Source organism: Triticum urartu, chromosome 3A (genome assembly GCF_056163025.1).
Source record: "Triticum urartu cultivar PI428250 chromosome 3A, HENAU_Tu73, whole genome shotgun sequence".
Taxonomy (NCBI): domain Eukaryota; kingdom Viridiplantae; phylum Streptophyta; class Magnoliopsida; order Poales; family Poaceae; genus Triticum; species Triticum urartu.
In genome coordinates, this window is record NC_141875.1 from 193,947,799 (window position 1) to 194,005,854 (window position 58,056).

Genomic DNA, 58,056 nt, shown 5'->3' on the forward strand with positions numbered 1-58,056 from the left:
TCATTTTCTTCGGAGCTGAAGAATCTGAAGTAGCTGATGCTTTCCTTTTCTTCACAGCTGCATGCTCTACAGCCTTGGTCTTCTTCACATCTGATGCAGATGGAAGGATCGGAGTTGGTGTAGGCGCAGGAGGAGCAGAGGAATCTGCTTGATTTTCTTCAGGCACAACTGATGCAGTTGCCCTGACTTCTTCATTTTCTTCAGGCGCACCACTAGTGGATGCCTTGGCAATTTCTTCAGCGGCAGGAATGCAGTCATCAGCCCTGGAACTCACATTTTCTTCAGCAGCCTGAAAGTCATCAGTGGTGCTGGCATGTTCTTCACTTGGCTGAGCAGATGCTTCAGCCTGAGGAATTTCCTGTTGCGATGGAGCTGCAACATTTGAGGTGAACTTCTCGGTCATTTTAACAAACCTGACCTTGGCTCCTTGCCAATCAGCATAGTAGGCTTTGAAGTCATCGCTGAGGGTTTTGATTTCAGACTGGATTTTTACAAGTTCATCATTTGTCATAGTGACAACGTTTTTCTTCAGAAATTTCTCCTTCTTATATTGCGCTTTCTTGATCTGCCTGGCCTTCTCATATTTCCATTTTTCTTCTTGGATGAAATGGGTCAGCATGTGACTTTGGCCAGGAGACAACTTGAAATCAGGCATAGGAGTGTTTGGGTCCTTCTGCTAGAGATCAATATAGTCGAGGATCAACCTTGGATCCAAAAGCAGTGGCACCTTTGTGCCTTTGGCTCTAGCGGCCCTGACTTGCCTATCTCTGATGATCTCAGCAAGTTCTTCATCATTAGCTTTGTCTTCTTCAGACGGCACTTGGAAGCTGACCTGCTTCTTCTGAGGACCAGGGCGAGGACCTCGTCCAGCAGTGGCCTTTGTCTTCAGCAGAGAGGGTCCCGTTGAAGAATTGGGTGCAGCTGAGGAACTAGCTGAAGCTCCTGAGGCAATAGAGATGCCTGTAGTCCTTTGGCATGTGGCAAGATGCACAGGTGCAGAGGACTTTGTCGGAGCAGCTGAGGACTTTGGAGGAGCTGAGGATTTTGGAGGAGCAGGAGTAGCATGAGGAATTGGCCTTGAGGGCTTTGAAGATTCTGGTCATGAGGGCATTGCTGAGGAACTTGGTCCTGAGGGCACTGAAGGTGAAGCACTTGGCTTGTGCGCAGGCTTCTTTGACATGGCCTTCTTAGGCTTGACAGAGGCCTCAGCGGCAGCAGCAGCAGAGTCTTCGTTGAATTTCCTCACTGCTTCTTTTGCTTGTTTAGCCGACTTGGCCTGGCGCTTGGCCCATTCATCAGGATAATCCTCACCGCCCTTGAGGCTGGTGGGATCAGCTATTTGGCCAGGTGCCAATGGAGGTCTTGGGCATGGAGGATTGAGTGTGAATTTCTTCATGTACTTGGGAGTAACATACTTGTATTCCCTCCACTATCTTGCCCATCTCCTCTCTATCCTCTGTATGCGCACCTTGCGCTGATTTTTGTCCTCTTTTCCAAACTTGGCCTCATCAGGAGTGCAGTAATCTTTGTATATGTCATTAGGGATTTCAAAGGCAGTGTTGACCTCAGGCCTCTTTCCTCCTTTCTGTGGCTTCTTAAGGTCAGCCATTTTCTTCAGTTGAGGAATTTGAACAATTGAATTCTCTGAAGAAGTATGCAACTTTTCTTCGAGGAACGCTGCAAATGAGTTAAGTTGATGAGAACCTAGTGATTCAGCAGCGGACATGAGTACCTGTGCACAGAGTATAGTTTCGAGGAATTTGGAGAGGTCATATGCGTTCTCAGAAGGTTTTGTAAAAAGAACAAGTTTGAGGAATTTAACCAGACGAGTCTTGAAGAATTTCACTGAGCATTCTTAGTCTTAGGTTCCAGAGTTGTACAGATAAGAAATCCGCACAATTGAGGAATCTTGAAGAGAAATTTGCAGCTTAGAGAAATGAATCAAGAATAGATGACATGTGAGGTGTTTTAGTGTGTGAAGATTTGAAGAAAAACACCTTTGAAGATTTTATAGATAATCATTTGAATCACAGAGGGCAGTAAAAGTAACTTTTAATTACCCTGAACGAAGAACGCGACGAACTGTGAGGTGGAGAAGTGAAGTTCGTCTGTGCAGATCTTCCACGCCCTAACTCGGCGGAGGAAGACGGCTACGGCGGTGGCGGAGTGAAGATTTCCGCGGCCGGCGCGAGTACGGCGGCGAAGAGGTCGAGCCAGTGAAGCTCTTCCTCACCGACAACGATGAAGTAGCGGCGGCGCTAGGGTTTGAGAAGCTTGAGCTGGAGATAGGTCGAGCGGAGTAAAGGAAGTGAGGAAGGGGAAGAGGAGTATTTATAGCCACGGTGAAAAACTGCTCGCCCGAAGAATTTGGACAAACGTGCCCCTGACCCTTCTCATTCGCTTGACATGTGTCACCCACGTACTGAGAAGTGGAGATCGTGTTAGATCGTGGGTGAATAGATAAGTATAACATGGGATGCGGAACGGTTTGAGCGGCAAAGCCGAAAAATTGGACAAGATAAGTTTTAACTTTCCGTTCGCAAATTCTTCAGCTGACAAGGACACAGTGAAGATTTTGAACGAGTTTCAAATAGAACGCACATGAAGAATTTGTGAATAGATTGGGTTGAGTTTAGCATAGAGGGGCAAGGGTCCGATCACATTCACTTAGCAGAACAACCAACTTGAAGAAATAACCATAAGTGAATGTTGTAGAGGACATAAACTCATATATATATATAGCCAATGAAGAAAAACGACGGAAACAGTGAAGACAATGCAAAGTTGAAGAATTTGAAAACTGAGGAATTTCAACTTTTGGTGGTGGCGTGACCCACCGTATAAGAATGATGATTTCAAACACCGCGTACAATTGTCGTAGGGTTCTGAGAATCAAATTCTTCATTAATTTCTTCACACTTAGAGTGTTATTCTTCATTGATTGAAAAAAAACGTTTCTTCATGTGTTGCACATCTAAGTCATCAATTTTGCATAAGTGTTAGGATGAGTGTCCTTTTTCAAAGAACATTCGAAGATTCTAGGATATTTAGCTCACACCGCAACTTGCTAAATCTCTTCTCATCCAAGGGCTTTGTGAAGATATCGGCTAGCTGTTCTTCAGTCTTCACATGCTCAATAGAAATGTCGCCCTTCAACACATGATCATGAAGAAAATGATGACGAATCTGAATGTGCTTTGTCTTCGAGTGCTGAACTAGGTTGTGAGCAATCTTGATGGCACTCTCATTGTCACAAAAGAGAGGCACATTCTTCATGTTGACGCCGTAGTCCTTGAGAGTTTGCTTCATCCATAGCAATTGAGCACAGCAAGAACCAGCGGCAATGTACTCAGCTTCAGCAGTAGATAGTGATACTCAGTTCTGTTTCTTCGAGGACCAACAGACCAAAGATCGTCCAAGGAATGACATGTACCGGATGTTGACCTATGGTCCACACGATCACCAGCATAGTCAGAGTCAGAATATCTAATGAGATCAAAAGCCGAGCCCTTGGGGTACCATAATCCAAGTGTTGGTGTGTGAGCTAGATATCGAAGAATATGCTTCACAGCCTTATGGTGTGATTCCTTCCGTGTAGCTTGAAATCGGGCACACATGCAAACACTAAGCATTATATCTGGCCTAGATACACATAAGTACAATAAAGAACCAATCATGGAGCGTCATACCTTATGATCGAAGTCAATACCATTTTCATGAGTGCACAGATGGCCATTTGTGGGCATGGGAATTTTGACGCCTTTGCAATCTTGTATGCCGAATTTCCTCAGTACATCCTTGAGGTATTTCTCCTGAGATATGAATATGCCATTGCGTTGTTGACGAATTTGAAGACCTAAGAAGAATTTCAATTCTCCCATCATAGACATTTGATATTCTTCACTCATCATATAGGCAAATTCATCACTATAACGCTGGTCAGTACGGCCAAAGATAATATCATCAACATATATTTGGCACACAAACAATTCACCATCATAAGATTTAGTGAAAAGAGTAGGGTCGAGTGAACCGGGTTTGAAGCCTTTCTTCATAAGGAATTCCTTCAAAGTATCATACCATGCCCGTGGGGCCTTCTTGAGGACATAGGGGGCCTTATTGAGTCTGAAGACTTTGTCAGGATTCTTTGGATCTTCAAAACCTGGGGGTTGAGCAACATATACTTCTTCCTCAAGCTTACCATTGAGTAATGCACTTTTCACATCCACTTGATATAAAGTGATATCATGATGGTTCGCATAAGCGAGTAATATGCGAATAGCCTCAAGTCTAGCAACAGGTGCAAAAGTTTCATCGAAATCAATTCCTTCAACCTGTGTGTAGCCTTGAGCTACAAGCCGTGCCTTATTCCTTACCACAAGGCCATTTTCGTCTTGCTTGTTGCGATAGATCCATTTTGTGCCAATGATATTGTGCTTGCGAGGATCTGGACGTTTAACCAGTTCCCAAACATTGTTGAGCTCGAACTGATGTAATTCTTCTTGCATGGCCTGAATCCAGTCAGGCTCCAGAAATGCTTCATCTACCTTAGTGGGCTCTGTGATAGAGACAAAAGCATAGTGCCCACAAAAGTTAGATAAATGTGAAGCTTTTGAGCATGTGAGAGGACCTGGCGCTTTAATGTCATTGATGATCTTTTCAACTTGCACTTCTTTTGCAATGCGAGGATGAGCTGGTTGTCTTTGATGAATTTGATCAGCATTTTCTTTAGCACCATTTTCTTCGGTATTTTCTTCAGGTGCATTAGCTCGACGTTCTTCATGTTCTGGAATGAATTCTTCAGCAGATTCTTCAGTAGGAATGACATCCTCAGTAGCCTTGAACTTGATAGTTTCCTCGGGTGCTGGTTCATCTATCACAGTAGGTAGGTGATCTCTTTGCGAGCCATTAGTTTCATTGAACCGCACATCTACAGTTTCAAAAACCTTGTGAAGAACGTTGTTGAAGACTCTGTAGGTGTGCAAGTCCTTTCTGTAACCAAGCATAAAACCTTCATGTGCTTTCGGTGCAAATTTTGAGTTGTGATGAGGATCTCTAATCCAACATTTAGCACCGAAGACTTTGAAATAACTTACATTGGGTTTCTCATCAGTGAGGAGTTCATAGGCAGTCTTCTTGAAGAATTTGTGAAGATATACTCTGTTGATGATGTGGCACGCAGTATCAGTTGCAACAATCCAGAAACGACGAGGTGTCTTGTATTCATCAAGCATAGTGCGAGCCATCTCAACAAGGGTTCTATTCTTGCGCTCCATGACGCCGTTCTGCTGAGGAGTATAAGGAGCAGATAACTCATGAGTAATACCAAGTTCATCAAGATAGTCATCAAGACCAGAATTCTTGAACTCACTTCCATTGTCACTACTGATGTGCTTGATCTTCACACCAAAGTTGGTTGAAGCCCTCGAGGAAAATCGTTTGAAGACTTCTTGCACTTCATGTTTGTAAGTAACAATGTGTACCCATGTGTATCGAGATTAATCATCAACAATAACAAAACCATGTAGAGATGCATCATTTGTAATAGCAGAATAATGATTAGGGCCAAAAAGATCCATATGAAGCAATTCAAATAGTCGAGTGGTAGTCATGATTGTCTTCGCTGGATGCTTGGCCTTGGTCATATTTCCAGCTTCACAGGCTCTGCATAAGTGATCCTTGAGGAATTTGACATTCTCAATGCCAATGACATGCTTCTTCTTCTCAAGTGTGTGCAAATTCCTCATGCCTGCATGACCAAGTCATCGATGCCAGAGCCAGGCTTCTAAAGCTTTTGCAAGTAGGCACACGGCTGGTTGTGGTCTTGTAGAGAAATCAACAATATACAAGTCTCCTCTCCTAAAGCCTTCGAAGACTTTGGAATTGTCAGCTTCCATAAGCACAACACAACGGTACTTGCCAAAGACAACAACCATATCAAGATCGCAAAGCATTGAGACAGACATGAGGTTGTATCCTAAGGACTCGACAAGCATGACTTTGTCCATGTGTCGATCCTTTATGATCGCAACCTTACCTAGACCCAATACCTGACTTTTTCCTTTGTCAGCAAAGATGATATGCTTCAGATGCGACGGAGATAATGGGGCATCCATCAATAGATTCTTGTCACCAGTCATGTGATTTGTACATCCACTATAGAGGACCCACTCAGTGGCTTTGGGTTGATCATCCTACAGATGAATTAGTGCAGCTTACGAACTCATATACTTCATCAGTGAAGAATATGACATCAAATCATCAGATCAATTTCATCAAGCAATAGAACAGATAAAGCAGTGTGAGGACGTGAGAAATGAGAGTTCATTTCTTCATGGTTAGCCTGCGTCCTATCAGGCACACTCAGGTCTCCAGCAAATTCTTCAGACGATTACGTACATCTGGAGACCTGACCCTGCAGAAGAAATTAGTTCTTTTTCTTCACCACCCACATTTGAAGGGGTGGCAAAGAGTTCATCACTCTGCGAGCTCCATACGAGAAAGGTGGCATAGAAGCCAGTCCATTTAGTTTCACATAAGAGGGGTTAGGATAAGCATATGAATAAGCAGAGTAATTCTTCGAGGACTTATGAACATAATGATTAGAAGAATAATGCTCATATTCATAGCCCTTAGCTCTTCCCTGCGAAACAGAGTTGTTAGCACGATGATATTCATATGAGGACTTTGATCCTTTTGAGGAAATTGGTCCATATGAAGAATTTGATCTGGGGTTCCTATTCTTCACAGGTGGTGTCCTGAGGACATTCACCTGAAGACTTTCAAGGCACCTTTTGGGAACCCAGATTTTTTTCATAGGGGAACCGTTCCTGCAGTTAGTGCCAACATATCTAGCAAATACTTCACCATTCTGATTTTTGAAAAGTTTATAGTTGGAGTCAAATGACTCATCATCAGAACGAGGAGATTCACATGCAAAGCCAGATAAGTTAGATGGATCAACTGGAGGTCCCTTTGCAGCAACCCATGAGGTTTTGGGGTACTACTCAGGCTTCCAATATGTACCATCGGCATTGAGTTTCCTCTCAAAGGCAATACCCTCTTTCCTAGGGTTCCTGTTGAGGATCTGCTTTTTAAGCACATCACAAAGAGTCTGATGCCCTTTGAGGCTTTTGTACATGCCTGTCATGTACAATTCCTTCAGCCCTGCATCGTCAGTGATACTAGCAGTGTCCTCATATGAGTAATTGGTGATAGCAGAGGCAGGTGAAGAATTTGAAACATTAGCAGCATTTGAACATTCAGGTGAAGAATTAGCAGATTCACGTTTGATGCACTTCAGGCATGGAGGAACAAATTCTTCCTGAGAAGCGCTGATTTGTTGAGCAAGTAATGAATCGCGCTCCTTCTAAAGATCTTCATAACTCACTCTTAGCTTTTCAAGATCTTGCTTTCTCTGAAGAAGTTCATAAGAAAGCTTCTCATGATCAGATAAGAGAGTGTTCTGATGATCTTGAAGGGTGTCATACTTAGTATAAAGTCTCTGAAGACTTTCAGCCAAAGCTTTTGACTGATCCATTTCTTCACCCAACATATCATCGCTCTTATTTAACATGTATTGAACTTTTTCCAAAGCTCTTTGTTGTTTAGTGGCAAGGGAAGCAAGTTTGACATAGCTGGGTCCAAATTCATCACCAGATTCATCATCACTAGACTCGGATAGGTAGCATTCAGTTACTTTAGCATCTTTTGCCACAAGGCATGATGCAGAAGATGATGATTCTGGCTCGAATGTCATTGCTTTGAGAGATTCCTTGAAGTCCTCAAACCAAGGATCATGACAGGTTCGATGACCTTCATAGACCTCAGAGAGACGGTCCCAGATAAGCTTCGCATGATCGAGATGCATGATATTCCTGAACTGATTTTGAGACAGACAGGAGCAGATGACGTCCTTCGTTGTGAGGTTGAGAAGAGTGTACTTGTGAATGTCATCTGCTTCCGCCATCTTGCACAGATCGGTCAGACCAATCTCAGTGACGGTCCACAGCTCATTGTTCATCGCCATGAGATGCTTCTTCGTCATGGCCTTCCACTTGGGATACTCATGCCCGTCAAAGATGGGGCATGTCACTTTCTTCATACCCGCGGCCAACATAACTAAAACTCCAGGCGGTTAAACCGAAATCACACAGAACAAGGGAGTACCTCGCTCTGATACCAATTGAAAGTGCGTTATATCGACTAGAGGGGGCGTGAATAGACGATTTTTATGAATTCTTCACTGAGGAATTTGCAGGTGAGGAAATTCCTTAGCGAAGAACTACTAGCAGCGAAATAAGTACTCAAAAGTAAACATAACAGAGCATAAGCATAGTCATCATGATGAAATGAAGACAAGCACAGAGAATAGTAAGCGTAAGCACAGGATAACACAGGATGAAAACAAACAGACTAAAGAAATTGAACTGAGGAATTTGAGAAAGTCTTCAGTCAAAGTCTTCAAACATAGATATGAACAAGCACTCAACACAGTTATGAGGAAATGAAAGAGTTGAGGAAATAGAACCAGTGAGCTTGGTGAAGACAATGATTTGGTAGACCAGTTCAAATTGTTGTCTCAGTTGTACATCTGGTTGGAGCGGCTAGGTATTTAAACCTGAGGACACACAGTCCCGGACACAAAGTCCTCACCGTATTCTCCTTGAGCTAAGGTCACACAGACCTCTCCCAATCACTCGTGGTAAGTCTTCAGGTGACTTCTGAACCTTCACAAACTTGGTCACTCGGCGATCCACAATTCCTCTTGGATGCCCTAGACCTTGACGCCTAACCGTCTGGAAGAAGCACAGTCTTCAAAGGTAACAAGCGTCGGATCCATGCAGGATCAATCTCTTCAGTGATGCTCAATCACTTGGGGTTTGTAGGTGTTTGGGTTTGGGTTTCCTCACTTGATGATTTTTGCTCAAAGTCCTCGGAGGATGGGATGCTCTCAAATGACAAGTGTCAGTTTCTCTCGGAGCAGCCAACCAGCTAGTGGTTGTAGGGGGCGGCTATTTATAGCCTAGGGAGTAGACCGACATGATAAGACATAAATGCCCTTCAAGGACATGACCGTTAGGTGGGTAGATATTTTGGGACAGCTGGCGCATAGCACAGCAACGGTCAGAAATTTGAGTATCAAATTCCTCAGGGCTATCATGTTCCTCACTGTGTAGATAATCCGCACTAGCGAATTCCTAACTCCTCAGTCAGAACAAATTCCTCAGAGACTAGAAGAACTTCGTCTTTGTCACTGAAGAATATGACTGAACTGTATGAGATTTCTAATGGCTTCACTCGAAGGGATTGGTAGGTGTAGGATTTGAGTTGAGCATCACATGGAAATTTTTGCTTAGTATTTCCTCGACCCCCTTTAACAATACGGTGTTTCCTAAGACTCAAGAAAGAGAAAATGAAACTACAAAAACAAAAGTCTTCACGCTTCATGTTCCTCAAATGAATACCAAGTCTTCAGGATTGCACCAATTTCTTCACTTTCAAAGTCTTCAGAAAGTCTTCAGAAATCCAAAGTCTTCAGTCGAAGAACTTCATTTTTAGGGGTCGAATTTCTCTGTAAATATCAAACTCCTCATAGACTTATAGACCTGTGTACACTTAAAAACACATTAGTCCCTTAACCTATAAGTCTTCAATACACCAAAATCACTAAGGGGCACTAGATGCACTTACAATCTCCCCCTTGTTGGTGATTGATGACAATATAGGTTAAGTTTTCAACGGGGATCAACATATGAAGTGTAAATACTGATAGTGAGGAATTTGATTGCAAGATATAGAAGAACTCCCCCTGAAGATGTGCATGATGAGGAATTTGCTTTTGAAGCATTACACACTTGAAGAGTAGAATCATGGAGATCTCCCCCTATATCTTGTAATTCATACACGCGTTTGACATATCATAATGAAGAATTTGAAATGCATGATGAAACATGGTGACTGATGTAATTCAGCATGCGTGCATTAACATATATGAGGAATAAGCATGCGGATAGCCTAGCGTAAGTTGCTTGCTTATTTATTTCCTTATTGTCTTGTTTATTTGTTTGCTTGTAGTTAGTGTTGTTCTTTTTCCGCGGTTTGCTAGTGGCTGCAATAACCTATTTTTTAAAAGTAGGCCACAATAACCATGGGCTACATATTTACTGTAGTTACACTGGGCCTTCTATGGGTCGTAGAAACAATGGGCCTTCTACGGAGCATATACACAATGAGCCTTCTATGGGCCGTATCATCAATGGGCCTTCTACGGGCTGTATCATTAATGGGTCTTCTACGGGTCGTATGATCGATTGCCCAAACATGGGCCAATAACATACCGCATTATAGCCATAAACGGGCTAGAGTTGGAATCATCCGTTCATGGGCCGACCATAACGGGCCATCGTTAATCGGCCGTATTTGATGATGCTATGAAAACGGCCCAACGTATTAACGGGCCGACTGTAACCACGGTCTGAATTTGGCCCACAAGTAGAAAATGACAGTAGCGGGTCGTAAGTAACCAAATGCTGGAAATGAGCCCAAGAATAAATGGGCCCTGAGAAGGCCGAAAGATAACATGGGCTGGAAATAGCCCAACAGTATAATGGGCCGTTAATGGGTATAAAGTGATACACTATTTGTTACAGACCAGTTTCACCACGGGCCGTTAATGGGCCAAGAGTTACAAAGGGCCTCATATGGGCCAAAAGACTTCATGGGCTATACATGGGTCGAAAGATAAAACAGGCTGGAATCATATTGGACGGCCCAGATGACGCTACTGGGTCTAATTCGAATAGGCCGTAACGGGCCCTGGATTAGCGGGCTGTAAATGGGTTATATGCGAACAGGTCGATAACAGGCTTTCCGTGGGCCGGCCCGCCACCTTTCGACCGAGTCAAACGGACCGGCCTTTTCACAGGAATGGGCCTCTGTTGGGCCGTGCCATGTGTTGATGTATCATAGGCGCCTTCGGTCCAATGAGTGGATGACATCTGTCCCAACGGTGAGCCGACACGTGTTTCCTCCAGCCAATGATGATTTTACACATGGAAAATCCCCATTGGTCGGGGCTATTAACGGGTTATCGGATCCAACACCAGACCCGATAGCGTAACGGCGAGCCGTTACGGTGGATGCCACGTGTCGGTCACCCTTGATGAAAGCACTTCTATGATGCGGGATTTATTGTCATGGAAGTGGACACTTCCGTGATGATATTTTTGGTAATGTCATGGAACACTTCTACGACAACACAGGTATGACTATCTTGATTCTGTCATAAAATTGTCATGGATGTACATGCATGACAGAAAACATGGCCTACTGTGACAGACACGTATCATCACGGAAGTGTCTTTTTTTGTAGTGCCAGGAGTGGATCACTGGACATTGGTCAAAATTATCCTTAGAAGACTAAGGAGATATTTCTCGGCTATGGAGGTGATAAAGAGTTCATCGTAAAGAGTTACATCGACGCATGCTTTTTACACCAATATGGACGCCTATGAGTCTCAATCTCGATACATATTGAAAGTGGGAGCAATTAGCTAGAGTAGCTCCATGCAGAGCATTGTAGACATAGAAAATTTGCAAAATACATACGGCTCTGAATGTGACAGACCCATTGACTAAGCTTCTCTCACAAGCAAAACATGATCACACCTTTGTACTCTTTGGGTGTTAATCACATAGCGATGTGAACTAGATTATTGACTCTAGTAAAACCCTTTGGGTATTAGTCACATGGCGGTGTGAACTAATCACATAAAGATGTGAACTATTGGTGTTAAATCACATGACGATGTGAACTAGATTATTAACTCTAGTGCAAGTGGGAGACTGAAGGAAATATGCCCTAGAGGCAATAATAAAGTTGTTATTTATATTTACTTATATCACGATAAATGTTTATTATTCATTCTAGAATTGTATTAACCGGAAACTCAGTACATGTGTGAATACATAGACAAACAGAGTGTCCCTAGTATGCCTCTACTTGACTAGCTCGTTAATCAAAGATGGTTAAGTTTCCTAATCATAGACATGTGTTGTCATTTGATGAACGGGATCACATCATTAGAGAATGATGTGATGGACAAGACACATCCGTTAGCTTAGCATAATAATGATCGTTTAGTTTTATTGCTATTGCTTTCTTCATGACTTATACATGTTCCTCTAACTATGAGATTATGCAACTCCCGAATACCGGAGGAACACCGTGTGTGCTATCAAAAGTCACAATGTAAATGTGTGATTATAAAGATGCTCTACAGGTGTCTCCAATGGTGTTTGTTGAGTTGGCATAGATCGAGATTAGGATTTGTCACTCCGTGTATCGGGGAGGTATCTCTGGGCCCTCTCGGTAATGCACATCACTATGAGCCTTGCAAGCAATGTGACTAATGAGTTAGTTACATGATGATGCATTACGGAATGAGTAAAGAGACTTCCTGGTGACGAGATTGAACTAGGTATGATGATACCGACGATCGAATCTCTTGGAAGTAACATATCGATGACAAAGGTAATAATGTATGTTGTTATGCGGTTTGACCGATAAAGATCTTCATAGAATATGTAGGAGCCAATATGAGCGTCCAGGTTCCGCTATTGGTTATTGACTGGAGATGTGTCTCGGTCATGTCTACATAGTTCTCAAACCCGTAGGGTCCGCATGCTTAACGTTCGATGATGATTTGTATTATGAGTTATGTGATTTGATGACCGAAGTTTTTTCAGAGTCTCGGATGAGATCACGGACATGACGAGGAGTCTTGAAATGGTTGAGAGGTAAAGATAGATATATTGGAAGGTTATATTCGGACACCGGAATGGTTCCGAAGTGTTTCTAGTATTTTTCCAGAGTACCGGAACCCCCCGGGGAGGTAGTGGGCCTTAATGGGCTTTAGGGGAAAGGAGACAAGGGCGTCAAGGGGTGGCCGCGCCCCCCTTTCCCCATGGCTGGTCTGAATTGGACTAGGAGGGGGCGGCGCCCCCCTCCTTCCTTCTCCCCTCTTCCTCCTTCCCTCCTTCTCCTAGTTGGAATAGGAAGGGGGCGAATCCTACTTGGACCGGGAGTCCAAGTAGGACTTCCCCTTTGGCGCGCCCCCCCTTGGGTCGGGCTCCTCTTCCCCCATCCTTTATATATGTGGGAGGTAGGGCACCCCAAAGGCACACCAAGTCTTCTCTTAGCCGTGTGCGGTGCCCCCCTCCACAGTAACACACCTCAGTCATATCGTCGTAGTGCTTAGGTGAAGCCATGCGTCGGTAACTTCATGATCACCGCCCACATGCCGTCGTGCTGACGGAACTCTCCCTCATCCTCAATTGGATCAAGAGCTCGAGGGACGTCATCGTGCTGAATGTGTGCTGAACACAGAGGTGCCGTATGTTCGGTACTTGGATCGGTTGGATCGTGAAGACATTCGACTACATCAACCGCGTTTCTAAACGCTTCCGCTTTCGGTCTATGAGTGTACGTGGACACACTCTCCCCTCTCGTTGCTATGCATCTCCTAGTTAGATCTTGTGTGTTCGTAGGAATTTTTGAATTGCTACGTTCCCCAACATGTCGGACAGAACGTGAACCGTCACCAAGCGGGACGGACGGCGGCTATTCGGAGCGGCATGTGAGACGAGTCTAGTTGGGATTCTGGATTCTTGTCCTCCTCAACTTTTGGTAGAACATTTCTCAAGTCATCCCAAGGGCCTTAGTGGTACCCTCGGGAGTTTTTTGAAAACACCTTTTAATAGTAAAGAGTTTATCCCAAACCTTGCTACTTTCCTACATAGTGCATAACATAGTTTAGCATGCTAAGAATTTAAGTTCTAACGTTTAAATAATATGAGCATGCGTAAATGACCCTACAAATGCTGAAGTAGGTGTACTAACAAGTGAAAATAGGGTACCATCATTAACTACATAAACATATCAACTAAGCAAGTTATCATATCACTATGCATGGTAATAAGCTATGTGTACATGCACCATATTTGGGGTTCATATGTGTCGGTGTCCGGTGGGCTGGGATGATGACCCCTAAGTCGATTCTGCCCTAGGTCACATTGAGCAGCCCACGGCGAGATATGTGAGGATTCTAGCAGACTTGGAGTAGAACCCAAGTACACCGGAGCCATGGAGGACTCTACCTCTACTGCCTAGACTACCTAGTTCTGTAACCCTAGGACCCCTGGTGTGTAATATAAACCGGGGGCCAGGCTCGTCGATGGAGGAGATGGACTTACTTTATACTTTGTACACACTCCAAAGCAATAAAAAAGAGCAGGATGTAAGATGTTATCTCCTCTATGAGAGCTCGAACCTGGGTAAAAACCCTTGTCCGTGTTACCCTTGTTCCAAGTCGCCTAGTTAGGATACTCTATCGAGGGATCTGCTGGATTTAGTTGTTGGAAATATTCCCTATAAGCAATAATAAGTGTAGTATTTATTTCCAACAAGTTTATAATTAAAAGTTTATGTTCTATGCTATATTGTCTATGACTCTCAAGACTATTATAACCAAGAAGCTTAGAGAGAAGCTCATATGCACGTGTAGAATAATAAACAGCAAAATAGATTCCTAGTCTTCTCTCTAGGACTAGTTCTAGTATTGCATGATGATCATGTTTTCCTGATCATGTGCATGAGTTAGGTTGTAACGAGGATGCCAGCAACATTAAGAACACGATGTTAGAAGAACACTTGTGTTGAATTGATTAAAGTTGTTTGTTACACTTAGAGGTGATCTCATCACAAGTTTAGGGCCACTTTGATTCGCAGGATTTTGAAAACACAGGAATATGAAAAGTATAGGATTGGAGTGGCATGCCCACTTGAATCCTATAGGATTAGCATGGAGTGTTTGATTTCACATGAAAAGCAAAGAAATTGTAAAAAGAGGTTGGAGTAGATGTTAGATTTCCTATGAAATGTACACTACTGCAGGTTGCTGCTAACGTGACACTACGATCAGGGACCCTTTGACGAAACTATGTGCGATGCATTAATTGCAAATGGTGGTGTAAAAAACCCGTCAAAAAGGTGCAAAACGTTTGCGATGACGGATGCATCAAAAACGGTTCATATTTTAGTTGTGTGTGCGATGCAGGGCATACGGTTCAGTTCAATTAACTGTTTGCGATGTGGCAGAACAAAAGAAATGGGCAGCCAGATGAAGGCGTGTGTGATATATAGCTTATGGTTCACTCGGATGAACTATTTGTGATTAGGCAACACAAAAGAAATGGTCAGCCAGATCAAGGTGTGTGCGATATACGGTATACGGTTCACTCGGATGAACTGTTTTCGATTAGGCAATACAACAGAAATGGTTCAACCAGATCAAGGTATGTGCAATGGAGGGCATACAGTTCATTCTGATAAATTGTTTGTGTTGAGCCAAGAGAACAAAAACGTTTCACATAAACAAGATGTGTGTAATACGCGGCAAACATCCAATTACATAGGTGGCTAGTACACACATGACATTTCCACACACCAAAGTAAACTATTACATGCATAATTATCTAGGATAAACGATCATATGATAATCATCTACTTCTTGTGCTAGCTCGATGTTCCTTCTATTCTAAGTTTCCATTAATTGATGGCATTTTATGAACACGCCACCGTTTCCCGCCATTTTCTCACCAGTTTCCCGCCACCCAACGATATTGCGCATAAACCTAGGTTGCGCGCAACGCAAGGAGGCAACAACCGCAGCCTGTAGCACATCCACCTTTTCCAAGCATGCCAACCCACCAAAGCGCCGCCTCTGCCATCAACCTCATCGACATGGAAAACGAGCAGGCGCCACGGCCCGTCGAGGCCGAGGCGCTCCCCGGCAACGCGATGGACAATGTTGTGATGCGCGTCATCGCTAGGGTTGAACAGACCCTTGGCGCATGGCACTTCAATGCCGCGGATCAAGATAGGCATGTCAACACTGAGAGGCTGGAGCTCGCCGCACAACATGATCGATGGTGCGCCGAGCAAGCTAGGCGCGTCCGCGCCGATAGGCTGCGGCTCGCCGCACGGCGAGACCATTGGAGCGCCGCAGAGCGAGAGGCGCGGCGCGCCGCACAGCAAGAGCGGATCCATCTGAAGGAAATATGCCCTAGAGGCAATAATAAAGTTGTTATTTATATTTCCTTATATCATGATAAATTTTTATTATTCATGCTAGAATTGTATTAACCGGAAACTTAGTACATGTGTGAATACATAGACAAACAGAGTGTCACTAGTTTGCCTCTACTTGACTAGCTTGTTGAATCAATGATGGTTATGTTTCCTAACCATAGACATGAGTTGTCATTTGATTAACGGGATCACATCATTAGAGAATGATGTGATTGACTTGACCCATTCGTTAGCTTAGCATGATAATCGTTTAGTTTGTTGCTATTGCTTTCTCCATAACTTATACATGTTCCTATGACTATGAGATCATGCAACTCCCGAATACCGAAGGAACACTTTGTGTGCTACCAAACGTCAGAACATAACTGGGTGATTATAAAGGTGCTCTACAGGTTTCTCTGATGGTGTTTGTTGAGTTGGCATAGATCGAGATTGGGATTTGTCACTCCGATTGTCGGAGAGGTATCTTTGGGCCCTCTCGGTAATGTACATCACTATAAGCCTTGCAAGCAATGTAGCTAATGAGTTAGTTATGGGATGTGAATTATGGGACTGATAAAGAGACTTGCCGGTAACAAGATTGAACTAGGTATTGAGATACCGACGATCAAATCTTGGGCAAGTAACATACCAATGACAAAGGGAACAACATATATCGTTATGCGTTTTGACCGATAAAGATCTTCGTAGAATATCTGGGAACCAATATGAGCATCTAGGTTCCGCTATTGGTTATTGACCAGATACGTGTCTCGGTCATGTCTACATAGTTCTCGAACCCATAGAGTCCGCACGCTTAACGTTCGGTGATGATCGTATTATGAGTTTATGTGTTTTGATGTACCGAAGGTAGTTTGGAGTCCCGGATATGATCACGGACATGACGAGGAGTCTCGAAATGGTCGAGACATAAAGATCGATATATTGGACGACTATATTTGGACATCAGAATAGTTCCGGGTGAGATCGGGCATTTACCGATGTATCGGGAGGTTACCTGTGACGCCCGGATAATTAAGCTACAGTAACCCTCTGCTAAGGATGCCACGTCCCCTCGGTTACTGTTGATAAACTCGAGTTAGTTCAAAAACGATTCAAATTCAAATTTAAAATATAGGCAAACAGTAAAAGTTTCCAAACATTAAAACTAAAATGCTCTAGACGTGCCAAATAATGCATAGGTAATTATGGTTAAGAAACCCCATTTTTATAAAATGTTTAAATACCCTTAGGTGAATAAAACAGTAGCAAAAACCAATATACAAATGCTTTTATAATTAACAAAATACTAAACTAAATAGCTTTGGGGTAAAACCTTTTTGTTGTAGGGGATTTTAATGTATTACTAAATTAGGGATTATTTTAATATTAGTTAAAAACTAAATGAAAAAGAAACTAAAAATAAAACAGAAAAGGGAAAAACTAAACTAAAAAAAAAAGAGAAAGCCCCCCCCCCACCCCCGCTGGGCCAAGTGGCCCAGCTGGCCTCAGCCGCCCGAACGGGCCGCCCCCCCCCCCCCCCAGGCCCAGCCGGCCCCCCCACACACCCCCATAACCCCCACCCTAGTCAACCGAAACCCTAGCCGCCACCCACTCGTCCCTCACTCCCCTCGCTCCTTCCCCCCCCCCCCCCCCCACGAACGGATCTGGATCGCGGGGGGCAACCGACGCCCCCGACCCCTCCCGCTGCCGTTGCGCGCCATGGCCCCGCCGCCATCGCCGCTTAGACCCCGTCGCTCGCCTCCCCGTCCTCACCCCCTTCCCGATCCAGAACGGGATCGGGGCACGACCCCGCCGCCTCGTCAACACCCGCCCTCGCCTGACGCTCCCCGGATCCCGTCGCCGGAACCACGCCGCTCGCCTCTCCGTCGTCGACGCGACCCCGTCCTCCTCCCTGCCGGCCTGCCTCCCCATCGCGCGTCATCCCCGTCGACTTCCCCGAGCCCCGCTGCCTTTGACCCCACGAATCCGCGGTGAGGCCCCGGCCTCTCTTCCTCGTTGCTCCTCGCACCGTCCCACAGCCGTGCACGCGCCGCCCGGTGCTCGTGCTCGCGGTGAGCACGCGCGCACCCGCGCGCAAGCCTCGCTTCGCTGGCGATGCCGTCCAGATGCCGCACGCCTTCCCGCACCGCTACCCCACTGCTGCGCGCCTGCTCCGCTCCCGTCTGCAGCGCCGCCGCGCTTGGAGCTCCGCTCCCTGGCCCCTGCCCGCTGCACTCGCGTCTACCTGCCGCTACTGCGCCCCCCCTTGCTGTGCGCTGCCGCGGCCACTACAACCGGCGCCCCGCCCCGCTCCCTCACTCACTACGCGCCCTGGCCGCGCTGGCTTCGCCCAGCCGTGCCCGCGCTAGGCTAGCGCGCCCCAGCCGCCTGCCTCGGTCGCGGCCACCTCCACGGTTGCCGGCGCCAGCCCGCAAGCCCCCCCCCCCCCCCGTTTTCTCTTGCTGCCCCGTAGCGCCCTGCCGGGCGGGCGGGCACTCGTCGCCGGCCCCGCACTCCATCCCCTGCGCCACCCACGCCGCCGCGCCGTCGGCCATCGCGGCCGCCGTGACTTGGCCTCGCCCCGCCGCTCCCTGCGGGCGAGCGCCCGCACAGGCGCCTGTAGCGCCTGCACACCCGCATCGGCCCCTGGGGCCTATGACAGATGGGCCCCATGCCCAGAATGTTTTAATAATAATAAAAAAAAGAATTAAAAAAATAATAAAAATAATTAAATAAATAATTATTATTAAATTAATTAATTAATTAAAGAATTAATTAAATTAAATTAACTAATCTTGATTAGATTAACCTAATTACTAGTTAACTTAATTAACCCCTGATTAGCCTAATCAATCAATGACATGCGGGACCCACGTGTCAGTTTGACCCAGTCAACGCCCTGTTGACTGCTGATGTCATGCTGACGTCAGCGTACACTATTCTGGATAATGTTAATTCAATTATTAATTAATAGATTAGAAAATGATTTAAAATCTTTAAAAATTAATATAAAATAATCCGTAGCTCGGATGAAAATACTTTCTACATGAAAGATGCTCAGATCGACGAGACAAATCCGGATACGCAGCCCGTTCGTCCGCCACGCATCTCTAGCATAGCGAACACGCAACTTTCCTCCTCCGGTTCATCCGTCCGAAAATGCGAAACACCGAGAATACTTTCCCGGATGTTTCCCCCCCCCTTCGCCGGTATCACCTATCCCTGCGTTAGATCACCTCTAGCACCACGTTTGTCATGTTATGCTTTGATTGCTCTGTTATTTATTGTGTTCCCCCTCCGTTACTTTTTCGGTAGACCCCGAGACTGCCGCTGATGCCCCTGTGATCGACTACGTCGACGACGACCCTCCTTCTTGTCTGAGCAACCAGGCAAGCCCCCCCTTTGATCACCAGATATCGCCTACTCTTCTCTATACTGCTTGCATTAGAGTAGTGTAGCATGTTACTGCTTCCCGTTAATCCTATACTGATGCATAGCCTGTCCTTGCTACTATGTTGTTACCTTTACCTGCAATCCTAATGCTTAGTATAGGATGCTAGTTTATCATCAGTGGCCCTACATCCTTGTCCGTCTGCCATGCTATACTATCAGGCCGTGATCACTCGGGAGTTGATCACGGGTATATACTATATACTTTATACATGATACATGTGGTGACTAAAGACGGGTCGGCTTGAGGAGCACCCGCGAGTGGAGTTTTGAGGCGGAGCGGCAGGGCAGGTTCCGACCACCTAGGAGAGAGGTGGGCCTGGCCCTGGTCGGCGTTCGCGGATACTTAACACGCTTAACGAGATCTGGGTATTTGATCTGAGTTTGGCCATTTGGTCTATACGCACTAACCATCTACGCGGGAGTAGTTATGGGTATCTCGGCGTCGTGGTATCAGCCGAAGCCTTCGTGACGTCAGCGACTGAGTGGCGCGCGCCGGATTGGACTGGAAGGCCACTAGGCTAGGTCTGCTTTCGGCCGCGTTCGCAACGTGCAGGTGTGCTAAGGGCGATGGGCCCAGACCCCTGGGCGCTTAGGTTTAGACCGGCGTGCTGACCTCTCTGTTGGTCTAGGTGGGGCTGCGACGTGTTGATCTTCCGAGGCCGGGCATGACCCAGGAAAGCGTGTCCGGCCAAATGGGATCGATCGTGTTGGGGTATGTGGTGCACCCCTGCAGGGAAGTTAATCTATTCGAATAGCCGTGATCTTCGGTAACAGGACGACTTGGAGTTGTACCTTGACCTTATGACAACTAGAACCGGAAACTTAATAAAACACACCCTTCCAAGTGCCAGATACAACCAGTGATCGCTCTCTCACAGGGCGACGATGGGAGGATCATCGGTTAGGGTTATGCTATGCGATGCTACTTGGAGGACTTCAGTCTACTCTCTTCTACATGCTGCAAGACGGAGGCTGCCAGAAGTGTAGTCTTCGAAAGGACTAGCTATCCCCCTCTTATTCTGGCTTTCTGCAGTTCAGTCCACCGATGTGGCCCTTTACACATTTACCCATGCATATGTAGTGTAGCTCCTTGCTTGCGAGTACTTTGGATGAGTACTCACGGTTGCTTTCTCCCTCTTTTCCCCCTATCCCTTCTACCTGGTTGTCGCAACCAGATGTTGGAGCCCAGGATTCAGACGCCACCGTCGACGACGACTCCTACTACATCGGAGGTGCCTACTACTACGTGCTACCCGCTGACGACGACCAGGAGTAGTTAGGAGGATCCCAGGCAGGAGGCCTGCGCCTCTTTCGATCTGTATCCCAGTTTGTGCTAGCCTTCTTAAGGCAAACTTGTTTAACTTATGTCTGTACTCAGATATTGTTGCTTTCGCTGACTCGTCTGTGATCGAGCTCTTGTATTCGAGCCCTCGAGGCCCCTGGCTTGTAATATGATGCTTGTATGGCTTATTTTTATTTGTAGAGTTGTGTTGTGATATCTTCCCGTGAGTCCCTGATCTTGATCGTACACGTTTGCGTGTATGATTAGTGTACGGTCAAATCGGGGGCGTCACAAGTTGGTATCAGAGCCTACTGTCTGTAGGAATCCCCCTTCCACACTCCTTGGCCGAAGTTGAGTCTAGACATTACTAAAACTTTTACTAACATGGCTGTGTGCCTTACGGGCCCACGTCGCCATCTGGGTGGTATTAGGATCTTTTACTCCTCGATCCTTACTCTGGGACTCTGAACTCTCTTCTATTCGGGTTAAATGAATTTTGATAAATCTAACATTAGGATCTCGTTATCACTTTCTCCGGAGAGCCCTTCATTACAGATTATCGACTACCTCAACAGAAGATTCTGATAATACTCTCCGATGTTCTCCCGAAACTTTGTGCCATTGCTTTTGCAATTCCCTACCACCGAAAAATCCCTATGGATAAATACTTACACATGTCGTTCTTACTTTTATTCCCAGCTAGTATTATTATTACAAGATACCCCGAAATACTCGTCGTTGTTTCGATAATCCTTTGAGCTTACCGCCTTGCTGTTCTTTGTCACCTGAATACCCCTACGGATAATTCTCGCACTTATCGAGTATCCGCTCATCCCCCAGTTGTTCATGTGTTTCACAATGGTCATCGAAATACCATTCGGTCTTCCGAAAATCCTCAGGAGCCTTTTGCTCTTGAAATTCTTGCTTACTTGCATTATGGTTAATCCCATAAGTATAGTAATCTTATGGGCAGCCTTTGTCACTATCATTTTAAGTCCGTTGATTCTATATGTGTGTGAATGCACGCAATCATCAGTTGATCCTTATAAATTATCTTCCGGCTCAGACGTCTTTCGAACATGAGCTGGTTCTTGGCCAATCAGATTGCCATCGATCTTACCCCTAAGTCTAGTTGACTTATCCATCCTTGATCAGAGCTTTTGCTCCTGATACCTTGATTTGAAAATCATAATTACTTTGCTATTTAGATGTTGAATTATTCAAATGTTCTATAAATCGATGCATTTGCATTCTTCCTCCTCTGATTGGGTATTGATACTCACATCAGCTCCCTTGTGGATCGCCATATCCACTGTTGGATTATTATCCGACAGCGTCCTTCATATTCAATAACCTTGTGAGCCTTCCCACGGATACATAATGCCTTTGGTAAATGGTATCATCTACTTTCTCAACCTTGCTCTACTTTCAAGCTTGTGATATTTACTCTTGAAACTTGTGGTATATGTTTCTAAGAAGCCCCTATGGGTTGAACATATGCCTTCTCTAAACTGTGTGAACTCGAAAGCTTTCACGAGTCATACACCTCTGGTATTTTGCCAGATAAAATTTCAAACATTACAACTTCTTCGAAAGTGAGAAGTGAATGAAAGGTTATGCATTGGAGAAGTGGGAGTCGACCTTGAGCCTTGCGTTCATGCCCATGGGCCCGATGTGGAACTTTTCTTTGAAGCTTCTTGTAAATGATAATAATCCCCTTGTTATAAGTTCGTCCTGTAACTATATTTGGTCCTTTACAATCATGGATCCGACCATATTTTCTCCTTAATACCATCTCTCGGACAAGTTGAAGTACTTGTCTTGTGCAGATCATTGCACTTGACCTACCTTTACTTTGATCTACCATCGTGTATTACACTCTGGTATCTCAAGAATATCATAGAACTGCATAACTTCTTATGGGTTCTTCATCAACTATTATTTCTCACCGATTCCAATTTTCCTAGGTTCTGGGTTGTCATCAACCGAGGACACCAATAAGTGGATCGATTCCGCACTCTGATTCAATAACTCTTAAGTAATTGTTGTTGCTTATGAGTTAATAATCATTTAAGTCATTCCTAGCCTGATCGGCTATATCATCATTGTGCTAAATTTTAACTGTGCTACCTGATCCTTCTTCATGGAGCACAATTCTCGATGATGAGCTAAGCTTACGTCGATTTTCCTCATCATATCATTTCGGATTGAACTGCAAGCTTGATTTTGAGTTTGTGTCGTAACCATGGTTCCAATAACCTTCCGCTTATCATTCGTTTGACTAGATGTCATCACCGATTGATTACATCTTCATGTAATCTCTCGGCAAATGTGTCGTGATCATCATCAACATTCCGAGATCTTCCAAGATATCAATTGAGTTCATGATGAAGAAATACCATCCTTGCCCTCGATGATTTGTGTTACCATCGACCACTTTATTGACTTCCCTCCAACACAAACTTGTTCGTGTTTTGTGTTATACCTTGATTTCCTTGCTATCCAGCATTTGTTCTTCTTCACCTTGGAGTATTACCATCTTTAATGTCAAGAAAGTCATGAGAATTTCACCACCTCTTAAGGATTCCTGATACAGGTAATACTTCTCACCATCACCTTTCTTTCTTGGTCTCTGTATTGTTTCTAACCGGAATACCGACTAATGGTCTGTGTTGTGCAAATTCTAAACTTCTAGCAACCCTATTGCTTTGAAGTTATTGGTCTACAGTTTCATTCTAAGTCTATTGCTTATTGAATCATCATTCGAACATTGATCGTGCTACCTAGTCCAGATTCCTGGGTGCACCCTTCTATCATTGTTCAGTTGTGTATGTTTCCCTAGAGCATACATCATTATATCATTTGAATTGACTAGTGTCATCTTCTTGTTCACATTATTGTGGAAAGCCATCCATTTGAAATTCTCGATGAATTGTTGCTGAGCCCATCAGCCACCTTCTCATCCCCTCCTTGGTTTAATGATGAACTATTATTCCAGGAACCCTCTCCCATGGTTCATTTCCCGAGAATCTTGCAATGTCATTTCGACTATTTGTGTTGCACCTTTTCTTCTCGGACATCCTGAGTCTGAGGTATCTTGACACCAATTAGACCTGTACCTCGGTCAGATATGATGGTTGGAACATATTTCCAAGAGTTATAACATTGGTCTTTAACCCGGTAAGGTGATTCGTGCCTAGCACACCTGGTCGGAGGCCCTATTGTTATAGTTCCCCTGTTAGCAAGGTTACCCCTTCTTCCGTGGGAAACTGTAAGATTTATTCTACAAGTTATTCCTGATGGATCCTTTTTGTTTCCAAAGTCTGATTTTCGCCTGTTGACCATGTCAATGCTATCTCGAAGCATGTCTGTGGTACTCCGATTTTCAATAAGAGCATTTGAAGCCCAATGCTAAATGTTTCTTGCTCAATTATCCAAACACCGTTGTATGGGTAATGTCTTGAAATTCCTCTCCCCTTACCTACTTTCTATCCTGTCATGGATATCATGCTTTGATTGTTCTTGGGAAGGATATACCCTTGAAGATGTGTTTAAACACATTATCCTTTCCATTGACCTGATTAATCTGATACATATGTTTTCCTTTCCATTGTTTGGTTTAAATCTTCCTTGTGATCTATATGATCTAAGCAGTAATATTCTCCTGCTTTTGTAAGCACCTCGGTGTACGACTCTGTTAGTAAGAACCTGTTACTATTGTTGATGACATTTCGGTATCCACCGATGGACGAGAACTTTGCCTAATGGTCCGCCTCGTTCAACGAGCAGGAAAATGGTTCTCTTCATCCCTCGCCCTTGGTACCGCTGTTGTTGCCGACATAACTGACAGGCTATCCTCTGACCTGCCTTGCTTACATGATCATGCAAGATGTCAGCCCCCTTTTCTACTTTGAACCACATGGTGGGCCCATAACCCACAGTTTCTATAGGATCGAAACCTGACTCTCCTATACACCCTGTTGCCAAAGTTATTCCTAGAGCTTGACTTCGAATGTAATTTGCGAGCCACCTTCCTAGTGATCAATTCTGGTATCGGACACAATACTTATTTCCGTTGCTCTGAACCCCATTCACACTCTGTTTCAGGCAATGAACGATTGCCTATCCGCTTGAAACTTCTTATTTCACCGTCATACTTTGCTCTCGATGTGTTTCATTTGTTCAACTCGAGAGATACTCATATTTTCATACTTGGGAAACCCCTAGAAGATTTTCCCTTATAACATCCTATCGTTGTAGAGCTGCCCCTTACCTATTCGTAAGTACGATGGAGATCCCGAAGAAAGGATGACAATTGATCATGGTGACTTGAAGCAGTGAAATGAAGACATCAACGAAAGGGATCAACCTCTTAGAAAGGGCAGCCAAGACCGAGAAGACTCGTTAGTTTTTTTTTTATTTCGTAACCAGCCCTTTCCCCCTTACTCTACCTCCTAAATCTCGGGACGAGATTTCTTGTAGTGGAGGAGAATTGTGACGCCCGGATAATTAAGCTACAGTAACCCTCTGCTAAGGATGCCACGTCCCCTCGGTTACTGTTGGTAAACTCGAGTTAGTTCAAAAACGATTCAAATTCAAATTTAAAATATAGGCAAACAGTAAAAGTTTCCAAACATTAAAACTAAAATGCTCTAGACGTGCCAAATAATGCATAGGTAATTATGGTTAAGAAACCCCATTTTTATAAAATGTTTAAATACCCTTAGGTGAATAAAACAGTAGCAAAAACCAATATACAAATGCTTTTATAATTAACAAAATACTAAACTAAATAGCTTTGGGGTAAAACCTTTTTGTTGTAGGGGATTTTAATGTATTACTAAATTAGGGATTATTTTAATATTAGTTAAAAACTAAATGAAAAAGAAACTAAAAATAAAACAGAAAAGGGAAAAACTAAACTAAAAAAAAAGAGAAAGCCCCCCCCCCGCTGGGCCAAGTGGCCCAGCTGGCCTCAGCCGCCCGAACGGGCCGCTCCCCCCCCCCCCCCCCGGCCCAGCCGGCCCCCCCACACACCCCCATAACCCCCACCCTGGTCAACCGAAACCCTAGCCGCCACCCACTCATCCCCCACTCCCCTCGCTCCTTCCCCCCCCACGAACGGATCTGGATCGCGGGGGGCAACCGACGCCCCCGACCCCTCCCGCTGCCGTTGCGCGCCATGGCCCCGCCGCCATCGCCGCCTAGACCCCGTCGCTCGCCTCCCCGTCCTCACCCCCTTCCCGATCCAGAACGGGATCGGGGCACGACCCCGCCGCCTCGTTAACACCCGCCCTCGCCTGACGCTCCCCGGATCCCGTCGCCGGAACCACGCCGCTCGCCTCTCCGTCGTCGACGCGACCCCGTCCTCCTCCCTGCCGGCCTGCCTCCCCATCGCGCGTCGTCCCCGTCGACTTCCCCGAGCCCCGCTGCCTTTGACCCCACGAATCCACGGTGAGGCCCCGGCCTCTCTTCCTCGTTGCTCCTCGCACCGTCCCGCAGCCGTGCACGCGCCGCCCGGTGCTCGTGCTCGCGGTGAGCACGCGCGCACCCGCGCGCCAACCTCGCTTCGCTGGCGATGCCGTCCAGATGCCGCACGCCTTCCCGCACCGCTACCCCACTGATGCGCGCCTGCTCCGCTCCCGTCTGCAGCGCCGCCGCGCTTGGAGCTCCGCTCCCTGGCCCCTGCCCGCTGCACTCGCGTCTACCTACCGCTACTGCGCCCCCCCCCCTTGCTGTGCGCTACCGCGGCCACTACAACCGACGCCCCGCCCCGCTCCCTCACTCACTACGCGCCTTGGCCGCGCTGGCTTCGCCCAGCCGTGCCCGCGCTAGGCTAGCGCGCCCCAGCCGCCTGCCTCGGTCGCGGCCACCTCCACGGTTGCCGGCGCCAGCCCGCAAGCCCCCCCCCCCCCCCCGTTTTCTCTTGCTGCCCCGTAGCGCCCTGCCGGGCGGGCGGGCACTCGTCGCCGGCCCCGCACTCCATCCCCTGCGCCACCCACGCCGCCGCGCCATCGGCCATCGCGGCCGCCGTGACTTGGCCTCGCCCCGCCGCTCCCTGCGGGCGAGCGCCCGCACAGGTGCCTGTAGCGCCTGCACACCCGCATCGGCCCCTGGGGCCTATGATAGATGGGCCCCATGCCCAGAATGTTTTAATAATAATAATAAAAAGAATTAAAAAAATAATAAAAATAATTAAATAAATAATTATTATTAAATTAATTAATTAATTAAAGAATTAATTAAATTAAATTAACTAATCTTGATTAGATTAACCTAATTACTAGTTAACTTAATTAACCCCTGATTAGCCTAATCAATCAATGACATGCGGGACCCACGTGTCAGTTTGACCCAGTCAACGCCCTGTTGACTGCTGATGTCATGCTGACGTCAGCGTACACTATTCTGGATAATGTTAATTCAATTATTAATTAATAGATTAGAAAATGATTTAAAATCTTTAAAAATTAATATAAAATAATCCGTAGCTCGGATGAAAATACTTTCTACATGAAAGATGCTCAGATCGACGAGACAAATCCGGATACGCAGCCCGTTCGTCCGCCACGCATCTCTAGCATAGCGAACACGCAACTTTCCTCCTCCGGTTCATCTGTCCGAAAATGCGAAACATCGGGAATACTTTCCCGGATGTTTCCCCCCCCCTTCGTCGGTATCACCTATCCCTGCGTTAGATCACCTCTAGCACCACGTTTGTCATGTTATGCTTTGATTGCTCTGTTATTTATTGTGTTCCCCCTCCGTTACTTTTCCGGTAGACCCCGAGACTGCCGCTGATGCCCCTGTGATCGACTACGTCGACGACGACCCTCCTTCTTGTCTGAGCAACCAGGCAAGCCCCCCCTTTGATCACCAGATATCGCCTACTCTTCTCTATACTGCTTGCATTAGAGTAGTGTAGCATGTTACTGCTTCCCGTTAATCCTATACTGATGCATAGCCTGTCCTTGGTACTACTGTTGTTACCTTTACCTGCAATCCTAATGCTTAGTATAGGATGCTAGTTTATCATCAGTGGCCCTACATCCTTGTCCGTCTGCCATGCTATACTATCGGGCCGTGATCACTCGGGAGTTGATCACGGGTATATACTATATACTTTATACATGATACATGTGGTGACTAAAGACGGGTCGGCTTGAGGAGCACCCGCGAGTGGAGTTTTGAGGCGGAGCGGCAGGGCAGGTTCCGACCACCTAGGAGAGAGGTGGGCCTGGCCCTGGTCGGCGTTCGCGGATACTTAACACGCTTAACGAGATCTGGGTATTTGATCTGAGTTTGGCCATTTGGTCTATACGCACTAACCATCTACGCGGGAGTAGTTATGGGTATCCCGGCGTCGTGGTATCAGCCGAAGCCTTCGTGACGTCAGCGACTGAGTGGCGCGCGCCGGATTGGACTGGAAGGCCACTAGGCTAGGTCTGCTTTCGGCCGCGTTCGCAACGTGCAGGTGTGCTAAGGGCGATGGGCCCAGACCCCTGGGCGCTTAGGTTTAGACCGGCGTGCTGACCTCTCTGTTGGTCTAGGTGGGGCTGCGACGTGTTGATCTTCCGAGGCCGGGCATGACCCAGGAAAGTGTGTCCGGCCAAATGGGATCGATCGTGTTGGGGTATGTGGTACACCCCTGCAGGGAAGTTAATCTATTCGAATAGCCGTGATCTTCGGTAACAGGACGACTTGGAGTTGTACCTTGACCTTATGACAACTAGAACCGGAAACTTAATAAAACACACCCTTCCAAGTGCCAGATACAACCGGTGATCGCTCTCTCACAGGGCGACGATGGGAGGATCATCGGTTAGGGTTATGCTATGCGATGCTACTTGGAGGACTTCAGTCTACTCTCTTCTACATGCTGCAAGACGGAGGCTGCCAGAAGTGTAGTCTTCGAAAGGACTAGCTATCCCCCTCTTATTCTGGCTTTCTGCAGTTCAGTCCACCGATGTGGCCCTTTACACATTTACCCATGCATATGTAGTGTAGCTCCTTGCTTGCGAGTACTTTGGATGAGTACTCACGGTTGCTTTCTCCCTCTTTTCCCCCTATCCCTTCTACCTGGTTGTCGCAACCAGATGTTGGAGCCCAGGATTCAGACGCCACCGTCGACGACGACTCCTACTACATCGGAGGTGCCTACTACTACGTGTTGCCCGCTGACGATGACCAGGAGTAGTTAGGAGGATCCCAGGCAGGAGGCCTGCGCCTCTTTCGATCTGTATCCCAGTTTGTGCTAGCCTTCTTAAGGCAAACTTGTTTAACTTATGTCTGTACTCAGATATTGTTGCTTTCGCTGACTCGTCTGTGATCGAGCTCTTGTATTCGAGCCCTCGAGGCCCCTGGCTTGTAATATGATGCTTGTATGGCTTATTTTTATTTGTAGAGTTGTGTTGTGATATCTTCCCGTGAGTCCCTGATCTTGATCGTACACGTTTGCGTGTATGATTAGTGTACGGTCAAATCGGGGGCGTCACATTACCGGAACCCCCCGAGAGGTATATGGGCCTTATTGGGCCATAGTGGGAGAGAGGAGAAGGGAACAAAGGAGGGGGCGCCCCCCCCCCAGCCCAATCCGAATTGGGAGGGGGGCGGCCCCCCTTTCCTTCCTCCTTCCTTCCCCTTCCTTCTCTCCTAATCCAACTAGGGAAGAGGAAGGGAATCCTACTCCCGATGGGAGTACGACTCCCCTTGGGGCGCGCCTAGGAGGCCGGCCCCCTCCCCTCCTCCACTCCTTTATATACGGGGGAGGGGGCACCCCATAGACACACAAGTTGATCATTCATCTCTTAGCCGTGTGCGGTGCCCCCCTCCACCATAATCCACCTCGGTCGTATCATAGTGGTGCTTAGGCGAAGCCCTATTTCGGTAGCGTCATCATTATCGTCATCACGCCGTCGTGCTGATGAAGCTCTCCCTTGACACTCTACTGAATCGTGAGTTCATGGGACGTCACTGAGCCGAACGTGTGCAGGTCGCGGAGGTGTCGTACCTTCGGTGCTAGGATCGGTCGATCGTGAAGACGTACGACTACATCAACTGTGTTGTCATAAGGCTTCCGCTTATGGTCTACGAGGGTACGTGGACAACACTCTTCCCTCTCGTCGCTATGCATCACCATGATTTTGTGTGTGCGTAGAATTTTTTTGAAATTACTGCGTTCCCCAACAAGGTTGTCAGAATCGCGATTTTAAATCAGATCGGAGCTCTGATGGTAGAATCGTAAATCGTAGAATCTTCACTACCAGGATCGTAGAAACGTAGATTTTATGAACTAAAATCGTAGAATCAGATGGGTAAGTTTGGATCGTAAAGTCATAGAATCGTATAACAGAATCGCGATTCTAACAACCTTGTTCCCCAATAGCGGCATCCGAGCCAGGTTTATGCGTAGATGTTATATGCACGAGTAGAACACAAAGGAGTTGTGGGCGTGGGTATATACATATTGCTTGCCGTCACTGGTTGATTCTTGATTCGGCGGTATTGTTGGATGAAGCGACCCAGACCGACATTACGCGTACGCTTACGCGAGACTAGTTCTACCGACGTGCTTCGCACACATGTGTCTGGTGGGTGTCAGTTTCTCCAACTTTAGTTGAATCGGATTCAATGAACAGGGTTCTTTCTGAAGATCAAAAAGCAATCACTATATCGTTTTGTGGTTTTTGATGCGTACGTAAGAACGGTTCTTGTTCAGCCCGTAGCAGCCACGTAAAACTTGCAACAACAAAGTAGAGGACGTCTAAATTGTTTTTGCAGGGAATGTTGTGATGTGATATGGTCAAGACATGATGCTAAATTTTATTGTATGAGATGATCATGTTTTGTAACACAGTTATCGGCAACTGGCAGGAGCCATATGGTTGTCGCTTTATTATATGAAATGCAATCGCCATGTAATTGCTTTACTTTATCACTAAGCGGTAGCGATAGTCGTAGAAGCAATAGTTGGCGAGACGACAAAGATGCTTCGATGGAGATCAAGGTGTCAAGCCGGTGACGATGGTGATCATGACAGTGCTTTGGAGATGGAGATCAAAGGCACAAGATGATGATGGCCATATCATATCACTTATATTGATTGCATGGGATGTTTATCCTTTATGCATCTTATTTTGCTTAGTTCAACGGTAGCATTATAAGATGATCTCTCACTAAATTTCAAGGTATAAGTGTTCTCCCTGAGTATGCACCGTTGCTACAGTTCGTCGTGCCGAGACACCACGTGATGATCGGGTGTGATAAGCTCCACGTTCACATACAACGGGTGCAAGCCGGTTTTGCACACGTGGAATACTCGGGTTAAACTTGACGAGCCTAGCATATGTAGATATGGCCTCGGAACACTGAGACCGAAAGGTCGAGTGTGAGTCATATAGTAGATATGATCAACATAGTGATGTTCACCATTGAAAACTACTCCATCTCGCGTGATGATCGGACATGGTTTAGTTGATATGGATCACGTGATCACTTAGATGATTAGAGAGATGTCTATCTAAGTTTAGTTGACATGGTTTAGTTGATATGGATCACATGTGCTGAACTCGGAGGTGCCGTACGTTCGGTACTTGGATCGGTCCGATCGTGAAGACGTATGACTACATCAACTGCGTTGTCATAATGCTTCCACTTACGGTCTACGAGGGTACGTGGACAACACTCTTCCCTCTCGTTGCTATGCATCACCATGATCTTGCGTGTGCGTAGGAATTTTTTTTGAAATTACTGCGTTCCCCAACACCATCCGCGCTTGCCTGCTGTCGACAGGGCGTCGTAGCTGGGTACACGTCCCAACAGTACCCCCATTCCTCGCCAGGAGTGGGCAGAGGCCCTCTGCACCATACTTGCACCAGAGGTCGGCCGCACCGTATTTGCACCGGACGCCCGCCGCGTTGTTCGCATGGGTCGTGCCGTTCCCCTTGTCCATGGCCCGCTCGATGCCAACACGCTGGTCGGTAGGCTCGACCGCCTCCTTGGCCCAGGTGTCCACCTGGACGCAGTAGAGGAGCATGGCCATCGCATCCTCGAGATGGTGATCTTCGATGAAATAGCCAACTTGGAGCTCGAGATCGTGCTCCAGATGTATCGCGAGCGTGTCGACCGCTTGGATGAATGCCTGCACGAGTTCGAACAGAACCAAGAGCTACCGTAGGCAAGTGCTGCTGGTCATGGTCGCATGGACGAGTTTTATTTTGTTGAGTCATTTCGACGTGGATAGCTATGTATTCACAGCAATCATAGTATTGCTCTGTTTCAATGTGTGTACTCTGTTTTTCGTTCTTATATGTTCTGTTTCAATGTGTGTATATACACTTTCCATTCTGTATATGTGGATGATAACAGCTAAATTCAAATTAGTATACAAAAACAGATATAACATGGAATTCATTATATATATATTAATTGTTCATTAGTTCATCACAGAATATATATAATATCATCACATATACGCGATGACACTTAACTACTAGGTACAATGCATAAAATTGAAAACTAACAATACTAAAACTAATAATCCCTCCTAGGGCCAATATTCCGACAGCCCCTCACTAGCGGCTCCCTAGGGCGCGGCGTCTTCCCAGTGCGGAGGTAGTACTCCGCCTCCTCCACCTCGTAGTGCTTAACATACCGATCTGCCTCTTGCTGGCGGATGACTGTGAACGATCTTGCCATTTCGTTGGGCGCTCACTGGAGCTCCTCGTCGGTGGCACGCTGGAGCTTATCGGCCCACCTCCACGCATCGATGAGGCGCCCATCGCCTTTGACCTTCCTCGTGAAGTACCCGTCATCGTACACCTCCTCCGCACAACAACGCGCCTGCCCCAAAGCTCCACCGCCTCCTTTTTGCAGGCGGCATCACGGGCTTCATAGGCCGCCTAGTACCTGGCTTCCTCCTCCGCCATCTCCTTCTTGAACGCCACTCGCCTGGCTTTCTCAGCCAGCGACAACGACTTCCACAGACAAAGATTGTACTGGCCAAAAAACCAATCCAAAGTAGGGGGCTCCGGTGCAACCTCGTCCGGCGGTGCGTAGGGGTCCTCGTCGCTGCTATTCAAGTGAGCGTCCTCGAGGGGCGGCGACTCCTCATCGGAGCGTGGGCAGACCGGCGGCGCCATGACAGAGATTTGAGAGAGAGAGAGAGGGCGAGCGAGGGGAGGATGTAGATGAGAATGCAGGCGGGACGACGTGAGCAAGGTAGTATTTATTGGCCGCCAAAATCTAGATTGACGGGAACAGTACACACGCCAGTCGCCGGAATTATTGTAGTTTGAATTACACACCATTTCAGCAGCAAAATCCGTGTGTGAACTTAATAGCTGACGGTTTCCAATACACAACCGTGTCTGATTAATGGCCCCCGCCACTCACCTACCAAACCTCGAGCCGCGAAATAGAGTGACAATCATATGGGGGCCGGTTGTCATGCCAGATCTTTACATTTTCTTTTCTGAACACCAGATATTTACATCGTCTGATGATTTTTTTAAACTCACACACAAGTACACAAAAATATGATTTTTCAAACCGTTATGATTAGTCGTTGCATGTAGATGTAGTTCAAATTTGAATTATGGTCATTAAATGGCTAGAAAATCACTTAAATGTCTTTAAAAGGTTAAAAGACCCCTAGAATTTTCCAAATTTTCACATGATAGTTGTAGTAGTGCACGTTAAACGTAGAAAAAAATTGAAGGCCGTAAGAGGAATCTATCTCCCGTTCGTCATCAAACATGCATTGTTCCCTCTCGGAACCACAAGCCTTCTAGTGAGTTGCTCCGGTTTGTGAGGGGTGTATGTCCAAACTTTCGTCAAACACGCCAATTTTTTTACCACATCATCTTGGTGGCATGACATTACATCAAGCAAGGTTTCATGTTTTTCTGATCATTTTTTATTTTTTTGGAATTTAAATGCCATGGCACTCCATGCATGTGTCCATGCCGTGAGACCAATATGTTTGAAAATTCCTTCTATTTTACTGCACATGGAATTTAACTCACACACAAGTACACAAATATGATTTTTCAAACCCTTATGGTTAGTCGTTGCATGTAGATGTAGTTCTTATTTGAATTACGGTCATTAAATGGCTAGAAAATCACTTAAATGTCTTTAAAAGGTTAAATGACCCCTGAAATTTTCCAAAATTTCACATGACTGTTGTATTAGTGCATGTTAAACGTAGAAACAAATTGAAGGTCGTAAGAGGTAGTTATCGCCCATTCATCATCAAACATGCATTGTTCCCTCTCGGAACCACAAGCATTCTAGTGAGTGGCTCCGGTTTGCGAGGGGGGTGTGTCCAAACTTTCTTCAAACAGGCCGATTTTTTTACCACATCATCTTGGTGGCATGACATTACATCAAGCAAGGTTTCATTTTTTTCTGATCATTTTTTCATTTTTTGGAATTTAAATGCCATGTCACTCCATGCATGTGTCCATTCCATGAGACCAATATGTTTGAAAATTCCTTATAATTTATTGCACATGGAATTAACTTGCACACGAGTACACAAATATGGTTTTTCAAACCGTTATGGTTAGCTATTGCATGTAGATGTAGTTCAAATTTGAATTACGGTCATTAAATGGCTAGAAAATCACTTAAATGTCTTTAAAAGGTCAAATGACCCCTGAAATTTTCGAAATTTTCACAAGACAGTAGTATTAATGCGCGTTAAATATAGACAAAATTTGAAGGCTGTAAGGGGAAGTTATCTCCCCTTCGTCATCAAACATGCATTGTTCCCTCTTAGAAACACGAGCCTTCTAGTGAGTTGCTTCAGTTTGTGAGGGGGTGTGTCCAAACTTTCGTCAAACAGGCCAATTTTTTACCACATTGTGACGCCCCCGATTCAATCGTACACTAATCATACACGTAAACGTGTACGATCAAGATCAGGGACTCACAGGAAGATATCACAACACAACTCTAAAAATAAAATAAGTCATACAAGCATCATATTACAAGTCAGGGGACTCGAAGGCTCGAATACAAGAGCTCGATCATAGACGAGTCAGCGGAAGCAACAATATCTGAGTACAGACATAAGTTAAACAAGTTTGCCTTAAGAAGGCTAGCACAAACTGGGATACATATCGAAAGAGGTGCAGGCCTCCTGCCTGGGATCCTCCTAAACTACTCCTGGTCGTCGTCAGCGGCCTGCATGTAGTAGTAGGCACCTCCAGTGCAGTAGGAGTCATCATCGACGGTGGCATCTGGCTCCTGGACTCCATCGTCTGGTCGCAACAATCGGGTATAGAAAGGGGAAAAGGGGGAGCAAAGCAACCATGAGTACTCATCCAAAGTACACGCAAGCAAGGAGCTACACTACATATGTATGCATTGGTATCAAATGGAGAAGGGTAGCATATGTGGACTGAACTGCAGAATGCCAGAATAAGAGGGGGATAGCTAGTCCTATCGAAGACTACATTTCTGGCAGCCTCCATCTTGAAGCAGTAGAAGAGAGTAGATGGTAAGTTCACCATGTATCATCGCATAGCATATTCCTACCCGGCGATCCTCCCCTCGTCGCCATATTAGAGAGCGATCACCGGGTTGTATCTGGCACTTGGAAGGGTGTGTTTTATTAAGTATCCGGTTCTAATTGTCATAAGGTCAAGGTACAACTCTGGGTCGTCCTTTTACCGAGGGACACGGCTATTCGAATAGATAAACTTCCCAACAGGGGTCCACCACATTTCCCAACATGCTCGATCCCCTTTGGCCGGACACACTTTACTGGGTCATGCCCGGCCTCGGAAAATCAACACGTCGCAGCCCCACCTAGGCACAACAGAGAGGTCAGCACGCCGGTCTAAATCCTATGGCGCAGGGGTCTAGGCCCATCGCCCATTGCACACCTACACGTTGCGAGGGCGGCCGGAAGCAGACCTAGCCCCCTTAATACAAGAGCAGGCTTGCGGTCCAATTCGGCGCGCGCCGCTTGGTCGCTGACGTCACGAAGGCCTCGGCTGATACCACGACGTCAAGTGTCCATAACTGTTCCCGCGTACTTGGTTAGTGCGTATAGGCCAGTGGCCAGACTCAGATTAAATACCAAGATCTCGTTAAGCGTGTTATTTTGAAATAACCGCGGACGCCGACCAGGGCCAGGCCCACCTCTCTCCTAGGTGGTCTCAACCTACCATGTCGCTTCGCCACAAAGATCCACTCAGAGGGCCGTCGGGACAAATGTCCTTTCGGACCCAATTCGTGAATCACTCATGGGTACTCTTCGAGCCGACCCGTCTTTAGTCATCACAAGTATCATATATTATGTATAAGTATATACCCGTGATCACCTCCCGAGTGATCACGGCCTGATAGTATAGCATGGCAGACAGACAAGAATGTAGGGCCACTGATGATAAACTAGCATCCTATACTAAGCATTTAGGATTGCAGGTAAGGTATCAATAACTGTAGCAACAATGATAGGCTATGCATCAGGATAGGATTAACGGAAAGTAGTAGCATGCTACACTACTCTAATGCAAGCAGTAGAGAGAAGAATAGGCGATATTGGGTGATCAGGGGGGGCTTGCCTGGTTTCTCTGGCAAGAAGGAGGGGTCATCTTCAATGTAGTCGAACACACGGACAACGGCAGCAGTCTTGGAGTCTACCGGAAAGAAGTAACGAAGGGGGAACGCAATAAATAACAGAGCAACCAAATGTAACACAAAGCAAGATGCGGCAATACGTTGTGCTAGGGGTGACCTAACATAGGGATAGGTGATACCGGCGAAGGGGGGAAACATCCGGGAAATATTCCCGGTGTTTCGTGTTTTTGGACAGATGAACCGGAGGGGGGAAGTTACGTGTACGCTATGCTAGGGACATGTGACGGATGAACGGACTGCGTATTCGAGTTCGTCTCGTCGTTCTGAGTAACTTTCATCTACAAAATTTTTTCATCCGAGCTACGATTTATTTTCTATGATTTTTCGAAGTTTAAACAATATTATGGAATTCTCGAAAATTGGCTAAGTCTGAGAATTGTTCAGTATTTTTTAAACTTCACTTGGTTGTTTTCCGAAGGCTATAGCTAATGTTATGTAGTTCTAACGAATACACCACATATAAGTGTTTTACTCTACATCAACAGCACTACAAGGCCATGCCATTAGATAGCCTGAACAGCTCCTGTAACAGGTCCATTTACAGCTCTGAAGTAGTTAAGACAGTAAACCTCTTTTTCAGTTTTCTCTCTTAATAGAACATAGACTTTTGTCATTTTTATAAGAATTAATCCATGCCATATTTGAATTTGGTCCGATGGAATAATTTGAAGGTTGTCATGTGTACTCCCAACACAAATTAATTTCAACGAAGTTAGACTTTGTTTGACCATAGTTTTGTTGCCATCCAGATAGCTAAGAAGGTAGAAATAACAAAAGCTAGCTAGCCCTACAGTAACATTCTTGTAGCAGCGGCAGCAGAGCAGTGAAACACAGCAGCAGGAGTGGCCGCAAGCGCGGGCGTGGGCACGCGCGCGGACGGACAAGGGAGGCCACGGCGGTCAGGCACAGCGGGGAGCAGGGCAGCGGCCTCGGTAGCGGTACAGCAGTGCAACAGTCAGGCAGCAGCTACAGCGGAGCAGAGGGCAGCAGAGGTCAGCGAGCAGCAGGCAGGCGCCGACGCAGCACCGCGGCAGCGAACGGCGGCAGATGTGCGTGGCGCAGGGGCGCGTCTCGGGCACGCATGGAAGCGCATCACGCCTAGACGGGCGCTACCAGGGGCTCGCGGGCGCACACGTGGAGGTGGGCGCGGCGCGGTGAGCACGAACTCGCACAAGCCGGGGTGGCGGCGGTGCACGGCGGCAAACAACAATGGGAGGAAGGGGGGAAAGCGGGGGAATCGAAAGAGGAGCTCACTGCGAGGCCGATGGAGAGCTCGGGGAGGCCGGAGGTTGCCAGGATGATGCGGATCGAACGACGGCGTCGGACAACCATGGCGGAGGAAGAAGGCGTGAGCGTCGTGGGTGATACTCCCCAGCCTTGATCCAGTAGAGTAGAAGATGCAGACGACCGCGATGGAGCTGCAGCACAAGCTCCAAGACGGCGGGGACCGCGGTGGCCGTGGCTAAGACGACGACCATGGCGGTTGGGTACTCGGGCGCGTCCAAATAGAAGATGGTGAGCGAGAGAGCGAGGGGAATGGAGCTAGGGTGCATGTACGGGGTGGGGAGGGTCTTATACAGCTTGGCGGCATGCGGGATGGGCGACGCGTGCGGTAGCCGCGCCATGGACGACGCACAGGCGTCCACCATGCTCCTGTGAGCAGTAGGAAGGAGAGAACGGGGGGGGGGGGGGGGGGGGGGGGTTGCTGGGCTGGGCTGCACTGCCCATTTTGCCAGATGGGCCAAGTGCCCGGTAGCTTAGTTTTTTGTATTTTACATTTTGTTTACTGTTTTCTTTTATAGCTATTGTTTTGTATTTAGTTTAGATATTAAATGATTTTAGTTACAGTCTAAACTTCCCATATAATTACCTGCTGATATTTTTGGTGTTGTCCAAAAAGTTTGAGGTTATTTGGAAATGTTTGAAAATAGGTTTATATTTAAATGGGCATAATAAGTGTTGCTTGTCCAATTAAATTATGCCTAGGGCAATTTAAAAATCCATTTAAGGTTGGTTCCTACATGTTAAATACTTAGTGAATATTTGCAAACCCTAGAACATTTTTATTTGACAGCTTGAAGAAATAAGAATTTGACTTGTTATTTGAAATTTGAATTTGAGGTCGGTTTGGAACAACGTGAGGATTAGAAAATTTTAATTATGATGACATGGCACCATTAACAGGAGTTCACTGTAGCATGACACCCGGGGTGTTACAAATCTCCTCCACTACAAGAAATCTCGTCCCGAGATTTAAGAGGTGGTGTAAGGGGGAATGTTCTGGTTTCGAAATTCTAACGAGTCTTCTTGGTCTTTGTTGTTCTTCTTGAAGAGTTCGATCCATTGCATTGATGTCTTTATTTCTTTGTATCATGTCATCATGATGAAGTTGGCATCGTTTCTTCGGAAACTCCAACGTACTTACAAAAGAATAAAGGGGTAGCTCCGGAAGAACGGAACTCTACAAGGTGGCTATCTGGTTTATAACTCGGGGAATGTGATCGATAGTAACTCTCGGGTTGAAACTTAAGAAAATATTGAGAGTAAAGTAAGAAGGTAAATAAGAAGTTTCAAGCGGGTAGGAAATTGTTCGATGCGTGAAACAGGGCGTGAAAGGGGTATAGAGCAACGGGGGAAAGTATTGCGTCTGATACCAGAATAGATCACTAGGAGGTGGCTCGTGAATTACGTACGAGGCCACGCATGAGGAATAAGTTTGGAAATAGGGGGTACAAGAGAGTCAGGTTTCGATCCCGTGGAACTGTGGGTTATGGACCCACCATGTGGGTTAGAAATAGGAGGAGCAACGATATCTTGCACGGTTATGATAGCAAGGCATGCTAGAGAATATCCTGTCAGTTATGTCGGCAGCAACATTGATACCAAGGGCGAGAGACAAAGAGAACCATTCTCCTGCTCGTTGAACGAGGCGGACCAATAGGCAAGGTTCTCATCCATCGCCGGTTGCCGGAATGTCATCGACAGTAGAAACGGGGTCTCACTGACAGAGTTGTACAGTGAGGTGTTTACATAAGCAGTGAATTATTACTGCTTAGATTATATAGATCACAAGAAAGGTCAAACAAACCAATGGAAAAGAGAATGTGATCATCAGGTTAAACAGAATAATGGAAAGGAAAAATGTGTTTAAACACATATTTCAGGGGTATATCCTTCCCAAGGACAAACAGAGCATGATATCCATGACAGGATATAACGTATAAAACCCTTTAGGAAAGGGGAGAGAAATATCACGACATTAGCCATACAACGGTGTTTGGGGGTAATTAATAAAGAAATTTTAGCATTGTGCTTCAAATGTTCTTATTGAAAATCGGAGTACCACATACATGCTTCAAGATAGCGTTGACATGGTCTTTAAGCAAAGGTCATACTTTGGATACTCAAAGGATCCATCAGGACCAACCCATAGAATAAGTGTTACAATTTCCTCATGAAAGAACGGATAACCTTGCTAAAAACGAAAACTATAACAATGGGTCCTCCGGCCCGGTGCGCTAGGCATGACATCGCCTTACTGGGCTATACATAGTCCAATGTTACGACTTTTGGAAAATGTCCCAACCATCATATCTGACCGAGATTCAGTTCTGATTGGTGTCAGGATACCTCATACTTAGGATACCTGAGAAGAAAAGGCGCAACAAAAATTGACGAGACGACATTGTAAGATTCTCGATAAATGAACTATGGAAGCAAGTTCAAATCATGAGTTCATTATTAAATCAAGGAGAGAATGAGGAGGTGGCTGATGAACTCAGTGACAATTCATCGAGATTTTCAAAAGATGGATTTCCACAATTATGTGAACAAGGAGATAGATTTTGTCAGATCGAATGATATAATGAGGTATGCTCGAGGAAAACATACACGATTAAACATTGGTTGACGGTGCACCCAAAATACGGACTTAGGTAGCATAATCAATGTTAGAATGGTGATTCGATAACCAATGGTCTAAGAATGAAATGTCGACCATTAACTTCAAAGCAATAAGGTTGCTAGAAGTTTTAAAATTACTAGTCCATATGTCGGTATTCCTGTTAGGAACAACACGGGGACCAAGAAAAGAATGGTGATGGTGAAGTATCACTTATATCAAGAATTCTCAAGAGGTGGTGAAATTGTCACAACATCCTTGACAAAAAGGCAGTAATACTTCAAGGTAGATCATAATACAAAATGGATATCAAGTTGCATCCATAACAAGAACAAGTTTGTGATGAAAGGAAGGTAAGGATGTTGTCGATGGTAACTCAAATTAACAAGGGACGAGGATGGAACTTATCATCATGAATTCGATTGATATTCTGGAAGGAGTCAAAACATTGATGATGATCATGACAAATTTTGTCGAGAGGCTCCATGAAGAAGCAATCAAACAACGACTGCATCAAGCAAAAGGACTAATGTAGCGGAAGATTGTTAGAACTATGGATACGACATCAACTCGGAATCAAGCTTGTTGTTCGAGGTGAATGATAAGGCGAGGAAGATCAACGTAAGCTTAGCTCATCATCGAAAATTGTGCTCTGAGAATAAGGACCAGGTAGCACAGTTAAAATCAGCACGATAATGATATAGCTGATCAGCCTAGGAATGACTAGAGGGATTATTAAACTCGTAAGCAACAAAAATTACTTAGAGTTATGGAATCGGAGTGTGGAATTGATTCACTTATCGGTGTTCTCGAGTGAATAAAAACTCAGAACTTGGGGGAAATTTGGAATCGGTGAGAAATAACAAGTGATGAAGAACTCATAAGGGGAGATGTAGTTCTGTGATATTCTCGAGATACCAGAGGGTAAAACTCGAAGGTAGAACAGAGTAGAGGTCGGACAAGTGAAATGATCTGCAGAAGACAAGTACTTTAACTTGTCCGAGAAATGGAATCAAAGGATAACAATCATGGTTGGAACCATGGTTGCAAATGACCAAACATAGATACCAGATGAACTAATAACAAGGGGACAATTAGTTATTTAAGAGAAGCTTCCATGATAAGATCTACATCGTGTCCATGGGCATGAACGCAAAGTTCAAGGTCGACTCCCACTTCTTCAATGCATAACCTTCCATTCACTTCTTGCTTTCAATGAAGTTGTAGTGTTGAAATTATATATGACAAAACACCAGAATAGTATGACTCGTGAAAACTCTCGGTTCACACGGATTAGGGAAGGCATAGGTTCAACCCATAGGGGCATCATAGGAACATATACCACAAACTTAAATAGTAAATAACACAAGCTCGAAAGTAGAACATGGTTGACAAAAGGAGAGGATACAATTTACCAAAAGCATTATGTATCAGGGAAGAGCTCACAAGGTGATTAAATATGAGGGCACTATCGGATAATAATCCAACAAAGGATCTGGTGGTCCAGAAGGGATCTGACGTGAGTATCAATGTTCAACCACAAGAAGTAATGCAAGGGCATTAGATTATAGAAATATCTGGATAACTTCAATGCTTAGATACAAAGGAATTCTTATTTCCAAATCGGGGAATCAGAAGCAGAGGTTCTGATCAAAAGATAATTAAGTTGAATAGTCATAGATCGACAATCAATCAAGGTTTGATTTGCCGAGAACCAACTCATGTCCGGAGTGACGTCTGAGGTCGGAAGAACAAATTCTAGGTATCAACTATTGATTGAGTGTGTTCGCACACATGATGAATTAATGGGGTCGGAATTTCAATGACAAATGATGTCAACGAAGATTACAAGTCATATGGAATTAACCATAATGCAGGAAGGCAATAATTTCAAGAGCCATAGGCTGCAGAGGATTCTCAAAAGATTGAGTAGTATTTCGAAGAATTTTGTGAAGCACTTGGACAACTGGGGATGGACGGATCCCCGGTAAGTGCGTGGAATTGTTCGTGTGGATGTTAATATGGAAAAGAGCTGCAAAAGCAGTAGGCACAAAGGATTCTCGGAATATCGGAGAAATTTTCAGGGTATGAAGTAATAACAAGGGAAACTGGGAACGAAGGTATAAACGGCAAGTGTAAGTAGTTATCCATAAGGATTTATCGGTGGTTGGGATAGCAAAACCGGTGGGCACAAAGTCTCCAGAGACATCGGAGAGTATCTTCGGAATCTTCTGGTGCACCAAGTAATCATCTGGAGTGAGGGGCTCTCTGAGAGGAAGTAGTTACGAGAACCTAGAGTCAGAGTTAGTAAAATCATTTAACCCGAATAGAAGAGAGATCAGAGTCCCAGAGTATAGGCGAGGAATAAAAGATCCTAATACCACCCAATGGCGACATGGGCCCGAGCTGCACAACCATGTTAGTAAAAGTTTTGCAATGTCTAGACTCGACTTCGGCCAAGGAGTTTGGAAGGGGGATTCCTACAGGCAGTCGGCTCTGATACCAACTTGTGACGCCCCCGATTCAATCGTACACTAATCATACACACAAACATGTACGATCAAAATCAGGGACTCACAGGAAGATATCACAACACAACTCTAAAAATAAAATAAGTCATACAAGCATCATATTACAAGTCAGGGGCCTCGAGGGCTCGAATACAAGAGCTCGATGATAGACGAGTCAGTGGAAGCAACAATATCTGAGTACAGACATAAGTTAAACAAGTTTGCCTTAAGAAGGCTAGCATAAACTGGGATACATATCGAAAGAGGTGTAGGCCTCCTGCCAGGGATCCTCCTAAACTACTCCTGGTCGTCGTCAGCGGCCTGCATGTAGTAGTAGGCACCTCCAATGTAGTAGAAGTAGTCATCGACAGTGGCATCTAGCTCCTGGATTCCATCGTCTGGTCGCAACAATCGGGTATAGAAAGGGGAAAAGGGGGAGCAAAGCAACCGTGAGTACTCATCCAAAGTACTCGCAAGCAAGGAGCTACACTAGATATGTATGCATTGGTATCAAATGGAGAAGGGTAGCATATGTGGACTGAACTGTAGAATGCCAGAATAAGAGGGGGATAGCTAGTCCTATCGAAGACTGCGCTTCTGGCAGCCTCCATCTTGAAACAGTAGAAGAGAGTAGATGGTAAGTTCACCATGTATCATACCCGGCGATCCTCCCCTCGTCGCCCTGTTAGAGAGCGATAACCGGGTTGTATCTGGCACTTGGAAGGGTGTGTTTTATTAAGTATCCGGTTCTAGTTGTCATAAGGTCAAGGTACAACTCCGGGTCGTCCTTTTACCGAGGGACACGGCTATTCGAATAGATAAACTTCCCTGCAGGGGTGCACCACATTTCCCAACACGCTCGATCCCCTTTGGCCGGGCACACTTTCTTGGGTCATGCATGGACTCGGAAGATCAACACGTCGCAGCCCCACCTAGGCACAACAGAGAGGTCAGCACGCCGGTCTAAATCCTATGGCGCAGGGGTCTGGGCCCATCGCCCATTGCACACCTGCATGTGGCAAGGGCGGCCAGAAGCAGACCTAGCCCCCTTAATACAAGAGCAGGCTTGCGGTCCAATTCGGCGCGCGCCGCTTGGTCGCTGACGTCACGAAGGCCTCGGCTGATACCACGACGTCAAGTGTCCATAACTGTTCCCGCGTACTTGGTTAGTGCGTATAGGCCAGTGGCCAGACTCAGATTAAATACCAAGATCTCGTTAAGCGTGTTATTTTGAAATAACCGCGGACGCCGACCAGGGCCAGGCCCACCTCTCTCCTAGGTGGTCTCAACCTACCATGTCGCTTCGCCACAAAGATCCACTCAGAGGGCCGTCGGGACAAATGTCCTTTCGGACCCAATTCGTGAATCACTCATGGGTACTCTTCGAGCCGACCCGTCTTTAGTCATCACAAGTATCATATATTATGTATAAGTATATACCCGTGATCACCTCCCGAGTGATCACGGCCTGATAGTATAGCATGGCAGACAGACAAGAATGTAGGGCCACTGATGATAAACTAGCATCCTATACTAAGCATTTAGGATTGCAGGTAAGGTATCAATAACTGTAGCAACAATGACATGCTATGCATCAGGATAGGATTAACGAAAAGTAGTAACACGCTACACTACTCTAATGCAAGCAGTAGAGAGAAGAATAGGCGATATCTGGTGATCAAGGGGGGGCTTGCCTGGTTGCTCTGGCAAGAAGGAGGGGTCATCTTCAATGTAGTCGAACACACGGACATCGACAGCAGTCTCGGAGTCTACCGGAAAGAAGTAATGAAGGGGGAACACAATAAATAACAGAGCAATCAAATGTAACACAAAGCAAGACGCGGCAATACGTTGTGCTAGGGGTGACCTAACGTAGGGATAGGTGATACCGGCGAAGGGGGGAAACATCCGGGAAGTATTCCCGGTGTTTCGCGTTTTCGGACAGATGAATCGGAGGGGGAAAGTTGCGTGTATGCTATGCTAGGTACATGTGACGGATGAACGGACTGCGTATTCGAGTTCGTCTCGTCGTTCTGAGCAACTTTCATGTACAAAGTTTTTTCATCCGAGCTACGGTTTATTTTCTATGATTTTTCGAAGTTTAAACAATATTATGGAATTCCTGAAAATTGGCTAAGTCTGAGAATTGTTCAGTTTTTTTAAAAAACTTCACTTGGTTGTTTTCCGAAGGCTATAGCTAATGTTATGTAGTTCTAATGAAGACACTACATATAAGTGTTTTACTCTACATCAACAGCACTACAAGGCCATGCCATTAGATAGCCTGAACAGCTCCTGTAACAGGTCCATTTACAGCTCTGAAGTAGTTAAGACAGTAAACCTCTTTTTCAGTTTTCTCTCTTAACAGAGCATAGACTTTTGTCATTTTTATAGGAATTAATCCATGCTGTATTTGAATTTGGTCCAGTGGAATAATTTGGAGGTTGTCATGTGTACTACCAACACAAATTAATTTCAACGAAGTTAGACTTTGTTTGACCATAGTTTTGTTGCCATCCAGAGAGCTAAGAAGGTAGAAATAGCAAAAGCTAGCCAGCGCTACAGTAGCATTCAGTTACTGTAGCAGTGGTAGCAGAGCAGCGAAACGCAGCGGCAGGAGCGGCCGCAAGCGCGCGCGGGCAGCTAGGGGCGCGGGCACGCGCGCGGACGAACAAGGGAGACCACGGCGATCAGGCATAGCAGCGAGTAGGACGGGTCTCGGGCGTGGCCGGAGCACGCGGACGCGCGTTGCGGAGCAGGGCAGTGGCGTCGGTAGCGGCTACAGCAGCACAACAGTCAGGCAGCAGCTACAGCGGAGCAGAGGGCAGCAGAGGTCAGCGAGCATCAGGCAGGCGCTGACGCAGCATCGCGGCATCGAACGGCGGTAGATGCGCGCGGTGCAGGGGCGCGGCTCAGGCGCGCATGGAAGCGCATCACGCCTAGACGAGGCGCTACCAGGGGCTCGCGGGCGCACACGTGGAGGTGGGCGCGGCCGCGGTGAGTGCGAACTCGCACAAGCCGAGGTGGCGGCGGTGCATGGAGGCAAACAACAACGGGAGGAAGGGGGAAAGGGGGGAATCGAAAGAGGAGCTCACTGCGAGGCCGATGGAGAGCTCGGGGAGGCCCGAGGTTGCCGGGATAATGCAGATCGAACGATGGCGTTAGACAGCCATGGCGGAGGAAGAAGGCGCGAGCGTCGCGGGTGATACTTCCCGGCCTTGATCCGGTAGAGTAGAAGATGCAGACGACCGCGATGGAGCTGCCGCACAAGCTCCAAGCCAGCGGGGACCGCGATGGTCGTGGCTAAGACGACGACCATGGTGGTTGGGTACTCGGGCGCGTCCAAATCGAAGATGGTGAGCGAGAGAGCGAGGGGAATGGAGCTAGGGTTCATGTACGGGGTGGGGAGGGTCTTATACAGCTTGGCGGCATGCGGGATGGGCGACGCGTGCGGTAGCCGCGCCATGGACGACGCACAGGCGTCCACCACGCTCCTGTGAGCAGTAGGAAGGAGAGAACAGGGGAGTTTTGCTGGGCCGGGCTGCACTGCCCATTTTGCCAGATGGGCCAAGTGCCCAGTAGCTTAGTTTTTTTATATTTTACATTTTGTTTACTGTTTTCTTTTATAGCTATTGTTTTGTATTTAGTTTAGATATTAAATGATTTTAGTTACAGTCTAAACTTCCCACATAATTACCTGCTGATATTTTTGGTGTTGTCCAAAAAGTTTGAGGTTATTTGGAAATGTTTGAAAATAGGTTTATATTTAAATGGGCATAATAAGTGTTTCTTGTCCACTTAAATTATGCCTAGGGCAATTCAAAAATCCATTTATGGTTGGTTACTACATGTTAAATACTTAGTGAATATTTGCAAACCCTAGAACATTTTAATTTGACAGTTTGAAGAAATAAGAATTTGACTTGTTATTTGCAATTTGAATTTGAGGTCGGTTTGGAACAACTTGAGGATTAGAACTTTTTAATTATGATGACGTGGCACCATTAACATGAGTTTACTGTAGCATGACACCCGGGGTGTTACACACATCATCTTGGTGGCATGACATTGCATCAAGCAAGGTTTCATGTGTTTCTGATCATTTTTTATTTTTTTTTGGAATTAAAATGCCATGGCAATCCATGCATGTGTCCATGCCATGAGACCAATATATTTGAAAATTCCTTCTAATTTACTGCACATGGAATTAAATCGCACACAAGTATACAAATATGATTTTTCAACCATTATGGTTAGCCGTTGCATGTAGATGTAGTTCAAATTTGAATTACGGTCATTAAATGACTAGAAAATCACTTAAATGTCTTTAAAAGGTCAAATGACCGCTGAAATTTTCCAAATTTTCACATGACAGTTGTATTAGTGCACGTTAAACGTAGAAAAAAATTGAAGGCCGTAAGAGGAAGTTATCTCCCGTTTGTCATCAAACGTGTATTGTTCCCTCTCGCAACCACGAGCCTTCTAGTGAGTTACTCTAGTTTGTGAGGGGTGTGCGTCCAAACTTTGATCAAACAGGACAATTTTTTTACCACATCATCTTGGTGGCATGACAGTACATCAAGCAAGGTTTCATGTGTTTCTGATCATTTTTTATTTTTTTGGAATTAAAATGCCATGGCACTCCATGCATGTGTCCATGCCTGAGACCAATATGTTTGAAAATTTATTCTAATTTACTGCACATTGAATTAAATCGCACACAAGTACACCAAATATGATTTTTCAAACCGTTATGGTTAGCTGTTGCATGTACATATAGTTCAAATTTGAATTACAGTCATTAAATGGCTAGAAAATCATGTAAATGTCTTTAAAAGCTCAAATAACCCCTGAAATTTTCCAAATTTTCAAATGACAGTTGTATTAGTGCATGTTAAATGTAGAAACAATTTGAAGGCCGTAAGGGGAAGCTATCCCCCGTTTGTCATCAAACATGCATTATTCTCTCTCGGAAACACGAGCCTTCTAGTGAGTTGCTTCGGTTTGTGAGGGGTGTGTGTCCAAACTTTTACCAAATATACCAATTTTTTTACCACATCATCTTGGTGGCATGACATTACATCAAGCAAGCTTTCATGTGTTTCTCATCTTTTTTTAATTTTTTAGAATTTAAATGCCATGGCACTCCATGTTTAATTGTGTCATAGCCGTTAGACCAATATGTTTGAAAATTCCTTCCAATTTACTGCACATGGAATTAAATCGCACACAAGTACACAAAATATGACTTTTCAAACTGTTATGGTTAGTTGTTGCATGTAGATGCAGTTCAAATTTAAACTACGGTCATTAAATGGCTAGAAAATCACTTAAATGTCTTAAAAGATCAAATGACCCCTGAAATTTTTCAAAATTTGACATGACAGTTGTATTAGTACTACAATTTTTCTCGTACATTTAAAACACAATTCGTTGCCACTTTACTCCAAATTTGTCTTTCACAACTAATAAAAAATATCCACAACATCACACACAATTTGTTTGTAGGAATAGTTTGCGATGAAAATTTCTGGGTCTATTTAAGTCTTCCTCCTTAATCTTCGCTGGCTCGTCTGCTCAAGTGCCGGCAACCCCCGAATCCACGAATCCTAATCCCCATTCCCGCACCCCCTTCTTGCAAAGATGACACCGTGGAAACGCTTCGTGAAGGCCCATACGATGTCACGTCCTCCCTGAGCATCACCGCCTGTGCCGAGAGCGCGTCCGCCTACGCCGAGAGTGCCGCTCCATCCGCATTGAGCGCGGACGCATCCACCGAGAGGGCGTCTGCGGCAGCTGATAGGGCAGCTGCAGCAGCCGAGACGGCTACACCTGCTGCAACGACGACGGCTGCAAACGCCGAGAGCGCTCGAGCTACCGCCCATGCCGCCAATGTCGCCCTGGCCCGGGTAGAGGCCATCCACGCCAAGATCAAGGACGCACATGCCAAGATATTCCAGGCCACCTCGAAATCCAGCATGCAACCCACATACGAAAAGGCGGCAGTGGCCATGGAGCACCTGCTTCCTCATGAGATCGCCGAGCGGGAGCTCGAGATGTAGGAGGCAGCGGAGATCGAGGAGTGCTGGGAGGAGGAGTTGCGCGTGGCCGAGGTCGAGGTAGAGAAGAGTCTGTCCGTCGAGGAATCGGCAGTGGAGTACCAACGCGAGCTCTAGCGCAACCACTACTACGAGTACTACAACCTTGAGGACGGCGCCAAGTACGAGGACGAGGACGCGGTCGACTTCAGCAGGGGGACGTGGAGTCCACCAACGGCGGCATTTCGCCAGGACAAGTCATCGACGTCTCATCTCACACTGGTGATGCATAGGCCGGTGCAGCGGCAGATTTGTTAAAATTATGCGTATTTAGGCTTTGTTTTTAATGCTGGTCTTTTGTCAGAGCAATGTTTAGGTCAACTGACTCTGTTTAGTTACTAAAATTGCTCGATTCAGTAAGTGTGCTCTGTGTGCTGTACGCTCTTTTGTGTGCCCAAATTAGCAAGCGATGTTAAATTATGCAGTGATGTACCCGGGGAAATTTCCACCAAAATTTGAATTATCAAACTTATCCCATGCGCGTAAAGCAAAAGAATCGTTTGCGATGCACACAATCGTCTAAAGTGAATGGTGTCCGGCGGCACCGAGCGCAATGTTTCCTTCCACATTTTCAAATTTTTGGCCTACCGCCAAAATATCTACCCCCGCCCCATCCCCCCTTCCCCACCCCCTTTTCTCCCCGACCACAAATCACATTTCCCCTGTTTCCTCCTTCCTTCCTTCTTAAGCTATAGCCGCTTTCTCGCTTGCTTCCTCTCTCTCGCTGTCTCGCATCCTACCGCCGGTGTCGCCATGGTCTTCTTCAATGACCTCTCCAGCGGTTCCTCCTCCGACGACGACTCCTTCGCCACCCGGGTATGCCTCTCTTCTCTTTCTCGGGCTATGACTTGGAATGAAGGATTTTAACCCGACGGTCGATTTGAGTCATTTCTTCCTTTTGTAGCTCCCTAGGACCATCAGCTGCAACAAATGGAGCGGGGTGGCTGAAGATCTGTCTGCTCGTTGTCACCATCAATCTCCATGCGTGAAGCTAGTTGCGTTTGAATCTGTGGACAGTGGGAGGAAGTTTCTGGTATGTGCAGAGAAGGTTAGACCCTCTTTCTTTGTTACAAATCATTTGTTAGATGTGATTTAGACACTTTCACGATCCCAAGCCATTCATACCACACCTTCAACCAAACGCATCCTAAGATAGTGTCACAGTTTGTACCTAGTATCTAAAAATGTTGCCATATCATCAACGGTGCCATTAGAAAATTATTTGGTATCACTTCAACAGTTTGTGTAGCCAACTTTGGTCCACACATCCGAGCAGCCAAGTAGTAAAATGTTAAATTTTTATGGCACGAAGGAACTGTTGGAAATATGCCCTAGAGGCAATAATAAATTGATTATTATTATATTTCCTTGTTCATGATAATCGTTTATTATCCATGCTATAATTGTATTGATAGGAAACTCAGATACATGTGTGGATACATAGACAACTCCATGTCCCTAGTGAGCCTCTAGTTGACTAGCTCGTTGATCAATAGATGGTTATGGTTTCCTAACCATGGACATTGGATGTCGTTGATAACGGGATCACATCATTAGGAGAATGATGTGATGGACAAGACCCAATCCTAAGCCTAGCACAAGATCATGTAGTTCATATGCTAAAGCTTTTCTAATGTCAAGTATCATTTCCTTAGACCATGAGATTGTGCAACTCCCGGATACCGTAGGAGTGCTTTGGGTGTGCCAAACGTCACAACGTAACTGGGTGACTATAAAGGTACACTACAGGTATCTCCGAAAGTGTCTGTTGGGTTGGCACGAATCGAGACTGGGATTTGTCACTCCGTGTGACGGAGAGGTATCTCTGGGCCCACTCGGTAGGACATCATCATAATGTGCACAATGTGATCAAGGAGTTGATCATGGGATGATGTGTTACGGAACGAGTAAAGAGACTTGCCGGTAACGAGATTGAACAAGGTATCAGGATACCGACGATCGAATCTCGGGCAAGTGTCGTACCGATAGACAAAGGGAATTGTATACGGGATTGATTAAGTCCTTGACATCATGGTTCATCCGATGAGATCATCGTGGAACATGTGGGAGCCAACATGGGTATCTAGATCCCGTTGTTGGTTATTGACCGGAGAACGTCTCGGTCATGTCTGCATGTCTCCCGAACCCGTAGGGTCTACACACTTAAGGTTCGATGACGCTAGGGTTATAAAGGAAGTTTGTATGTGGTTACCGAATGTTGTTCGGAGTCCCGGATGAGATCCCGGACGTCACGAGGAGTTCCGGAATGGTCCGGAGGTAAAGATTTATATATGGGAAGTCTTGTTTTGGTTACCGGAAGAGTTTCGGGGTTTATCGGTAATGTACCGGGACCACCGGGAGGGTCCCGGGGGTCCACCAAGTGGGGCCACCAGCCCCGGGGGGGAACATGGGCTGTAGGGAGTGTTCCTTGGCCTACATGGGCCAAGGGCACCAGCCCCACTAAGGCCCATGCGCCTAAGAGAGAGAGAGGGGGCAAACCCTAATGGGATATGGGCCTTAGGGCCCATATTGGTGCGCCTCCCTCTCCCATCCCCTCTTGGCCGCCCCCTTGCCTCCCCATCTAGGGCTGCCGCCCCCCTAGGGGTGGGAACCCTAGAGGGGGCGCAGCCCCTCCCCTTCCCTATATATATTGAGGCATTGGGCTGCCCAGAAAACACGCGATTCAATCTCTCGTTGGTGCAGCCCTGCATCTCTCTCTCCCTCCTCTGCTGTGGTGCTTGGCAAAGCCCTGCAGGATTGCCACGCTCCTCCATCACCACCACGCCGTTGTGCTGCTGCTGGATGGAGTCTTCCTCAACCTCTCCCTCTCTCCTTGCTGGATCAAGGCGTGGGAGACGTCACCGGGCTGCACGTGTGTTGAACGCGGAGGTGCCGTGCGTTCGGCACTTGGTCATCGGTGATTTGAATCACGACGAGTATGACTCCATCAACCCCGTTCTCTTGAACGCTTCCGCTTAGCGATCTACAAGGGTATGTAGATGCACTCTCCTTCCCCTCGTTGCTAGTCTCTCCATAGATAGATCTTGGTGACACGTAGGAAAATTTTGAATTTCTGCTACGTTCGCCAACAGTGGCATCATGAGCTAGGTCTATTGCGTAGATTCTATGCACGAGTAGAACACAAAGTAGTTGTGGGCATTGATTTTGCTCAATATGCTTGCCGTTACTAGTCTTATCTTGATTCGGCGGCATCATGGGATGAAGCGGCCCGGACCAACCTTACACGTACTCTTACGTGAGACCGGTTCCACCGACTGACATGCACTAGTTGCATTAGGTGGCTGGCGGGTGTCTGTCTCTCCCACTTTAGTCGGATCGGATTCGATGAAAAGGGTCCTTATGAAGGGTAAATAGCAATTGGCATATCACGTTGTGGTTTTGCGTAGGTAAGAAACGTTCTTGCTAGAAACCCATAGCAGCCACGTAAAACATGCAAACAACAATTAGAGGACGTCTAACTTGTTTTTGCAGGGTATGCTATGTGATGTGATATGGCCAAAGGATATGATGAATGATATATGTGATGTATGAGATGATCATGTTCTTGTAATAGGAATCACGACTTGCATGTCGATGAATATGACAACCGGCAGGAGCCATAGGAGTTGTCTTTATTTATTTATGACCTGCGTGTCAACTTAAACGTCATGTAATTACTTTACTTTATTGCTAACCGTTAGCTGTAGTAGTAGAAGTAATAGATGACGTGACAACTTCATGAAGACACGATGATGGAGATCATGATGATGGAGATCATGGTGTCATGCCGGTGACAAGATGATCATGGAGCCCCAAGATGGAGACCAAAGGAGCTATATGATATTGGCCATATCATGTCACTATTATTTGATTGCATATGATGTTTATCATGTTTATACATCTTATTTGCTTAGAACGACGGTAGTAAATAAGATGATCCCTCATTAAAATTTCAAGAAGTGTTCTCCCCTAACTGTGCACCGTTGCTACAGTTCGTCGTTTCTAAGCACGCCGTGATGATCGGGTGTGATGGATCCTTACGTTCACATACAACGGGTGTCGACGAGCCTAGCATGTACAGACATGGCCTCGGAACACATGCAAACACTTAGGTTGACTTGACGAGCCTAGCATGTACAGACATGGCCTCGCAACACAGAAGACCGAAAGGTCGAGCATGAGTCGTATAGAAGATACGATCAACATGAAGATGTTCACCGACGTTGACTAGTCCGTCTCACGTGATGATCGGGCACGGCCTAGTTGACTCGGATCATGTAATCACTTAGATGACTAGAGGGATGTCTATCTGAGTGGGAGTTCATAAGATGAACTTAATTATCCTGAACATAGTCAAAAGGAATTCGCAAATTATGTCGTAGCTCGCGTTATAGTTGTACTGTTTAGATATGTTCCTAGAGAAAAATTAGTTGAAAGTTGATAGTAGCAATTATGCGGACTAGGTCCGTAAACTGAGGATTGTCCTCATTGCTTCTCAGAAGGCTTATGTCCTTAATGCACTGCTCAGTGTGCTGAATCTCGAATGTTGTTTGTGGATGTTGCGAACATCTGACATACACATTTTGATAACTACGTGATAGTTCAGTTAAACGGTTTAGAGTTGACGCACCAAAGACGTTTTGAAACGTCGCGAGACATATGAGATGTTTCGAGGGCTGAAATTGGGATTTCAGGCTTGTGCCCACGTCAAGAGGTATAAGACCTCCGACGATTTTCTTAACCTGCAAACTAAGGAGAAAAGCTCAATTGTTGAGCTTGTGCTCAGATTGTCTGAGTACAACAATCGCTTGAATCGAGTGGGAGTTGATCTTCCAGATGAGATAGTGATGTTTCTTCGAAGTCATTACCACCAAGCTGCTAGAGCTTCGTGATGAACTATAATATATCAGGGACATATATGATGATCCTTGAAATACTCGCGATGTTTGACACCGCGAAAGTAGAAATCAAGAAGGAGCATCAATTGTTGATGGTTAGTGAAACCACTAGTTTGAAGAAGGGCAAGGGCAAGAAGGGATACTTCATGAAACGGCAAATCAGCTGCTACTCTAGTGAAGAAACCCAAGGTTGAACCCAAACCCGAGACTAAGTGCTTCTGTAATAAGGGGAACAGCCACTGGAGCAGAATTACCCTAGATACTTGGTAGATTAGAAGGCTGGCAAGGTCGATAGAAGTATATTGGATATACATTATGTTAATGTGTACTTTACTAGTACTCCTAGTAGCACCAGGGTATTAGATACCGGTTCGGTTGCTAAGTGTTAGTAAACTCGAAATAAAAGCTACGGAATAAACGGAGACTAGCTAAAGGTGAACTAACGATATGTGTTGGAAGTGTTTCCAATGTTGATATGATCAAATATCGTACGCTCCCTCTACCATCGAGATTGGTGTTTGCGTTGAGCATAGACATGATTGGATTATGTCTATCGCAATACGGTTATTCATTTAAGGAGAATAATGGTTACTCTGTTTATTTGAATAATACCTTCAATGGTCTTGCACCTAAAATGAATGGTTTATTAAATCTCGATCGTAGTGATACACATGTTCATGCCAAAAGATAGTAATGATAGTACCACCTACTTGTGGCACTGCCACTTAAGTCATATCGGTATAAAACGCATGAAGAAGCTCCATGTAGATGGATATTTGGACTCACTCATTTTTAAAAAGTTTGAGACATGCGAACCATGTCTATTGGTGTGTATGCATGAAGAAACTCCATGCAAATGGACCGTTTGGACTCACTTGATTTTGAATCACTTGAGGCATGCAAATCATACCACATGGGCAAGATGACTGAAAGCCTCGGTTTCAGTAAAATGGAACTAGAAAGCAAATTGTTGGAAGTAATACATTTTGATGTGTATAGTCCAATGAGTGCTGAGGCATGTAGTGGATATCGTTATGTTCTTTCTTCACAGATGATTTGAGTAGATGTTGAGTACATTTACTTGATGAATCACGAGTCTGAATTATTGAAAGGTTCAAGTAATTTCAGTGTGAAGTTGAAAGATCGTCGTGACAAGAGGATAAAAGATCTATGATATGATCATAGAGATGAATATCTGAAGTACGAGTTTGGCACAAAATTAAGACATTGTGGAAATCGTTTCACAACTAATACAGCCTGGAACACCATAGTGTGATGGTGTGTCCGAACATCATAACTGCACCCTATTGGATATGATGCATACCATGATGTCTCTTATCGAATTACCACAATAGTTTATGGGTTAAGCATTAGAGACAACCACATTCACTTTAAATAGGGCACCACGTAATTCCGATGAGATGACACCGTAGGAACTATGGTTTAGAGAAACCTAAGCTGTCATTTCTTAAAAGTTTGGGGCTGCGACGCTTATGTGGAAAAGTTTCAGGCCGATAAGCTCGAACCCAAAGCGGATAAATGCATCTTCATAGGACAACCCAAAAAACAGTTGGGTACACCTCCTGTCTCAGATCCGAAAGCAATAAAGGATTGTTTCTAGAATCGGGTCCTTTCTCGAGGAAAAGTTTCTCTCGAAAGAATTGAGTGGGAGGATGGTGGAGACTTGATGAGGTTATTGAACCGTCACTTCAACTAGTGTATAGCAGGGCACAAAGAGTTGTTCCTGTGGCACCTACACCAATTGAAGTGGAAGCTTATGATATTGATCATGAGACTTCGGATCAAGTCACTCCCAAACCTCGTGGGATGACAAGGATGCGTACTACTTCAGAGTGGTACGTAATCCTATCTTGGAAGTCATGTTGCTAGACAACAATGAACCTACGAGCTATGGAGAAGCGATGGTGGGCCTGGATTCCGATAAATGGCTTGAGGCCATATAATCCGAGAGAGGATCCATGTATGAAAACAAAGTGTAGACTTTGGAAGAACTACTTGATGGTCGTAAGGCTGTTGAGTGTAGATGGATTTTAAAAGGAAGACGGACAATGATGGTAAATGTCACCATTAAGAAAGCTCAACTTGTCGTTAAGATGTTTTCTGACAAGTTCAAGGAGTTGACTACGGTGAGATTTTCTCACTCGTAGCGATGCTAAGAGTCTGTTGGAATTATATTAGCGATTACTGCATTATTTATAAAATCTTGCAGATAGGATGTCAAAACATTGTTTCCTCGATGTTTTTTTTTTGAGGAAAGGTTGTATGTGATACAAACCGGAAGGTTTTGTCAATCCTGAAAAGATGCTAATAAGGATGCAAAGCTCCAGCAATCCTTGTGAGGACTGGAGTGAGCATCTCGGAGTTGGAATGTACATTTTGATGAGATGATCAAAGATTTTGGGTTTATACAAAGTTTATGAGAAACTTGTATTTCCAAAGAAGTGAGTGGGAGCACTATAGAATTTCTGATGAGTATATGTTTTAACATATTGTTGATCGGAAATGACGTAGAATTTCTGGAAAGCATATAGGGTTATTGGAAAGTGTTTTCAATGGAAAGCCTGGATTAAGCTACTTGAGCATTGAGCATCAAGATCTATAAGGATAGATCAAAACGCTTAATGGTACTTTCAAATGAGCACATACCTTGACATGATCTTGAAGTTGTTCAAGATGGATCAGTCAAAGAAGGAGTTCTTGCCTGAGTTGTAAGGTATGAAGTTAAGACTTAAAGCTCGACCACGGCAGAATAGAGAGAAAAGACGAAGGTCGTCCCCTATGCTTAAGACATAGGCTCTACAGTATGCTATGCTGTGTGCTGCACCTGAAGTGTGCCTTGCCATGAGTCAGTCAAGGGGTACAAGAGTGATCCAAGAACGGATCACAGGACAGTGGTCAAAGTTATCCTTAGTAACTAGTGGACTAAGGAATTTTCTCGATTATGGAGGTGGTAAAAGAGTTCGTCGTAAAGGGTTACGCCGATGCAAACTTTGACGCTAATCCAGATTATTCTGAGTAGTAAACTGGATTCGTATAGTAGAACAGTTATTTGGAATAGCTCCAAATAGAACGTGGTAGCTGCATCTAGGAGATGACATAGAGATCTGAAAGGTTCAGACCCGTTGACTAAAACCTCTCTCACAAGCAACATGATCAAACCCAGAACTCTTTGGGTGTTAGTCACATGGCGATGTGACCTGTGAGTGTTAATCACATGGCGATGTGAACTAGATTATTGACTCTAGTGCAAGTGGGAGACTGTTGGAAATATGCCCTAGAGGCAATAATAAATTGATTATTATTATATTTCCTTGTTCATGATAATCGTTTATTATCCATGCTATAATTGTATTGATAGGAAACTCAGATACATGTGTGGATACATAGACAACTCCATGTCCCTAGTGAGCCTCTAGTTGACTAGCTCGTTGATCAATAGATGGTTATGGTTTCCTAACCATGGACATTGGATGTCGTTGATAACGGGATCACATCATTAGGAGAATGATGTGATGGACAAGACCCAATCCTAAGCCTAGCACAAGATCATGTAGTTCATATGCTAAAGCTTTTCTAATGTCAAGTATCATTTCCTTAGACCATGAGATTGTGCAACTCCCGGATACCGTAGGAGTGCTTTGGGTGTGCCAAACGTCACAACGTAACTGGGTGACTATAAAGGTACACTACAGGTATCTCCAAAAGTGTCTGTTGGGTTGGCACAAATCGAGACTGGGATTTGTCACTCCGTGTGACGGAGAGGTATCTCTGGGCCCACTCGGTAGGACATCATCATAATGTGCACAATGTGATCAAGGAGTTGATCACGGGATGATGTGTTACGGAACGAGTAAAGAGACTTGCCGGTAACGAGATTGAACAAGGTATCAGGATACCGACGATTGAATCTCGGGCAAGTGTCGTAACGATAGACAAAGGGAATTGTATACGGGATTGATTAAGTCCTTGACATCGTGGTTCATCCGATGAGATCATCGTGGAACATGTGGGAGCCAACATGGGTATCCAGATCCCGCTGTTGGTTATTGACCGGAGAACGTCTCGGTCATGTCTGCATGTCTCCCGAACCCGTAGGGTCTACAC

General features: G+C 45.6%; 2 long non-coding RNA genes across 2 annotated transcripts; both read right to left on the minus strand.

Moving 5' to 3' along the window:
• Positions 1-34,830: 34,830 nt before the first annotated feature.
• Positions 34,831-38,196, minus strand: LOC147979162 (uncharacterized). The gene is made up of 3 exons (XR_015618562.1): positions 37,779-38,196; positions 36,449-36,523; positions 34,831-35,137 (listed from the first exon to the last, which is right to left on the minus strand). It is a non-coding gene; the product is annotated as an uncharacterized LOC147979162 (long non-coding RNA).
• A 331-nt stretch (positions 38,197-38,527) lies between these two features.
• Positions 38,528-46,417, minus strand: LOC147979163 (uncharacterized). Its single transcript, XR_015618563.1, has 3 exons — positions 46,031-46,417; positions 44,630-44,704; positions 38,528-43,333 (listed from the first exon to the last, which is right to left on the minus strand). It is a non-coding gene; the product is annotated as an uncharacterized LOC147979163 (long non-coding RNA).
• Positions 46,418-58,056: the final 11,639 nt, after the last annotated feature.